General features: G+C 41.2%; 1 protein-coding gene across 1 annotated transcript; it reads left to right on the top strand.

The window, feature by feature from the left end:
- Positions 1-20,522: 20,522 nt before the first annotated feature.
- On the top strand, positions 20,523-42,876 carry FAM124B (family with sequence similarity 124 member B). The gene is made up of 2 exons (XM_058533475.1): positions 20,523-21,533; positions 40,066-42,876. The coding sequence occupies exons 1-2, from the start codon at positions 20,802-20,804 to the stop codon at positions 40,714-40,716; spliced, it is 1,383 nt and encodes a 460-aa protein (XP_058389458.1). The 5' UTR covers positions 20,523-20,801; the 3' UTR covers positions 40,717-42,876.
- Positions 42,877-72,089: the final 29,213 nt, after the last annotated feature.

Raw genomic sequence — 72,089 nt, 5'->3', positions numbered from 1 at the left:
GCCTAGAATGCGATTCTCATGCTGGTTCTTCCCCATCCTTCAGAGAAGTCTTTCCTGACTCCTATAAGGGACCCCACTTGGCTCTTTTCTTTCATAGAACTGTTTGTGATCTGTAACGAGTGCTTGCCTAGTATCCATTGGAACATACAGCCTAGTGAGAGAAAACACATCATGTCTGTTTTATTTACTATTGTATCCTTGATCGCTAGCGTGGTGCTTGGCCTATAATTGGTGCTCAATAAATACTTATTGATATACAGAAAGAGCACAGGAACATGCTTTAAGGTCCCAGGAAATGGAGATGTGAGCATCTAAAGGAGCTTGAAGAAAAAGTTTCGTACAACAGCTTATTAAAATTTGAATTCACAAGGGGTATCTGGTTTGGTAAATATTGTTGGTGTGTGTGGGCGCACAATCAAGATTCTGCCTGCAAAATATAAATATGTATCAGGGCCGGCCGGGTGATGCAAGGGGTTAAGTGCGTCCGCTCTGCTGTGGTGGCCTGGGGTTCGCTGGTTCGGGTCTGGGGCGTGCACCCACGCACGGCTTGGCAAGCCAAGCTGTGGCGGCGTCCCATATAAAGTGGAGGAAGATGGGCATGGATGTTAGCCCAGGGCCAATCTTCCTCAGCAAAAAAAGAGGAGAATTGGCAGATGTTAGCATAGGGCTGATCCTCCTCACACACACACAAAATATATGTATAAATATGTATCATGGATATGTACAATTCCGTTTTACATTTTATCAACTTTGAAATTTTGCAATCTATTTTAAAACCAATTACAGGAACTACTGTAAGGTTTAATATTTTAAGTCTTCTCCAATAACCTTTAAACTTTCATTTTGACTCAATATTTTTGTGCAGGATAAAGGAGGGAGGTGCTGCATTTAAGTTATTTTATTTTTAAAAATATAGTATTTATTGTTTTCTTCTTGTTAAAATTCTAAATAGACATTTCAGATTATTTGGAAAATATAGAATGATAAAAATGAAAAGAAATATCACAGTTATCCTATTGTTCAGAGATCACCACTGTTCACATTTGTATTTTCTTACAGTTCTTTCTATGGATATTGCTTTACCAAAACTAGAAACATACTATATATGAACTATTATACCCTGGCTTTTAAAATTTAACATTAACATAAGCAGTTTTACATCAGTAGGTATTATTTGAAAGCAGCTTTTAAATGATAGTGCCAAGATTTATTTCCCTATGCTCTTATTGTGTGAAAACACTCCAATTTATTACTATTCTATTTAAAATTTAGGCTATTTTTTTTCCACTTCCATAAATTTGCATGTGATGCATAGCTCTGTCCACAAATGTTGGTCAGACTTTCTAATATTTACTTAGAAGAACTTTCTAGAAAAAGAATTCCTGAGTCAAAAGGTGTTCTCATTTTTAAAGCTCTTCATAGTATATGGACCAATTGTTTTCCAGAAAAACTGCATTCCCATGGCTATTACTTTATTTCAGAGTCACTTTGGCACTTCACTTTATTCTAGATGGAAATTGGTGTGAATCAGGCCCATATTGGATCCCTTCCAAGGGATGTATTACTAAGATACCAGAATGGCCTTACTCTGGGGTAGTCTTGCATAAAAAACCATCTCGGTGCATGGATACCCAAGACAGTATTTGCCCGAGTCTTCTATGCATTTACTTCCTCATTATTCTAGGGAGAAATGTTAGTATTCGGGTCTGGTTTTGTGAGCTTTAAGTTGGAGAGAAAAGTGGAGGAAGTGAGTTAGTTTAAATTCCCAGAGCATTCCTTTGCATCCGTGAAAAGTTACAATTTTTGAATAGATACCTGTATTTCAGCTGGTCCCATGGTGCCTGAAGAATTTAGGGCATGATTAAAAGAGATGAAAGGAAGCAGTGTCAAAAGACCTAGAGAATCTAGTGTGTCGAGACTGTAAACAGGATTTCAAGCTTTTGAAGTCCACCAACCCATTCACAGCGGTGCATCCTGCCGGATTTGGGCCACTGGGTAAAGACCTTTGGAAGAGAGTATTTGACATTTAAGGTAAAAAATTTTTGAACCTGAAGGGTAATGAACAATTGTATATTACAACAGGCTGACAAGTTTTCTGGAAAATAGTTATTTTTATTTTTAATGAGGTGGGACATAACTGCTCTGAGTAAAATGAGTATTTTTGGCTCTTTCATCTGTGTCTCAAGTATTTAGTTTCAGAATTGTGTTGACTGAACACTGAGGATTTTTTCACAATTTGATTGTGGTGATTAATTACAAGTAAACAATGTCTTTGTGTGTGTGTGTGTGTGTGTGTGTGTGTACAGAGAGAGATTGCTAATGTAGAATTATATATTCTGTAGATCCTGGACTCCAATATATCCACATAGACTGGAAGTTTCTGCTTAGATCTCTTAAGAGCCTATGTGGTGACTGATGAGGAGTCCCAGTGACTCCAGAACAACAAAACCTGGCATAAATATTCCTATCTTCAAAGCAGCAGTTCTAGTGAAGTTAAATTCCTTTCTCCCTGTATTTCCTGTTGTTCCGGAGCTTACACATTGCTAAGAGAGAAACAAATCACTGTGCATGTGTCACACTTTCCTTTGAAGGTAGGCTAGGGTGTTAACTAATTACTAGGCAAATAGACAATTATTTCTAAGAGGTTTTTTTAAGCATGTTTGTTGATACTATGATCAGGCTATTTATAGTCATCTTTTCAGGGATTTTTCTGAGTCTCTCTCTGTAAAAGTAAACAGATAAAATGACTAGAGATGGTATAGCAGGGAGCAGGGATGTTAGCTCTTTTGGTAAGAATGCGGTGCTGATGAGGCATGATCCCACAAAGACCAGAAAAACAGTTCCACTGATGCCAACAGACAGTTCTCACCTTCAGCAGCTATCTCAGACTTGGGGCTATTTATGGTGGGAGGAGCGGGGTCAATGGAGGAAGATGGTTCGGAGCAAACTTATCGCCACTTATGGTTCCCCCTCTGGCAATGAGTTGTCATCACTACTCCTGAATATGATGACTTCCTTCTTAGTTAACAGAGAATTGAAAAAATGCCTCATGATTGATCTCTGGCTTTACCTTGCAAATGCTGGGTGTCAACTGCCAAAGCTAATACTTCACAGGGCACAAAGAGGGCACTGCCTGTGCTCACAGAAGGGAGGGTGGTACCAATTTCAACCACATCTCCTGTCCAATGGTCACGGGCTTGCCCTGGGCATGGCTCTCAGCACATCACAAGCACTCGGTAAACATTGGTTGATGAAATCGAGAATGATGAAGCCTGCCCTTTCAAAACCACATCAGACTACCCCTCAGCTTCTATCCCACCCAGAGTACAATCCATAGCTGGCCTGACCTATGAGTGGAGTAAAGGAGGCTAACATGGATTTTTCTGATCATTTCTTTCTTTTTTTTTTTTTAATTTTTTGTTTATTGCAGTAGCATTGGTTTATAACATTGTAAAAATTTCAGGTGTACATCATTGTACTTCTATTTCTGCATAGATTACATCATGCACACCACCAAAATACTAATTACAACCCATCACCACACACATGTACCGAATTCTCCCTTTCACCCTCCTCCCTCCCCGCTTCCACTCTGGTAACCACCAATCCAATCTCTGTCCCTATGTGTTTGTTTATTGTTGTTATTATCTACTACTTAATGTAGGAAATCATACGGTATTTGACCTTCTCCCTCTGACTTATTTTCCTTAGTGTAATACCCTCAAGCTCCATCCATGTTGTCACAAATGGCTGGATTTCATCGTTTCTTATGGCTGAGTAGTATTCCATTGTGTATATATACCACAGCTTCTTTATCCATTCGTCCCTTGATGGGCACTTAGGTTGCTTCCAAGTCTTGGCTATTGTGAATAACGCTGCAATGAACACAGGGGTGCATGTACCTTTACAAATTGGTGTTTTCAAGTTCTTTGGATAAATACCCAGCAGTGGAATGGCTGGATCATATGGTAGTTCTATCCTTAATTTTTTGAGGAATCTCCATACTGTTTTCCATAGTGGCTGCACCAGTTTGCACTCCCACCAGCAGTGTATGAGAGTTCCCTTCTCTCCACATCCTCTCCAACACATGTTGTTTCCTGTCTTGTTAATTATAGCCATTCTGACGGGCGTGAGGTGATATCTCATTGTAGTTTTGATTTGCATTTCCCTGGTAGTTAGTGATTTTGAACATCTTTTCATGTGTCTGTTGGCCATCTGTATATCTTCTTTGGAGAAATGTCTGTTCAGGTCTTTTGCCCATTCTTTAACTGGGTTGGTAGTTTTTTTTGTTGGTGAGATGCATGAGTTCTTTATATATTTTGGAGATTAAGCCCTTATCAGAAGTATGGTTTGCAAATATATTCTCCCAATTGTTAGGTTGTCTTTTCGTTTTGTTGATGGTTTCCTTTGCTGTGCAGAAGCTTTTTAGTTTGATGTAGTCCCATTTGTTTATTTTTTCTATTGTTTCTCTTGCCCGGTCAGACGTGGTGTTTGAAAAGATGTTGCTAAGACCGATGTCGAAGAGCGTACTGCCTATGTTTTCTTCTAGAAGTTTCACAGTTTCAGGTCTTACATTCAAGTCTTTAATCCATTTGGAGTTAATTTTTGTGTATGGTGTAAGGTAAGGGTCTACTTTCATTTTTTTGCATATGGCTATCCAGTTTTCCCAACACCATTTGTTGAAGAGACTCTCTTTTCCCCATTGTATGTTCTTGGCTCCTTTGTCAAAGATTAGCTGTCCATAGATGTGTGGGTTTATTTCTGGGCTTTCGATTCTATTCCATTGATCTGTGTGTCTGTTTTTGTGCCAGTACCATGCTGTTTTGTTACTATAGCTTTGTAGTATATTTTGAAATCAGGGAGTGTGATACCTCCAGCTTTGTTCTTTTTTCTCAGGATTGCTTTAGCTATTCGGGGTCTTTTGTTGTTCCATATAAATTTTAGGATTCTTTGTTCTATTTCTGTGAAAAATGTTGTTGGAACTCTGATAGGGATTGCATTGAATCTATAGATGGCTTTAGGAAGTACGGACATCTTAACTATGTTAATTCTTCCAATCCAAGAGCATGGAATATCTTTCCATTTCTTTGTGTCTTCTTCAATTTCTTTCAGAAATGTTTTATAGTTTTCGGTGTACAGATCTTTCACCTCTTTGGTTAAGTTTATTCCTAGGTATTTTATTCTTTTTGTTGCAATTGTAAATGGGATGGTATTCTGAATTTCTCTTTCTGCTACTTCGTTGTTAGTGTACAGAAATGCAACTGATTTTTGTATGTTGATTTTGTATCCTGCAACTTTACCATATTCGTTTATTACTTCTAAAAGTTTTCTGGTGGATTCTTTAGGGTTTTCTATATATAAAATCATGTCATCTGCAAATAGTGACAGTTTCACTTCTTCCTTTCCAATTTGGATCCCTTTTATTTCTTTCTCTTGCCTGATTGCTCTGGCTAGGACTTCCAGTACTATGTTAAATAGGAGTGGTGACAGTGGGCATCCTTGTCTGGTTCCTGTTCTTAGAGGGATAGCTTTCAGTTTTTCACCATTGAGGATGATATTAGCTGTGGGTTTGTCATATATGGTCTTTATTATGTTGAGGTACTTTCCTTCTATACCCATTTTATTCAGAGTTTTTATCATAAATGGATGCTGTATCTTGTCAAATGCTTTCTCTGCATCTATTGAGATGATCATGTGATTTTTATTCTTCATTTTATTAATGTGGTGTATTACGTTGATTGATTTGCGAATGTTAAACCATCCCTGCATCCCTGGAATAAATCTCACTTGATCATGGTGTATAATCTTTTTAACGTATTGTTGTATGCGATTTGCTAGTATTTTGTTGAGGATTTTTGCATCGATGTTCATTAGTGATATTGGCCTGTAATTTTCTTTTTTTGTGTTGTCCTTGTCTGGTTTTGGTATCAGGGTAATGTCAGCTTCGTAGAATGAGTTAGGGAGCTTCCCCCCCTCCTCAATTTTTTGGAAGAGTTTGAGAAGGATAGGTATTAAGTCATCTTTGAATGTTTGGTAGAATTCACCAGGGAAGCCGTCTGGTCCTGGACTTTTATTTTTGGGGAGGTTTGTGATTACTGTTTCGATCTCCTTACTGGTGATTGGTCTATTCAAATTCTCTACTTCTTCTTGATCCAGCTTTGGAAGGTTGTATGATTCCAAGAATTTATCCATTTCTTCCAGATTGTCGAATTGGTTGGCATATAGCTTTTCATAGTATTCTCTTATAATCTTTTGTATTTCTGAGGTGTCTGTTGTAACCTCTCCTCTTTCATTTCTGATTTTACTTATTTGTGCCTTCTCTCTTTTTTTCTTGGTGAGTCTAGCTAAAGATTTGTCAATTTTGTTGATCTTTTCAAAGAACTAGCTCTTGGTTTTATTAATTTTTTCAATTTTTTTTTGGTCTCTATTTCATTTATTTCTGCTCTGATTTTTATTATTTCCCTACTTCTACTGATTTTGGGCTTTGTTTGTTCTTCTTTTTCCAGTTCCTTTAGGCGCATTGTTAGATTGTTTCTTTGAGATTTTTCTTGTTTGTTGAGATAGGCCTGTATCGCTATAAACTTCCCTCTTAGAACCGCTTTTGCTGTATCCCATAAATTCTGGCATGTCGTATTTTCATTTTCATTTGTCTCCAGGTATTTTTTGATTTCTTCTTTGATTTCTTCGTTAACCCAGTCGTTGTTCAGTAGCATTTTGTTTAATCTCCACATATTTGTGGCTTTTCTGATTTTCGTCCTATAGTTGATTTCTAGTTTCATACCGTTGTGGTCAGAAAAGATGCTTGGTATTATTTCAGTCTTCTTAAATTTATGGAGACTTGTTTTGTGGCCTAATATGTGATCAATCCTGGAGAATGTTCCATGTGCATTTGAAAAGAACATGTATTCTTCGGTTTTTGGATGGAATGCTCTGTATATATCTACTAGGTCCATCTGTTCTAGTGTGTCATTTAAGGCCAATGTTTCCTTATTGATCTTCTGTTTGGATGATCTATCCATTGATGTAAGTGGAGTGTTAAAGTCTGCTACTATTATTGTGTTACTGTCTATTTCTGTTTTTATGTCTGTTAATAATTGCTTTATATATTTAGGTGCACCTACATTGGGTGCGTAGATATTTACAAGTGTTATATCCTCTTGTTGGATAGTTCCCTTGATCATTATGCAATGCCCTTCTTTGTCTCTTTTTACAGTTTTTGTTTTAAAGTCTATTTTGTCAGATATGAGTACTGCTACCCCAGCTTTCTTTTCATTTCTATTTGCGTGGAGTATCTTTTTCCATCCCTTCACTTTCAGTTTGTGAGTATCTTTAGGTCTGAAGTGTGTCTCTTGTATGCAGCATATATATGGGTCTTGTTTTTTTATCCAGTCAGCCACCCTATGCCTTTTAATTGGAGCATTTAGTCCATTGACGTTTAAAGTAGCTATTAATAAGTATGTACTTACTGCCATTTTTAACTTTTTTTTTTTCCTCAGTGTTTTAGTAGTCCTTCTCTGTTCCTTTCTTCTTCTATACAGAATTGATGGTCACTTTAGTTTGACCTCTGCCTGAAAGCTCTACTCTTTAACTTCCCTCCTTCCTCCTTTTATGTTTTTGATATCATATCTAATCTCTTTTTTGCACATTTGTATCCATTACCCTCTTATCATGGAAATAGATCATTTTTCCTATTTGTGTTCTTCTCTTTTCCCCTTAAATCAGTCCCTTTAACATTTCTTGTAGCACTGGTTTCTTGGTGACAAACTCCTTTAATTTTTGCTTATCTGGGAAAATTTTGATCTCTCCTTCCATTTTGAATGATAACCTTGCTGGGTAGAGTATTCTTGGCTGTAAGTTTTTTCCTTTTAGCACTTTAAATATATCGTGCCATTCTCTTCTAGCCTGTAAGGTTTCTGCTGAGAAGTCAGCTGATAGCCTTATGGGGTTTCCTTTGTATGTAACTTGACATTGTCTTGCGGCTTTTAGGATTCTCTCTTTATCTTTAATTCTGGACATTTTGATTATGATGTGTCTTGGTGTGGGTCTCTTTGGGTTTATCTTGTTTGGGGCTCTCTGTGCTTCCTGTATCTGGATGTCTGCTTCCTTCCTTAGGTTAGGGAAGTTTTCATCTATTATTTCTTGAAATAGATTCTCTGCCCCTTTGTCTCGCTCTTCTCCTTCCAGGACACCTATAACATGGATGTTAGTGCGCTTGATGTTGTCCCAGAGGTCCCTTAGACTGTTCTCATTCTTTTTAATTCTTTTCTCTTTTACCTGTTCACCTTGGGTAATTTCTTTCGTCCAGCTCACAGATCTGTTCTTCTGTATCCTCTACTCTGCTTTTGAGTCCCTCTAATGAATTTTTCATTTCCAGTATTGTATTCTTCATTTCTGATTGGTTCTTTTTTATATCTTCCATTTCTTTGTTGACATTCTCACTGAGTTCCTCTATTCTTCTCCCCAGATCAGTGAGCATCCTTAACACTCTTAGTTTGAACTCTCTGTTGGGTAGGTTGCTCATTTCTGTTTCACTTAGTTCCTTTTCTGGGGTTTTGTCCTGTTCCCTTACTTGGAATGTATTCTTTTGCCTCCTCATTTTGCCTCTTTCCCTGTGCTTGTGTCTACGTATTAGGTAGGTCAGCTACGTCTCCTGCTCTTGGATAGGTGACCTTATGTAAGTGATGCCTTAGGAGGCTTCCAGTGTGCTTCCCTCAGTTCTCAATGTTCCAGGGTTGACCCCTATGTGGGCTACGTGTGTCCTTCTGTTGTGGCCTGTTTGCTCTCCCTGTAGGCGCCCAGGGAGGCTGAGTTATGCTCCTGGCCAGCTGTTGTAATGCTCAGCTGCTTGTAGTTGTTGTGGGCCCTTCAGTCTCTTTATCAGGTGTGGGGATCCCCAGCACAGGTGGCTGCAAGTTCTAATACCACATTTGTGTTGCAGTATTTCTTTTAAGTGAGTAGGCCCCCAGCGTGGCAGGTTGTTAGGCTCAGGGCCTTACAATTGCTGTAAGTCTCTAGCCTATTAGGTCTCTTGTCAGTTCTCTGAGGATTGCAGCTGGGTGAGGCTGGCCTCAGGCACAGGAGCACCCAATTGTTTCAGGCTTTGGAAGGTGGGGCAAACCTCCTATGTGGGTCTTTGAGAAGCACAAGTCTTTTGCAGCTGACAAGCCCTGCCGCCCACAGCTCCACACACACAGTCAACACAGTCCTGCCCCGTGTGAGTGCCCCGACCTCCCCAAGCGGACCCAGTCTCTCCACGGCGGCAGCCCCACACACTCCGCCACCGCCCCACACTCTCCACCCGCTCCTTGTGCACACCCTGCCCCGCTCAAGTCGGCTCAGTTGCCAGGCTGCAGAGAATCCAGTCACCAATCTATGCAGGCCCACACGTTGCCTGAGGGCTTGTTGTTGGGTGGGGCCAGTCTCTAGGGTGGGCTGCCTGCCCTGGCTGAGCTGGATTAAATCGGTGCTCTAGCGGGCGGGGCAGACTCTGGGCTAGCAGGCCTCAGGGAGAACTCCAATGCTGTCTCTGTCAGCACGCCCACACCAGGCCACAACAATGGCCGCCGCCAATGTCCCAGTCCCTGGAGAGGTCTCACCCTTCACCGAGATGCACTCCGGGCCTATTAGGTGAGTCTCTTTTCACCACAGCACTGTGCACCTTTCTTTCTGGTGATTTTAGGATGCTTTCTGAAACAGGTGAGTTTGTGCGTGGGCCCTTTAAGAGCCAGTTTTAGTTTCTTTGTGAACCGGGTTTTCTGGGGGTGCTCCCCAATGCTTTAGTAGCAACAAAGTCACATATTATGCCGCTGGTCTCGATTGTGCTGGGTCCACAATATGCCCCCAGCGGGGGGGCTCCCCGGCTCAGGGCCCCGCGCCTCCAGGGAGGCTGCGCACCTGTGAACTGCTCCCGGCGGCCATGACGCTGGCGGCTTGTGAAGGCGGCGTTTTTCCTCTCCAGAAGGGGGTCTCTGCCTCTTCCACCTCAGCTAGGATTGTCCGTTGTTGCAGGAGGTCCTCTCATCCAGTTTTCAGTTCTGTCTCAGGGGTAATTTTTCCACGAGTAGTTGTAAATTGGCTGTGTCCACGGGAGGAGGTGAGTTCAGAGTCTGCTTACGCTGCCATCTTGACCTCTGATCATTTCTTTAACACTTTAAAAATATATTTTCTAATTTATCGGGAGAACTTAACTACAGCTTTTTTCCTCCACAATTTTTTCGATCATGTGTAGTATTACCCATTAGAACTCTATTGTCCCAGCCCATCACACAGCCAAAATCCAGTGCTGTTAAAGACGTTTTTAAAATTAAAAATAATACTATAAAATTATATCTTTATAAAGTTAGTGATCTTCACTTCCAAAGGATCCTAACGCCCAAATGTAAAGTGTTCCATTTCTTTTAAGGAATATAAAAGAAATATAGCTTCCATGGTGCTAGATAGAAATAGATGGACATGATAAGCCAATTCAAGGGATGTCATAAAGGATGGCTATTTTTTTCTCTAAGGAAATCGCAAGGTCTCTTTGCTTTAGGTGCCCAATGAGTACAGTAGAAACTAATTAGCTAATTTATTTCATCTATTACTTTCACTTAAACATTTTAAAGTTCTTATAATATCATGACATTTCTCGCTTAAATATGGACTATGCCTTTCTAAAAAGTAAGAACATTGTCCTAGCTAATCACAATACTATTATCACACATAACAAAATTAACAGTAATTCCTTAGTTGTATCTAATACTCATCTTCCCCCCACCCATTTCCCCAATTGTCCCTACATGTCATTTATAATCAGTTTATTGGAATCAGTCAAGGTCCACACATTGCATTTGGTTATATCTCTTAAGTATCTTTTATCTAGAATAGTCCCCTCTCCCTCCCCCCACCTCATTGATTTGATGAAGAAATAGCCAGCTATTTTGTAACAACTAGTCTCATTTTATTAAGTGCTAAACAGAAAGGCAACCACAATGGGCAAAATAGTCTTGTCGGCTTAATGAAACCAGGTGTCTTCATTCCATGACTGATATTTTTGATTGGTGTTTACTGGCATTTAACCTCAAGAGCAAAGAAAGCAAATAACAAACCCTTGACCTTGCCTGAATATGACCATACGTGTAGCGGTTCTATTGCAGAATCCCTGTGATTGATTTCCATGAATTTCTGAGTCAATGGCTGCTTTTCACTGATTTGGGGCCCAGTTACTTTGAATGCCCACTTCCAACTCCTTGATCCACAGGTCAGTTTTCAGACAGCCAACAGTCTTTACTTGTGGGTTGCCTTTCGGAAGCACGCAATCCCCTTCCAGCTCTATAAAGTACCTCCCTGGCAAGGAGACTATATTAAGTGCAAAGATGTTTACTGAATTCCCTTTCACTTGGTTACATCTGACCTTCTTCTCAACTCTTTTCTCATATGGAGAAGTCCACTGTGACAGATGGCAATTAGTACTAGTATTCCCTTCAGTAACAAGTAACCTTAAGCGTTACAGTGTTCATGTACTAGGGATGTGGGGAAAGGGTCTTTTATTCACAATGAAAGGAAATGACTCCTATATGAAGCATTTAAAAACTGATACCCACCGGCTAACTAGTAATGGGTTAGAGATGATCCTTTCTTAAACCTGTGGATCAAAGTGTATTCATCAGACCGTGTTCTAGTTCCAGTTGAACCATATTAAACTGGGTGACCTGAGGCAACTCACCTATCTTTCTTAGTCTTATATTCTCAATCTAAGAAGTTGGGAGATTGGGGTAGACCTTTAATGTCCCATCCAGCTGTTGAGCCCAACAACTTAATCCTGTTAATAGCAACTCCAATTTTCCCATTTTGTCTCTTTCCTCTTCCCATAAGTAACCTCTTCCAACAGGCACTGGCTTTGTGTCTGTTGGGAGCCTCTGTAATGGTTTGGGAGCCACGAGTCAAGAGGTGCCTGTTCTTAATCTTTAAGTATGACTTTGCTAAGCAGGTCATTTCATGTCTAGGTTTATGCGCTGTAGGTTTCCTATATATTGAAACTACTCACCTTTTTAATTAAGACCAGTGAATCCAAATACATTTATGTTAAAATGTGTGTTATCATAGGGCTGCAGAGAACTGGTTGGATTAAAAAAATCTGAAGCAAGCAAATATATTATTACCGAATAGAATAGTTGTGAAGGCAGTGCAGACAGTGCCACAGTAAAAAAAAGAATGCGTTATTGGGCATCAACCCTGTGCCGGGCACATGGAGCCTTATTACCTCATCCCACAGCCACCAAGGATGGAGCCAGCCCATTCTGGGAATGAGCAAAGAAATTTAACCTTGTGCATAACAGAATGAGGATTCCAACCCGGGTCTTCTCCCATCTCAGACCAATTCTCTTCCCAGTGTTGGAACTCAACTTTTTAAGTTGTATATTTGAGCAATATTATTGTTTGTACTTAGATTGTGTGTAATTCAAGAGCTGTCTTCATTTTCCTCCTGTGTTATCCTACAGAATGGATACCACAGACAAATTTAGAAACCTTTTCAGAATGATTCAGATCAGGAGAAAAGTTCAGTCACAAGATATTTGTACCAGGTAGCCATAGAAACTGCAGCCTCAGTGTGTGTCTTATAAAAGTTCTTTTATGAAGTTGAATAGATCAAAATTCCTGCCTCGTGGTTTAAAACTGGATTGGTTATTAACGTGCATGGTTGTTTTCCCATCTCTTCTATTTTTGCTGTCTGGGCAGCACAACCGTGGCCTTTTGTAGCAGCTGGGATAAAAATATACAGTGGGAATTGGGGCCCATTAGGAGTGGAAGAACAGCTGACGGGGCAGCAAAGCCCCGAGCTCTGCAGGGCTGGCCGACTAGTCCGGGCACGTCGGTTTCGAGCTGATTGACTTGTCGGCTTTATGCTGAGCGAGCTGTCATGATTAAAGGTTGGCATGGGAAGCGGTGTTTCTCGTCATGAGAAAGAATATCCATCTCTATTTGTAATCTACGTGGTAATTAAAGCCAGACTTTTTGAGGGAGCATCATCTTTGGCAAAATTTGAGTCATGGTATTATATGCCTGTTTCTAGCTTCTTTTTAAAGGTAAGGTGCACATTATATGTTAGTTAAATGTTTAAAAATTGTTTATAGTTCAACGTCAATTGGCGTCATCCTTACCAGTTTATACGTGTTGCTTCATGAATGTAAGTCCTTATGTTGGAAAGGCACTTGTCTAAAATCAAGGTGAGAGTTTATAACAACATTTACAATCCCTTTTGCAAACACTGGCAGGGTTTTTGTTGTTTTGTTTTGAGTCATTTCTTAAACTTCTGATGAGGAAATATTGCTATCGATTATTAATTATAATTGACTAACAATCCAAATTGTTGACAAATAGCTTTCATTTTTCTATCAGGGGAATAGAAATCATGTGTATATATCAAGTAGAAAATTCACCCTAGATATTCAGCTAACAGCTTACTATAGCAAACATTTATGAGGTGCCCACCAGGAGCCAAGCACTCTGCCAGCAGCACAAGGGGCGGTCGTATAGATGTGATCTCAGCCCTCCAGGAGCACGCAGCTATTTTCCCCAGTTCAGCGAATCCCAAATTTTCTGTAAAATTTAAAATATTATATATAATAATGTATTATAATGATATATAAATATAAAATTGTATATTTAAATTTATTATATTTATATATTATATATAAATATAAAATTATATATTTAAATTTATTATATTTATATATTATACATAAATATAAAAATATAAACATATTTATAAATATAAATTTCTCTCTATATATATAGTTTTTTTCTGTTGTAACAAAAAACAAAGACGCCAAATAATTAAAGGTTGTTGTGGCTTTACATATTAGATGTCATATTGATTAAAACTTCTATACTTCCATTTTTTCTATCTGTTCCTCCGTTTTCTCATCTGTAATATGGGCATAATCATAGTACCTACCTCATAAGGTTGTTGTGAGGATTAGTTAGTTAGTTAATAATGTGTAATTAGTTAATATACACTAATGTTTAAAATAGTGCTGGGCATGATGTAAATGCCCAATAAACATTAGCAATTATTATCATCTGTCCAGTGACCGTCCGGATTTGCTTCTTCTCTAGGTTGCTGGGAGCATTCTACATCATAAGACATTTTTCCAGAACTCATATATCAAAAATCTTCCAGTCACACCCCAGCCAAGCCTGCTCTTCTTCCAGAATTTCCTATCTTAACACATAGTACCACTAGCTACATAAGCCAGTCCTTTATTCCATCATGCTCCTGCCTACCACAGGGCCTTTGCACATGCTGGTCCTGTTCTAGACTGTCCTTCCCACTTCTCCCAGGTAAATTCTGCTCCTTTTCAAAGATCACAGCTTCCTTCTGCTGAGTTGGCCCGTCTGACTTCCCTGAACAGGTCAAATCCGGTGCACCACTGTCTAACATTTAACACAGGTGCCCTCTTACATTTCATTGGGTGCTTATTTGATTAATGTTCACCTTTCCATCAGAATATAGGCTCCAGGAGAGCCAGGGCAGTATTAATTTTTGTCAGTCGTGGTATCCCCGCATCTAGCCCAGTGCCTGAATTACATGGTAGGTGCTTAGTAAACATTTGTTAAAAGAATGGATTAGAAGGCTGTATTTCATGCATTATTTGAATTGATTCATATAGTACTATTTAATTACACAAGTAATACATGGCATTTGTAATAAATACTAATAATATAGAAATATATGACATAAGAAATGGAACTGCTCCTGTACCCTATAATCCCATCTCCCAGAGGTGTCCACTATTGATACACCATGGATACAAGCTTGGCTGATATCCTTCCAGACTTTTCCTATGTTTATCAATCAAACACACATATACATATGCACATATAGAGTTCTTATAGGAAAATGGAACCATATGCCACATATACTTTTGTTTTGTTTAACACTAAACAGGAGCCATCTTTCTAGGTGGGTACAAAACAGGTCTCCCTCATTAAAATGATTATGAAATACTTCAGAAAGATCTAAAAACAATACATGACCCATCACCCAGGGCAATAAATAAAGATTATCAATATCAATACATTGATCACATACCCCCACAGCTAAGGTAACCACCATCTTGAATTTGGTGTTTCTCATTCCCACATATTCTTTTATTCTTTGACTATGTAGGTTTATATCTATTACCACTGGAGAGTCTTTTCATATTTCCAAATTTTATATAAATGGTATAATTCCCTATGCATTTTCTGCAACTTACTTTTTTCACTCAACTTTATATTTGTGAGATTCATTCAAACTGAAATGAGCAGTTCAGTTTCATTGATTTCCCTCGATGTAGCATATTCTTCTGCAAGAATATGATAAAATTAATTATCCATTCTTTTATTGGTGTGCTTTTGGGTGATGCCCCCCTTCTAAATCTCCCCCCCAAAAAAATTGAAATAGTTTTTTGCTATTTCAGTCAACTCAGCTATAAACATTCTTGAATCAGCCATCTTTTGCGCATATGTGAGAGAATTTCACCGGAGACTATACCTGGGAGGGGAAATGCTGGAATGTAGGGTATCTTCAACATCACTAGAGAGTTCCAATCTGCTTCCTCAAAGTTCTTTCATTGTTTTTTACAGATGCGCAGTATTCCATTAAAATAATGTACACTAACTTATTTACCCATTCCCTACTGTATTTACCAGATATGATTTGGGGGGGTTAAAACAATGGTAAATATAAAATCTTCCATGTTGAGATGATTATATTAGTGGAGCACTCGAGAGCTTAGAAGGGCCTCCGGGGTGTTTTAGCTCATATGGTCCATGGAGAGAGTCAGGTCAATTATTACCACCGCTACTTTTTATCTTCAGTGGATGATGAAACCAAACCCAGGGATCAGAAATCTCTGGGTCCTCGCTGGGTGAGCAGCAGAGCCAGGGGGAGTGGCCCAAGTCTGTGGCTCATCGCTTGTTCCACTGTACATCTCTGCCTTTTTCCACAGTTACTAAGTTGGTTCAGCTGAGAACTATAACTAATCAGGGGATGGGAAATGATGTCACAGCAGAAGACCATGACAAAGAACAAGGGGGAAACATCCCTTCTTTGTTGTACCTGTGAAAACGCAGAACATCAGCTCACAGGCTGCTGCATTGTCCTGGAAAAGGGGAAACAGATGGCAATTTAATAGGAACGTGATAGCATTGTTTGGGGTTGGGCAGGGGGTATCCTCTGGGAACTAGGAGAGAAGCTTTCAGCTAAGAGCCGCCACAGCTTGGAGGAGGATCTTGCTGTGGCCCCTTCCCCCCTGCCACCTCTGTCCTAGGAGGAGCCCAGAGGAGGCAGCAGTGCATAGGCCTCTGTTGTTTGCCTGCTGATGTTTCTACCAGAACTTCCCTGAGAAGCCAGGAGCTATGACCCAAGGGTATAGACGTGTGTGTGTGTGTGTGTGTGTGTGTGTGTTGGAAGAAGGGCCGGGATAGTGAAAGCTGAGTACAGGAATGGCATGGGGGCAGAAATGCCTAGGATGGGGAAACACATGTTAACCAGAGGTGTCTAGGGCATGAGACACGAACAAAGTGTACAATGCCCCCTCCTCGTATCTTCCTGTTTCCTTTTTATGTGCTGGCTGTGTGTCCTGCGCTTGAAAGCTGTGCCCTGAATAGACACAGCTGCTGTGCATTGCTCCTCTTAGGAGTGGTGGGGAAGCATGGTTTAAAAACCAGAAATCCAAGCTCTGCCACTAACCAGCTATGTGAGGTTGAGAAAGTCCTGTCACCTCCCTGGGATTCTTATCCCTTAGGAGATGCCAAGATTCCTTCTTTGCTGCAGAGCCATTAGTGCCAACTCTGCAAGTACAGGGTTGCAGGCTGCTGTCAGGGGTTAAAAAGTAAGTATGAAATGATCCCTTCCCAGCACCTTTTCTCCAGTTATCGCCTCAAGTTCTACGATGCCTACCTCCTGGTTAGCAACAGAATGTCAGACAAAGAATCAGAGTGAAGGTTGTTTTGGGAACAAGGGAAACAGAGGCTTGATGGCTCTGAGGTCTGTTTGGTGCTTCTCTTGAATTTGTTTAATTGAGAAGGTAGAGTGAGTCACAAATGTGATGCTGAAACTCTGAGTGACGATGTCTGCCAGCCAGCGCCATTTCCTGAAACCCTTGAACCTAAGACACAAACGCCCACACAGGGTTCGGACAACACGCTCACTCTCCACTTCTCCCTGGATGCCACTTACACGTTGCTTGTCCCTTAAACTGGGTACTCCCGACTCCCACCTCTTTCCTTTCCTATCCTTGTCATGGTGTCCTCCGCCTGGGTCATCACATTCACTCCCACGGCTGCCTAAAGACTAATGGTTCCCCAACCATATTCTCCAGGCTGCTGCTCCCCTCTGATCTCTATGTTAAGTGGCCACTGGACATTTCCACTCTGATGTCCCACAGGCATCACCATGTCCAAACTGGACTCCTCATCCTCCTTCCCAGCTGCTCCCTTTCTCCGGTGTTCCTTATTTGGTGACTGACAGCCTCACCTAGGCACCTGTAAGCACCACCCTGGGAGGCCTCCTGGACCCGCCACTGCAGCTTTCTGCCCACATCCAACCAACAAGACTGTCCATTGCCTTGACTTTCTATATATCACTCCTGTCCATGTTTTCCCCAAAGCATGGCTTCCTTTCAAGCTGACTCTTCTGTGGTTCTGTTCCCATTAGAAGAGGTTCCTGGCCCTTTACGGTGATCTGCAAGGCCTGGCTGCCTTTCCAGCCTCTTACCACATTCCCCTTCTTTGTCCCCACCCTCCAGCCATCTTGAATTGCTTGCAGTTCTGCCAATGGGTCACAGTCCCTACACTCTTCTCAGAGTGTCGCGTGTCCCCATCAATTTCCTCTCCCTGGAGTCCCTCCTCCTTCCCCAACCCTGTCTCCTCACCTGCCTACCTCGTTCCTTCTCACTTGCAGGACTTCAAGTAGCATCTCCTCTTCCTGGAGGCTTCCTTGGCCCTCTCATCTAGGTCGGTGGTTCCTCCTAGGGGTTTCCATGGCAACCTGCAGTGACCTTCATCACAGCACTGATGACATGATTTAAGGTGCTCCTCTGAAATGGGACATGGTGATTATGTATTCTCTGCTCCTGGCGCAGTGGCTGGCTCTCAACATGTGGGATAAAGAAACACGTTTTACAAGTTAAAGAGAGAAAGAAACTCTTTCTTGGGGTGGCAGTGGGATCTCAGGGTACAATGTACCCAACTGTATTTATGAAACTTGCGCCAGGTACAAACCCCTGTGGATGTTCCACGGGTTCCCGCAAATCCTCGTAACTAGCTGATTTCTTAGATTTCCTGATACTACCTGTCACCAGCTCCTCCACTTTGCCAGAAGGAGTTGGCCATGGCTGCCATCCAGGAGCTGGTGACTGACAGATCCCTGGGCATCTTCGCCAAGTTTAAGAAAAATAAGGTACAGAAGCAAGTGTCAGCTGTCCAGGTTCTGGGAGTCAAAGTGATGACTTCCCCTAGAATATCCATCTGTGCCTTCAACGGAAGCAGCGTGCAAACATAAAGAGTGCATGGAATCTGACGCACAGCTGAGAATCTGGCCGTTGTGGTGGGTGGAAGGGGGCGAGGAGGAGTGGAGGCAGTTACTCCGAGGGTCAAGATTTCAGGTCGTCCTTGGAGAAATAATTGCTGCAGCAGCCAATCAGAAAGGAGACTGGTGGTATATCCCCCCCCCCCCCCGCCCCGTCTCCCTATTTCTTGGCACTTTGGCTGCCATCAGATTAATGAAGTCTTTTCAATCCTGACAGAAATGACAACCTCAAGAGGAGAAAAGTATGTTTTTGCACTGGATAGAAGATTAAAACAACAGCAAGAAGCAAAACCTTTTCTGTATAAGGGCTTAAACGTTTGTACAAAATGTTGTGAGTTAATATCTTTGTGTCGGGGGTATAATTTTTCTCCTTGAATCTTTAGAGTTATTTCCAGAATTGCAAAGGCTGTTTCAAAAACCGTGTCTAAAGTTGAAAGTGCCTGAGTGCAGTCAGCTCTGTGAGGGAAAGAACAGGGGAAAAGGAGAGGGGGTCACACTGAAGGATGACAAAGTTATTGCATTCAAATGCCAACATGCAACATGAATTTCAAATTTTTTAAAGAAAAGCTTGAGAACTACAATGCCTTTAAAAAAATTCTAATGATTTTTAGAAAGTTGAAGGAAAATGAATTTAATTACTGAGTCGCTGATGGTAATTAAAAAACAATTCATCTGTTATAAATTATATTTATATATTCTTCCAAGGCAAAAATATAGGACTTATGAAACGCAAATGATTAGAATTATAGGTTAGATTTAGAAAAGAAATCTGAATAGAAATGATTCCTTTCCATGGGTAACAATATTGGACTCTGAATTTGGTTATTATATTATTAAAGGAATCCACCTAAATAAAATGAAAGTTAGAGTAAGTTATATTTTTTATCACAAAAGTGTTTTTTAATTTATAAAAAACTGTCACATCGCATTCCATTATAAGCATTAATAAGTTGCTTATTTTAAGAATTATGTTTAGAAAAATGTGCTTGTCTATACCTTTTTAGGAGCAAGGCTATCAGAATAGCAAATGATTTTCAAATGAATATTTAGAACACATTAGGGTGGGTATTATGTTTAGGGCTTGGATATTCTTATTAAAGATTATTCAGTTTAAGAGTCAAAGCACGGAATCTCTGGGAAATATGTGTCCTCAACCAGAACTTGCTTTGGCATCCTTTCCTTGTCCTTAGGAAGAAAATCCAGTCCGGGACTTCCAGGTCTAAGAGTCACCTCCTCTCTGCTTCACAGGGGGACCTCTCGCTTCCTGGGTTCAAATCTTCCCTCAGCCACTTTTTAGCTGTGAGACCTTGAGCAAGTTACTTACATCTTCTCTGCCCCAGTTTCTTCACCAGTAATTTGCTCGTAATAGTCTCTTCTTCATAGGTATGCTGGAGGATTGATTACATAAATCAATTCATGTAAAGTTTTAGAACAGTCTATGACTAGTACAGAGTACATCCTTAATAGATATGAGCAACGATATTGACCTTCAAAAGCTCTCACTCTTTCTAAAGAATTTGCGTGAATAACTATCTTTTTAGTACACTCAGACTTTGCAGCAGAGCAAATAATTTTCAGTGAACAGTCAAAATTATTTAGATAAAATATCTTTACTTCGGTGCATTAACATCAATTGCTCAAAACTAAAATAAAAAGACAAAGGGGGAAAATCCTGGCCAAGGGACAAATTTTGTGAATTGTTTTAAAGCAGTCATTGTATTCAGGTGGCCTGGCGGGCCACTGTAAACACTGAGATGTGAGGAGGAAATCAGAACCCATTGTGGGTCCGCAAAATGAATGTCTTTTCAACTAAACAGATGGCTATCAGCCTAACAGAGACGACTCATGTTCCTTTTCCCCCGGTCATTTCCTTTCCTGCGTGTCTGTAACACCCACCCACTCCGGTGTTTCTCAGGATTATGGGTTTTTAGGTCAGGCAGAAACCCTGGGGAACGCCTGAGAAACCCAAACACACGCAGTTACATTAGGCATGCGCTGAATGACATCGACCCCACTGCGGTTGTGTGTTTCAGAGGCTGTCGTGCCCGAATTCGTGCAGATGCCCTCGCTGTGCGGCCACTGGCCACCAGGAACACGGGTTGAGAGCTTTGCTCTGAAGCAGCCGCACGTTTCCTGGTGGGCTGAAGGCTCCACGTGAGAACCGCCCGCCCCTTCATTCACGTCAGAAGCTTGATCAGTGGGCCCTCCACGCTCGCTTCCTTTGTCATCTGGGAGCAGCGCCACAATGAACGAGGCACAGGAGCCCCTGGCCATGACTGTGCACCTCCTCGCTAACTCTGGCCACGGCTCGCTTCTGCAGCGAACTCTCGACCAGCTCCTGGACTGCATTTGCCCGGAGGTCCGTCTCTTTCTGGTGTCAGAGAGGGTCAGTCCAGTGAAATACTACGACAAGTGTCACTCCAAGAGGTCACGGTTCCCGGGGGTGTCTGTGTTACTCTTCCTGCAGGAAAGCCTCGGAGAGGAGCGGCTATTTCGAGTTCTGGACTCCCTGCAGCATTGGCCGTGGCAGTGCTACCCCACCCGGAATGCCCAGGGAAGACCGTGTCCCCACATTCTTGCCAATCAGGAGTTCTACAGTCTGGACAACCAGATGCCGGTCTGGGGTGTGAGGCAGGTGCACTGCGGGACCGAGATCCTGAGGGTGACGCTCTACTGCCGTTTTGATAACTACGAGGACGCCATCAGACTCTACGAGATGATCCTGCAGAGGGAAGCCACCTTGCAGAAGAGCAACTTCTGCTTCTTCGAGCTCTACGCCACCGAGAGCTTTGCTCTGCAGCTCTCCCTGAAGCAGCTGCCTCTGGGAATGTCAGTGGACCCGAAAGAGTCTTCGGTGCTGCAGTTCAAGGTTCAAGAGATCGGCCAGCTAGTGCCTCTTCTACCCCATCCGTGTGTCCCCATCAGCCACACCAGGTGGCAAACACAGGACTATGATGGCAACAAGATTCTGCTGCAGGTATTTCTGTTTTGCCTCTGTGATCTTTAGATGCATGTGGAACTGCGATTTCACATCTGAGATGAGCCTTAGAGATGACTTAATGTAGTGGTTCTCCACCTTGGTTGCACATCAGAATCCCTGGGGAGCGTTCAAAAATTCCCATGCCAGGGCTATACCCAGGCTAGTTAGATTGGAATATCTGGAGCTGTCCAGGCCTGGGCATTTTTTTAAAAGCTCCTTGGATGATTCTAATATGTAGCATGTAGTGGAGTTGGGGGTCACTGGTCTAATGAAATCCCCTCATCTGACAGATAAGGAAGTTCAGACTCCGTAGCTTGTAGCTTACACAAGTAGTTTGCAGTAGAATCAGACAACACCCCATTTCTCAGATTTTTCTTTAACCATGCTCATCAACTATATGCAAATACTTTGCCCACTCTCTGGCTTCAGGAATATCGTAAGCTCTTTCCATCTGACCTAGCAAAGTTGAAGTTATCATTATCGTTGGGGATGTTAAGTTTGTAGTCCCGTTGACTTAATTTTTAAGCATCTTGTATCACTGTCAAATTTTAACCCAAATCGAGTTAGATGGTTAGAACCCCTTCAAAAGAAAATCTTGAGATGAGAGCCTTTCTCTATAAGGATCCTGTTGAAACCAAACACAATCATGTTAGCCACCATGTGTCATCTTTTGTGATGTTTTCTGTGGAACTTGAGTCTTGTCCCTCAGTAGCTGCGTGACTTTGAACCTCAGTTTTTTCATTAGCACCATGAAGATAATATTAGCATCTTCCTTGAGTATAGGTTGTTGTCTACACTAAATGACCTAACACTTATAAAGTGCTTAAGATAGTGCCCAGAATGCAATTTTAGCTATTATTGTTCATGTTATGCCCTAGACTAAGTATTTTACATTGATTGTTTTATTTAATCCTTCCTACAACGTAGGAAGTCACTATTTTCCCATTTTGCAGATGACATAACTGAGGGTAGTGGGATTCAGTTACTTGGCCAAGCCACAAGTAGGAAGTGTCTATGTGGCTTCAAAGCCCGTGCATGTAACCATTGCAGTCCAGTGCTGGGTGTGCATGTGTGTGTAAGTGTGTGCAGGCAGGGAGATATATGTGATATTCACAGCAAAGTATTCTGTGGCTTCTGTCTTTGAGAAATAGTCAGAAACCCCTACAAGGCCTTTTGAACAAAGTAATAGCAGGCTAGAAGATGAATTGTCTTTCTCTTTGATTAATTTTATTATCATCAGTTTTGAGTTATTAATAAAACATGAATCATATTGATTCTATATTAAATGATTTCTAAATTATTTACCTACATGTTTACATAAGGTGGACAGACACTGCTTCTGTGAGTTGTCTACTATACAACTCACTACATAATTTCCAAGGCATCCAAAGTTTCTCTTTCAGCCTTAGTTAATCTCCAGAATTTAAAATTGACTTCGCTGTTAAACAAAAATTTAATATGTGTGTGCAGCAGGGGGCATATTTTTAATCATTCCTGTTTTAAAGGCTAACAGACATTTTCATTTCTGAACCATGGCTTATACAGCTTAGTTGCTTTGGAAAGTTGAGTCAAATTTGGGGAATGCGGAATAGTTTTTTGGATAAAAACATCAGTGAGTCTAGGCTTTTGCAAACAAAATGGGGGTTATCTTCTGGAAACTTCTGCTTCTGGTCTTGTGTCATAAAAGTCCCTGAAGAAAGACTGCAAAGGCTTGGCTATAAGACACCCTGAAAGACAATTCATTGTAGCTGCTCCACTCCTGTAACGGAGTGAATTTTTCAGGATAGAAAACCCAGCCCAAACTTCCTTGAGAGGAGAGAAGGTGGGTGGTGAATGCTGGCTTTTGTAAGAAAGTAGTCTGAGTCTTAAGCAGCATGCCTAGGACCCAGCTCTCCACTCGGCCACCTCTGTCTTGGCCCTGTCCTCAGACAGGCCCCTGTGGTCGCCAGCTGGCTGCCAGCATCTCCGAGGACTACATCCTTCACGTGGACTCTGAATGCCTCACTCCACAATGTTCCAACAAAATTTCTGGACTTCACTCCAACTGGACCAACTTGGATCACATTCTCTTCTTTAAGTGAATTACTGCATTCAGGGAAATGGGATTGTGTGGATTAGCTTAGTTCCGAGACAAAGGCTCTACTCTCTGTCCCTAGATTCTTTGTGGAATCAGATCCTCCTGGGACTCATGGGGGATAATGAGTGTCCCCACTGAAGGTCAGTGGGGGAACAAATGCTGGGTGGCCCAAATGGCTGATGTCCACCAAAAGGAAGAAAATGATACCTAGTCAAGGGAGAGCCATAACCACAGATGAACCTCTCCACCTATAACCCTTCCTCAGGGCCGGGATGGACGTGTGTGTGGGGTTCCTGGACCCAGTGGGGGACGATGGGCAAATCTTCCCTGAGGAGTGATGCCTGGGCCTGCCTGAGCTGGATGGTCCAGAGGGAAGTAGCGAGATGGAGAAGGGAGGACGGTATTCCAAACAGAGGAGATGGTGGGTGACAATGTGTGGTGGGGTATTTCCTTAGCAGGGCACGTTCGGAAAACTGCCTGAGATTCCAAGTAACTGGGGTGGAGGAAGGGAGTTGGGGGATGAGGATGGGCAGGTGGGCAGAGGCCACATCCTCAGGAATGTGGTCAGCCACTGGAAGTAAGCACCATGAGGGCAGGGACCTTTTGTGTCCATTCCTGTGTTCCCAGTAGTGTCTAGTGTCCCAGACACTAGAACAGTGTCTGGCATATGGTAGGTAAACATATTCTCATGTCAATGAGAAAGAGCCTTTCTAAGTAGCTTCTATTTTGTCCTTATCATAATCAGCAGTCCCTGCTAGAGCCTACGAATGGTACTGACATGTATAATTTGCGTTATGAGAATCAAAAGAGAGAATATACATGGAGGTGCTTTGTAAAGTAGAAACCGCAGGGGATCGTCCAAAAGCAATGCGATTATTGTCTGCGCACGTAAGAAGGCTGCTAGCTGTCTCGCCGCATGCACAGTGAACAATTCTTTTTCCACGTGACTTCTTACCATCGAAGACCGTCAATGCTTTTCCAAATCTAGAATGTGTATTTTTGATGAGAGTGATGTTAGGGTATACAGTAGATGCTCAGTAAATGAATGAATGTCTGAATAGATGATCAAGTGTGTCAATGTTCATTCATTCACCAAATATTTATTGAGTGCCCATGTTGGGCCAGGCCCTGTTCTCCATTTGGCAGTTTGCATCCTGCTGTCTCCATTCTCAGCGGGTGTAAAAGTATAGTGGATTGACTCTTCCCTCCCCACTTTCAGCCATCCCTCTTTGTCCCTGCATTTTTCCCACTGGTGGTAGCGATGGTGCCAGTGTGCACTGAGGGAAGGTAGGATGGGCGATGATGCCTCTTCTTTTTTTAAACTGTTTGCAATTTAAACTCTGCTCTTAATCAAGTCAGAAATTTTGTCAACTCAACCACAGGCAGTATCTCTAGTCACCTACTGCTGGTTCTCAACTTTCCCCAGCTGGGCCATGTTGTCCAAAATTGCATTCTTTGTACTTTATATAGACTTTTTTCAATTTACAACACTTACGGTTCCTCCTCCTTGGTTTATTTACTGTCACCCATCTCTTGGCACCTCTGACTAGGGCAATCCAGTGTAGAATCCACCACTTTACAGCAGGCTTCTGGTAGACTCCAAATTCTAGGTCATTGAGTTAGAATTGGTGATTTTATCATTCACTTTGATGTTCATTGGGGAAACTTTATGAATTAAGAAGGTAAAACCTCCCTGGAAGCTACATGAAATGCTCCTGTGAGGTCTATATTTCATGGCCCTCTGGGAGATTAGACAGCCATCCCTCTGTTAACCTTTGGTTAGGTGTTCTGTGTGATGTTACACAGATGCCTTTACAATCTAATGGGGCGCCAGATACTCCGACAAGTGCCTGCAATACCAGGAAGCTTGTGGTAAATGCTCTAGGAGAGCTGCAGCCACCCACCTTGAGTGTAGGGACGGGAAGGGTTAATTTGACCAAGAAAGTCTGGGAAAGTCGTGTGGAGGAGACGCGACTTGGAAGATGACTGAATTAGGCTGTAGTAGAGTGTAGGGCCAGAGAGTTCAAACGAGTTTGGGAGAACGATTTTTGGCTCACTGAGAATGGGTGCAGGAGGATGTACAAGGCTTTAGAGAGGCATTTATTAAGGTTTTTAGAGAGGGGCAGACATGGTCTTACCTGTAATAGATAATTTACAATGATAACCCTGATACCATCATATAGGATATGTTGGATGTGGATTAGACTGACCAATTCAGAGGTGACTTCAATTGTCCAGAGAAAGGCCAGCAAAGTTTTGAATAGGGGAACTCATAATGCAAATATGAGGTTAAATATGAGTTGTATTTCGGGGGTAGACTGGACAGATTTGGAAATGAATTAGATATGGAGGATGAAAAAGAGGGAGGTGATGATGAGTTTGGATGCATTGAGTTTGATATGCTTACAGGTGACTCAGGAAGCTATTCCAGAGTCAGGTGGCCTCTGAGGGCTAGAACTTGGAAGGGAGCTTGGACCAGGGACATAGGTTGAGGGTGATGGTTGAACCCTGGGAAAAAATGATATTATCACAGAAGAGATTGTGGAATGAGAAGGGATGAGGCAGGACCTGCAGAATGTCCGCACTTAGGAGCAGAGAAAGAGAAAAAGAACAGTGAGAGAAACTGAGAAGGAGCAACCAGAAAGCAGGAGAAGATCATGATGTCACAGAAGCCAATATGTCACTTGGTGGCACGCTATAGTCCCTAAGATGTGGTTTCTCAGGTGTGCTAGAACAGGTGCCTCAGGTTCTTCCACTCTGCCCTCACCAGGCCATTGTTCTCTGGTTGTATTGCCATTGACCTTTTTTTTTGAGGAAGATCAGCCCTGAGCTAACATCCATGCTAATCCTCCTCTTTTTGCTGAGGAAGACTGGCTCTGAGCTAACATCTATACCAATCCTCCTCCTTTTTTTTTCCCCTCAAAGCCCCAGCAGATAGTTGTATGTCATAGTTGCACATCCTTCTAGTTGCTGTATGTGGGACGTGGCCTCAGCATGGCAGGAGAAGCGGTGCGTCGGTGCGCGCCCGGGATCTGAACCCGGGCCGCCAGTAGTGGAGCGCGCGCACTTAACCGCTAAGCCACGTGGCCGGCCCTGCCATTGACCTTTGAAAGATCGCCACCTGCTGCGGGGCTAGCTCTTCTCCACTGGTAATTGCTGTCATCACCACCCTGGGCTTAGGAGCATTTCCTTGCCAAAGTCTCCTCAACACTACTGAGACCAGGCTGTAATTGTCAACAAAATCTTTATGAAAATTTGAGGATAAAGGGGGAAAACAACAAAGGATTCTGTACAAGAAAGAGAACTTTCAAGTACCTCTAGATGTCACCATTCTCAGAACTCCTAGGCCAAGAGGCGACCTTGAAGTCTTTAAGAGGTCTTCTCCATGTGTTCTCCACATCCATCTACAGGAGGTGCTACAGGCCAAACTCACACAGCAAGAAAAGGAAGGTTCCCTCTTGCCCACCTAAGGCCCACATTCGAAGTCTTCTTTCTTGACAAGGGTTGACTGCTTCCCAAGATGAATAAAATGGAAAAGTTCACACCCATCTTCACCTCCCACCCTCAGAGTGGTGGTGTCTTGTTCTTGGACCTGAGCAGGATGGTTCAGTTACACCAGCATATGAGCCCAACATCAGCACGATGTGGGGTATTCAGTCCCAACAATAGATGTTGGTCATCAGCCATCCATTCTGGTGGCTTTTCCCGTTTATTCTCCCCAGTCAGCTGGAACTCATACCTGCATATCCTTCCTTCAGTCCTCGGGCTTCACCTTTGGATCCCCTACAATTAGCACTTGAGTTAGAATCCACACAACTCTCCAAGACATAGGCATGAAGGGAGAAAGTCTTGTTTTTCTGAAAAAGATTGTTTCATACACACTCCTCTCTACTCTCCAACTGAGAACCATTACTCTAGACTTACTGCTCTCCTCTAGAACTTTCTGTGGTGATGGAAATATTCTGTATCTGCACTGTTCAGTATGGTAGCCATTGGCCACATTTTAAGCACTAAAAATGTGGCTAGCAAGAACGAGGAGATGAATTATTAATTTTATGTAATTTTATTAATTTAAATTTACATTTAAGTAGCTACACGTGGTTAGTGACTACTGTATTGGACAGTACTGGTCTAGGTCATTTCTAAGGCCTCTTGCAACTTGAAGCTTCTATAATTATACTGTGTATAGCTTCACTGATGGCAGACCCTCATCATTCAGGGTGGAATTCAATTAGATTCTTGGAAACAATCAAAAGACATTTAGAATCAATTTTATTGAACATGGTAGATGGGTTAAGCAATTTTTAACATTATTTTTTTAAGAGCACAAGATACACACCTTTCTAGTACCTTGACTGGTTTTTCTGCACTAACTCTGAAAATCAGATTGCCAAAAACATTCCAAAAATATTTTACATAATTATCAATCTTTTAAGTGTATGTGTATAGCTTTTCATGATATCTGCTATGGATGGCAGATAGTTAATGTCATAATATGGTATTATATGTAACATTTAATGACATTTATATGCTGCTCACTGTGTTGGGTGATTTCACTATAAATATCTCCATTTTACAGATGAGGAAACTGAGGCTTAGAAAGTTTAAATAAATTGTCCATGGTCACCCAGGAAGCAAAGGATAGAGTCAGGTTTAAAACTCAGGTCTCTCTATCTCCACAGTTCATGATTTTAAATACCTACGCTATTTTTGTTTTATTTAAAAAAAGATTTTAACGTATCATGTTTTTTCTAAAGATGTTATTTTTTTAAGAGGAGTTTCATGTTCACAGCAAAATTGAGAGGTAGGTACAGAGATTTCCCATATACCTCTGCCCCACACATGCATAGCCTTCCCCATTATCAACATCCCCCACCAGAGTGGTTTATTTGTTACAACTGGTGAATTTATATTGACACATTGTAATTATTCAAAGTCCCTAGTTTACCTTAGGGTTCACTCTTGATGTTTTGCATACTATGAGTCTGGACAAATGTATAATGACATGTATCCATCATTATGGTATCATAAACAGTATTTTCACTGCCCATGATGTAACTTAATTTAGTAAAACTCTAAGGTTTCAAGTTACCAAAAATGTCTTGAAGCTATTTTTAAGTACATATACCATAACACATAATTATTGAAAAAAGTTTACCTATAAACTCTTATCCCACTTACATCTATCTAAATCATTGTTTTATTATTTTAAACAAACTGTTATCTGTTAGATCAATTAAAAATAAGAAAAAGTTTGCATTTCACCTTTACTTATTCCTTCTTCGATGCTTTTCCTTGCTTTATGTAGATCCAAATTTCTGACCTATATCATTTTTCTCTCCAAAGAACGTCTTTTAACATTTCTTGCACGTCAGGTCTACTGGCACCAAATTCTCTCAATATTTGTTTGTCTAAGAAAGTCTTTATTTCTCCTTCACATTTGAAGGATAATTTCCCAGGGTACAGAATTCTAGGTTGGTGGGTTTTTTTCCCCCAACGCTTTAAATGTTTCACTCCACTCTTCTTGCTTACACGGTTCTGAGGAAAAGTTGGATGCAATCCTTTTTTCCTCTGGCCTCTTTCAGGGTTTTTTCCTTACCTTTGATTTTCTGTAGTTTGGAAATGATATGCCTAGGTGTACTTTTTTTTGGTTTATTGTGCTTAGTGTTCTTTGAGCTTCCTGGATCTGTGGTTTGATGTCTGACATTAATTTGGAGGAAACTCTGAGTCATTATTGTTTCAAATGTTTCTTCTATTCCTTTCTCTCTTTCTTTTACTTCTGATATTCCCATTATGTGTATGTTACTCCTTTTGTAGTTATCCCACAGTGCTTGTATTTTCTGTTCTGTGTTTTTCATTCTTTTTTTCTCTTTGCTTTTTGGTTTTCAAGGACTCTACTGATATATCCTCTAGCTCAGAGATTCTTTCCTCAGCCATGTCCAGTCTACTAAAAAGCCCATCAAAGACATTATTTATTTCTGTTGACAGTGTTTTTTGTCCCTAGCATTTATTTTTGGTTATTTTTTAGGATTTCCATCTCTCTGCTTACATTGCCATCTGTTTCTTGCACGCCTTCTCCTTTATCCATTAGAGTCCCTAGCACGTTAATCATAGTTTTAAATTCCTGGTCTGATAATTCCATCATCCCTACCATATCTGGTTCTGCTGCTTGCTCTGTCTCTTCAAATTGTGTTTTTTACCTTTTGGTGTGCCTTGTAATTTTTTTCTTCGTAGCCAGACATGATGTAGCAGGTGCAAGGAACTGCTGTAAATAGGCCTTTGGAGATGTGGCAGTAAAGAGCTGGGGGAGGGGAAGCAATCTATAATTAGGTCTCAGTCTTAGTGAGTCTATGCCTTGAGTTGTGAACTTCATGAGTGTTTTTAATTATTTTTCTCCTCCCTTAGGTGGGAGAGGATGGCTAGAGTGGGCTGGAGTAGGGTATTTCCCCTCTTCAGGTCAGTTAGGCTCGGATAATACCCCAGCAGGTTAAGCTCTGGTTAACTAGTTCCCCCCGAGAGCAGGCCTTTTAAGAACAGACTGCTCTGGTGTATTTAAAAATGACTCCTTTTCCCCATCCCCTTCTGGAAGCTCGGGGTGGGGGGGTGGATTTTTTGCAGATATTTATTATGAGAACCTGGTCAAGATCCTAGAGGTAAATCTCACACAATTATGGGACCCCTCTATGACTGGGTCCCCCTGGAGTTTTTAACTCTCAGAGCTGTCCTCCCTGAGCCTCCAGCCATCCATTAATTACAGTTCAGGTTTTCCTCACCCGGCATTGGTTCCTGCAGTGGTTTCCACTTGTGAGTCTTTACTCCGGGACGCCGTGACTCTCGATGTTTGTCTGTCTGTCTCTCCAATCTTGGGGGCCACTGTTTGCCCTGTGTCCTCACATCTCTTACAGATGCTGGGAGAGTTGTTGCTCTCTCTAACGCCACCAGTGCCTGAGGTCAGGACATCAGCAGCATTGGCAAATGTTGACCACTCCTGCCTTGAAAGTCTCTCCTCTGTGGGCTTCCATAACCTCGCTTTTTAAATTAAGGGGTTTGTCCTATCTCTCTGACTATCCCTTTGCTGTTTTTTTCAAAGATTCAACTCTTTCTTCCTATTCCTAAATCAGGTATTCGCAACCTCAGCACTATTAACATTTTGGACTAGATAATTCTTTGTTGGAGGAGGAGGTGTCCTGTGCACTGCAGGATGATTACCAGCGTCTTTGGCCTCATGCGTTAGATGCTAGTGGCACTCATACCCCCTCCCTTCAGCTGTGACAACAAAAATGTGTCCAGACATTGTCAAATGCCCCCTGGGGGGAAAAATTGCCCCCAGTTGAGAACCACTGTCCTAAGCTGAAGGTTTCCCTAAGATTAAGAAATAAAGGCCATCACGTGGATTTAGTTAGCATCTTTGTTCAACTTACTTCTCTATTTGCGTCTCCCCGATCTGTCCAAGTCCCTGTAAGACCGTTTAAACATAACGTCTCATCCTCATCTCAAATTCAATCCAAACAAAACCAAGCCTGGCCCTCCCTCCACTTCTCCAGCTCTGGTCCTTCTCCCGTTGCACAGGTTCTGAAGCATCAGTCATTTTTAAAGCCTTTTTCTTTCGGAAGCCCCCTATTCAGTCAGCCCCCAACTGTTCTAGTTTTCTTTTGGAGCCATTTATGTTTCCCACTTCCTTCTTTAAACCCACGTAACTTCAAGTGTGCCTTCTTATGACGACATTCTAACTCTTCACGCTGGCTGCATTCTGCTGTACCCCGCACGCCACTGTTGAATACATTTTTAAATGACTGTCAGATTTATGTTCCTTGTCAACTCAATCACAAAGCCAAGCACATAAAATTCAAACTTGCCTGGATTTCAAGGCCTTTCATAATAAGGCCCCACCTAATATTTCCTTTTGCTGCCTATTCTTTGGCTATCCCAACCTCCTTTCCAGAACACACATGTATTTTTTTTTTTATTGTCATAAAATATGCATGACATAAAATTTATCACTTGAATCATTTTTAAGCACGCAATTTAGTGCCGTTAACTGCATTTACAATGTTGTGCAGCCATCACCATATTCATTTCCAGAACTTTGTACCGCCACACAGAAACTCTGTACCCATTAAACAATAACTGCCATTCTCCCCTCCCCCCAGTCCCTAGTAACCTCTATTCTTCTTTCTGTTTCTATGAATTTGTCTGTTCTAGGAACCTCACATAGGTGGAATCATACAATATTTGCCCTTCGGTGACAGGCTTATTTCATTTACTATAATATCTTCAAGGTTCATCCATGTTGTATCACATGTCGGAATTTCATTCCTTTTTAGGCTGAATAATATTCCATTGTATGGATATCTGCATTCATGTATTGCACCAGCTATTTCTTATCCAGAGATGTATGTCTCTTCCTCTTCACTCATCCAACCTTTACGGATGTGCTCAAACAGCACTTCCTCTGTGAAACCTGCTGTGAAGTTCAAGGGCACATTAACCCCATTCCTAAGACATTTTACACCTAAATTTTGTAACACACAACTGATGATATATTTTCTCATTCTTGTACCATATAATTTGGGACTTTATGACTCACCATCTCTTTTCAGCATTTTATTGTAAATGTTTATTTCCAGTAGAGTACCAGACAGACAGCTGCTTCTGAAACATTTGTTGATTGATGGACTGCTTGTTCCCAGGAAATAAATTTGTCTCTTCAAATTTAAGAGGTATATATTCCAGAAGCTAGTTTGGCGTAAGCAAGCACGTGTTTCTTTCCATTTTATCAATTGAGACATTTAGCTAAGTTCGTCTTTATGTTGTTTATTAACCATTTAAAATTAAAGAACACAGCCTCTCGTGAAGTCAGTAATTCATTTTCTTCTTCTTCTGTAGCATTTCTTGAGGGCTCCTTTCTCATTTCTGAGTCTCTCAGCTGTGCTCACTCGGCCTCTGTTCCTCCCTCTCTGTTCCTCTCCTAATTTCCTTTTCATTCTCCATCCTGGCCCCTAATATGCCCCACACAACCACACACACACACACACACACACACACACACACACACACACACTTCCCATTTCTACACTCTCACTCAGTACTTTGGTTTAGCTGCCCTGAAAAAAACACTTGTAGGCATTGCTCAGAAGGTTGCTGGTGTTATAGAATAGCGGGTTCACATCAGTGGTTTTGGTTAATCAATTAAAACAAGTACTTTTCAAAAGATCAGTTAATTGGAAGAGACTGGTTTCAACTCTTAAACAAGTCTCGCACTGTTTTTGGGTTTCTTATTATCTATATAATTTGTTTCTGTGCAATTTTTTTTCCCCAATGTAGGAGAAATCTTCTTTTGCTATCTCTTGGAATCACTTTTAGTAAGAGACAATATTATTTTTCCTTCATGATGTTAGTCTGCCCCTTAACAGCTTAATCATTTTTCAGTGATGTATATTCTCTTGTTTTTCAAGTATTTACAGTTAAATGAGTGATGAATGGTCTTCCTAGTAACAAATGATCTTCTTTTTCATCAAGATAGTTGCTAATGTTCTCTGAAACTTGAAAAAACCTAGCTCTCAATTTGTAACATTTTACCAATATTTCTTAGAAAGATGGGCTCTAAATGATCAGAATTCCTACAAATGCATTTCAGTTTATTTTTTGGCAAGAGGAGCTTTATTTTCCCTCAAGAGATTTATCTCAATCACTCAACATTATGTTTCTCCTAGAAATTCTTCATTCCAACTGCACACATTTGCATTTCTATATTAGTAATGTTGCACTCACTTTTGCTATATGGTCTAAGGATCTTAGACTTCTCTTAAAAAAAGAAAAGTTGACATTCCCTTTTCTTAAAAAGATTGCAGAAATGGCCATCTATGTGATGAAAGCCATTTTGCAGTTTCTTAATAAGACTTTATATCTACCTAATGTCAAATAATTAGGGGCCTAATTTATAGAGTCTACATTTCCATACATATCTACATGCAAAAATTTATATTTTGTTTGTCATTAAATTTTATTTATTTATGCAACAGACATCTAGTGATTACTTACCATGTGTTAGGCACTGCCCTAGGTACTGGAGGTACAATGATGGAGATGTATACGATCTCTCTCTTCCAGATGGCAAGTTCTAGAGGAAGATACAGAGAAGTAAGCGGACAAGTACAAAACAGACAGTAACTACTATGATATGGGAAGCACAGGAAGCTAGGAGAGCTAGTAATAATATTATTGGTGAGGATCATAGCCAACTTATGTTTAGCACTACCATGTCTCATGCGCTATTATCATTTAATCCTCTCAACAACCCTATGACATGGATACTTATTATCTCCTTTTATAGATGAGGAAACTGAGGCACAGGAGGATTATGCAACTTATCTAAAGTCCCACAACTAATAAATGGCAGAACTAATATTTAGGGGCACCTAACTCAGATTCAGTGATATTGAGAAAGCTTCAAAGAAGAAATAATGTATAAGCTGGGAGTTGAAAATGGGTTTTTAGGAAAAGGGGTTAGAGGAGACACATCCCAGACAGAGGAAATAATATGCACCAATACTGGCATTAGGAAAGAGCAAATAATGTCCAAGGAATTGTAAGAAGTTCAGTTTTGGCAAGTGGAGGTTGACAGGGAGAAAGTGGTGAATTAACAGGCTGGAGTAAGAAGGAGCAGACAGTGAGGAGCGTGGTAGGCTATATTAAAGGGTTTAGATTTCATCTTAAGAAGAATTGGAGGCCATTTGAAGCAGGAGGGTGACATGATCAAAGTCGTTTTCAAAGCTCTTCTGGTAATGGATCAGACGGAGGTAAGAGCATCCCTGGGCAGTTCCATCAGATGGCTGTTGCAGCAATTCAGATGAGAGATGATGACAGCCTGCCTTAGGGTTAATGGCAGTGGGCGTGGAGAGACATGAAGATCTCAGAGATCTTTGGGAGGCAGGGTCCATGGGACTGAGTGACATGGAGATGGAAAAAGGAAGATGATGTTCTTGCTTGGGTAACATGGGGCTAATGATGCCATTTTCTAAGGCAGGGAAAAGCGTAAGCAGAACAAATTTAGTATGAGAGGATAGACGAGTTCAATTTTGGACATGTTGAGTTTGAGGAGCTGGTGGCTGAAAGGCAATTGGATAGGTAGGTATGAAGTTTAAGAGACAGATCTGAGCTGTAGTTATACTTTTGGGAGCCTTTGTCATTTAGATAATAATTGAAGGTGTGAGTGTCAATGAGATTGTCCTGGGAGAGTGTGAAGAAAAGATGGCCCAGGTCAGTCCCGAAGAACTATGACATATAGTGAATCGACAGGAGAAGAGGCGCCTCCAGTGGAAACTGAAAAGGGGTGGATGGACAGGAAGAAGAAAATTCAGAAGAACGTGTTGACATAGAAGCTTAAGGAGAAAAAGACTTCAAATGGGAAGGAGAAAGGTCAGCCTTGTAAAATTCTACCAGAGCTCAAGTAAAAATGAATAACAGGGAGTCTGATTGTAGATGATCTTGGCAAGAGCAATTTCAGTGAAATGGTGGGAGGGAAAGTCAATGCCATGGGTAAGGGAAATAAAGGAAGGCTAGTAGGAAAAATGACTGTGGACAAATTTTACAGAGGTTTGACTGTGAAGGAGAAGAGAGCTGGAGGGGAAGAGAGGATTGAAGGAATGTGTTTTTCAATATAGACTTAAGCAGGTTTAATTGCTATTGGAAAAGAGTAGGCATAGAATGAGAAAGAGAGGAAGAGAGAGAGAGAAAGATAGAAGAAACAAGATAATAAAGTGGGAGAAAATGAATAATTGATAAGTTGAGGTCTCCAGAAAGGCAGGAGGCAGTGGAATTCACAGCACAGAGAGAGACTGGTCACTTTTTGTTGTGGAGAGGATGGGTGAAGTTGTAGGGAAGTTTGGTGGAAGGAAACGGAGAGAGTTGCTAACTAATTATGGCTTTTGTTTTCTCTGGAATCTAGATGGTGAGACCATCTGATGAGAGCGCGAGGGGGAGGTTGTGCCCCGGGAGGTGTGAGGACAGTTCAGAAAGTTTGAAACAGCTGCTTGTGGCAAATGGAGAGGGGTGACTAGGGAAACAAGAGGACTGGCATGTCGCTTGGGTGGAGTTGGAAACCACGCTTGCTTGGTGGCACCAATGTGAACAGTTGTGTGCGTTTCTTCAACAGCCTGGGCACAGGTTCAGAAGATGTGGGCAGGTTGATGGACCCTGGGTTGGGAGGGGTTGAGGGAGGCTGTGACAGAAAGGGAGTAGTGCAGGGGAGTTGGAGGTATTGGTGAGGAAATGGTTGAAGTGATGATCTTTGGACTCAACTTGACTATAGAAGGTGGTGAAGATAGAAGGGGACTGAGGGGACAAAGTAGGGAAGGAAGAGTTGATGTTGAAGAGCAGGTGTAAAGGAGAATTGAGTGCTGGAACTGGAAAGAGTGGGCGATGGCCTGAGAGTGCTAGATTTAAATTGTGTCTTTCAGAGGTGGAGCACTGTAAGGGGGACAACACGCAGTGGAGGGGCCATGGGACTGAGTGAGCTGAGTTGAGTGGAGGGAGGCACTGGGCTGGCTCGGCTGGGCCCACTGACTATGGACCTGACTCAGGAGGGTACTTCCTGGCTGCCCTGGGATGTCTTAGCTCTGGTTATGGCTTCAGGACCAGTTTTGTTCTGATCCGAGATTGATCCAGGAGGCGAAGGGAAACTTACTCAGGTTCTCTTGCTGTTGCTAGAAAATCACATAGGAGCCCCAGAGTCAAACAACGGAGTTCCCTATTTTCACTTCTGGAAAATAAATATAAAAAAATGAGAGGACTGAGTAATTTTTCTTTATATATCACAGACAACACATTTATTGTTTTGCTGTTGAAAATTGGTCTTAGAAATTAATGGTTTTTTAATGTTTGATACCAAACATTTAAATATAAATAATTAGAAAATGATTGAAAATAAGCCATCAACACCAAATGCTGGTGAGAACGTGGAGAAACAGGCACCCTCATTCACTGCTGGTGGGAATGCAAAATGGTGCAGCCACTTTAGAAGATAGTTTGGCGGTTTCTTACAAAACTAAACATACTCTTACCACGAGATCCAGCAATGATGCTCCTTGATATTTACCCAAATAAGTTAAAAAACAAACAAACAAACTTATGGACTTCCTTCTCCAGATTTGATAATCCAATATCAACTCTAAACGATGTCTGAATATGGAAATAGCCATGCCAGTTTCCATTTCCAGAAGAAAAAGTCTTCACTGGATCAAATAAAAAGGTAGAATATAATGTCAAATGATTCTCCAAGAGGCAAAAATGGCAGCTCAGCCCTTTGAAGGATTGGGGGAGTTTGTTCCCTAGAGGAAGGGAGACCCCAGCTTACATCTAAGAGATAGTATTTTCCCCCTGGTTTTGAAAGGATAAATAAGGACTTTTCTTTGGAGATGAGAATTTGAGGTGATTTGAGGTCGGGGTGGGGGAGAAACCTTTACTTTTTATTTTATGCTCTTCTACAATGAAATTACTTTTATAGTGAGTAATGACTACTTTTATAACAATATGTTTTTATTAAAAACTAACACTTAGATGAAAAGGAAAGAAAGGCAGGGAAGGGAGGGCAGAGGAAGGAAGGAAGGAAAGAAGAAAGTGAGGGAGGGAGGAAGGAGGTGAGGGAGGAAGGAAGGAAGTGAGGGAGAAAGGAATTAGAGCAAAGGGAAATGCAGAGAGACACAGCAAAACAAAATTAGGCAAAGCAATTACCAGAAACGTGCAGCAGGGCGTCAGCTTTACACACTGAGAAATAGATTCACAGTGACCACAAGGTAATATGTGAGACCCACCTTTTCTGGGTCTATGGCAGTGGTTCCCAAACTTTGCTGCACATTAGAATCACCTAGAGAGACTGAAAAATTCCTGATGCCCAGGTTGCACCTGGCCCAATGATATTAGAATGTCTGAGGGCAGGAGCCAGACATCGGTGTTTTTTAAAGCTACCCCGGGGGCTTCAATGTGCAAAGTTTGGGACAAAAATTTCTCCTTTGGGTTTGCACAAAGGGCACATCTTGTGATGCAGCGGGCCTCCCTTTGACAGCATCCCCACTAGAGAGAGTTTTGGATGCTGGTGGAGGCTCTCTTCAGCACGAGCTGGCACACTCTGCTCGGGTGTGGCTCAGTGGAGCACACCTGTGGAGGGAGGATTTGGGTAAATGCAGCTCTCTAGTGAATTGGCTCGGGCCAGGGGTAGAATTTAGAGATTCTAGAATAATGGTTTTCAAACTGTGTTCTGAGGAGCCCTGGGGACCTGGTGGGTGGGGAGGGGGGCAGGTCAGCAGCCACCATGGGAGGGGGAGGGAAGAAGAACCAAGGGAAGCCCGGCAGGGGGGGGCTACCACTGCTGCTCCAACCAGGGCTGCTCTGGCTAGTCTGCTTCCTGTTTAGGGCTCCCAGAAAAGACTTTGTTTGAAAAAAGCCTTTGTATTCTTAAGAGAGAGAGAGTGAGAGAGGGAGGGAGGGAGAGAATGAATGAATGAGAATTATTGATTTAAGCAGGGATCGGCCAGTGATGGCCCAGGAGCTAAGAATAGGTTTTCCATATTTAAATGGTTGGGGGAAAAAATTTCATGACACATGAGAATTTATGAGATTCAAATGTCAATGTTCATAGAGTGTCATTGAAACACAGCCACGCCCATTCATCTGCGTGTTATCTACAGTTGCTTTGTGGCAGAGTTGAGTCACTGCAGTAAAGACCGTATGGCCTGCAAAACCTCAGATCGTTACTATATGGCCCTTTACAGAAAATATTTGCCTACTTCTATGCTAAAGGAGTTCATGGAAATCCCTATTTTTGTTTTTTGCTCTTTGCAATTTGATAACATCCATCTCATTTCTATCAGAGAGGAAATTGAGAGGAGGACATATCCGTGTATCATATCTATAAACAAATACTATGTGTACAGTGATTGATGCATTTCTAGACCTGCTTTCTCACTGTTCTGCCTTATTGCCTTGTGAGATAAATATGTACCTTTTGTTTCTTTTAATAGACTTTTTTTTAGAGCAGTGTTAAGTTCACAGCAAAATGGAGCAGAAGGTACAGAGAATCCCGTGTCCTCCCTTCCCCCCAACACACACAGCCTCCCCCACTGTCAACATCCACACCAGAGTGGGACATTTGTTACAATGATGAAGCTACATTGACACATCATTATCACCCAAAGTCCCTAGTTCACATTAGGGATCACTCTTGGCGTTGTACATTCTATGGGTTTTGACAACCGAGTAATGACATGTATCCACTATTATACTATCATACAGAATATCATACAGAATAGTTTCATTGCCCTAAAAAACCTCTATGCTTCTTGGCCTATTCATCCCTCCTTCCCTCTAACCTCATAACTCCCTAAACACTAATCTTTTTACCGTCTCCATAGTTTTGTGTTTTCCAGAATGTCATATAGTTAGAATCATAGAGTAAGTAGCCTTTTCAGATTGGCTTCTTTCACTTAAATGCCTTTGAAGTTCTTCTGTACCATTCTTTTTGATATTTGGTTAAGGACTGGGCCAGGCAGGGCTGGGCCCTGGATACCAATTTCTGAGGGCTACTGACAAGATGGAGAAAATTGTCTTTTCCAGAAATCCTCTTGGCAAGCGTGCTATATAAGGAGTAGGGGATGAGACTCCCAAAAGTCCAAGGATGGCAGATGGGAACTCCATTTCGCAGAGGGAGAGCAGTTAACTATAGGGTGGGCATTTTGCTCAGTAGGATCTGTAAGTTTGGAACGAGAATGGAATTGCTGGGGATTAAGACACCAGAGCCCCCAAATAAATAGTTGCCCCTTTTTATGTTTTTCCATATTATATGAGGCCTCTACTCTAAATAAATGGTGTCCCCAAATTTAAAGCATATTGGTTTAAAATGTGTCAAATGATTAGCTTGCCTGGAGTGCCCACATGTCTTGCAATAGCCCAAGATATATATCATTGTTAGCATGATCTAAAAGGACTACCAACTTCGGAAGACTGAATTCTCATCCCAAACTTTATCTCGAGTATAATCACATGTTTTGGTGGCTTTTTAGGTTTTTTTTTTTCATGGTGGGCAATACCATGGTTGGCATGGTCAATCATTTACAACATCGAGTGAGGCCACCAAATAACAACTCTGAACATCTTTGCATCATTGGAACAACTCGATCTATCAGAACGGTGTTATTGTCAAGGGGTCATTTGATTCCCAGAGTCTTAGCCTTGTCAAAATGTTCATTTAGGGCTTCTGAGAGAGATGTTCCGAGCTGATGCTGATTACACGCCTCTTAATGAGATTGTATTTATTACTTCTATTCAATTCAACCAACTCTATTGAAAGTCTGCTACAGGCACGGCATGGCGGAGGATGACTAGGACCAGAGTCTATTCTTGGCACTTAGTTAATGGAAAACATCTATTGCATTTGTTCCTCTTTTCCTTGTCCTATAGGTCCAATTGAATCCAGGACTTGGTGTTAGGAATGGCGAGCTTTCCTTTCTGAATGGCATCTCGGGAGCTGACACACTTCCCCAGGGCTCCAGGCTGACCCCTGACTCGGCAAGAAGCACTCTAGAGCCGAGGAGCCGAAGGAGCCGGGGCAGGGGGGTCCAGGTGGGTTCTTTGGAGCGCCCTGAGCCCGGAGGGAGCACAGCATCAGACAGCTCTAGTGGCACTTCGTGGAAAAGCCCTGGCTTCTCATTCCAGGCCAGCAGCCCAGCCGCGGGCACCCCGCTGCATCTGCCTTCCCTTCACCTTGAACCTGGGGCAAGAATGAAGGCCCTCAGCCAGGAAAACAGCTCCGAGAAGCTGGAGGCAGAGACGAATGTTGACACAGGGTTCACCACGGTCAATTCTGAACCCAGGCCATCTTTTCTGAGCAGATTTCCAAGGGATCCGCGGAGCAGTCAGCCACCATCCTGCTTGCCAGCCTCCTCCTTAGGGGCAGCTGCTTCCAAAAACAACAGAATCTTTAAGGAAAGGGTTCATCCTTTGTCACTTGCTGGCCAAAGGAAATGTGGAGCAAGGAAGATAATCTCAAAATGTCCCCTTCACCTGCCAGTCCAGGATGGAGAAAAAGAAGAAGAAGAATTCTTTATATAGCATAAAACAAATGTGGTTTTCTAAAACACAAGATCAGCTACAATGTTCTAGAAATGGAGCACTGACTCAGAATCAGCCTGTTTCTTATCCATCTGAGGGGGGCTGAAGGCTAGCCACGCACAGATCTGTATTGCTTTTATTTCAAATGTTCAAAGTCTAATGGTGCCGTGGTTGTTTATTTGCTGTCGTGGTCATAAGGGAACACAGCCAATGCACTGGGGAAAAGCCCAGCGCCTCGTGTCCTTGGAGACAGACTAACCCAGCTGGATGTGTTGAATTGAGCAACTATCAGGATAATTGCATTGTATGCAAATGAGTTGGATATGCCACGCAATGCTGATTAGTGTACGTAATTTGGTTTTAATTTTTACTTGGGTTGCATAGCTCATTCCCCTGAACAGCATGGACTATTTATTCTTCAGCGTTTTTTAATTTTTATGTGACCTCCTTTGGTAACGAGGCCCCGTTCACCACATGCTCTCTAGTGATTTTGCCTGTAAAGCTGTTTGCCTCTGGAATGAGTTAACATGCAAAGTGTTTTGAAAATTACAAACAATTTATTTTTTTCTTGTTTAATGAGCAGAAACACTGGAAGCCAAAAAATTAGGTTAAAAATGAAAGCTGGGCTCTAGGGGTTTCCTGCTCCGTTTCTCATTTGTTTCTGCATCGCTCCAATGGGGCCAGTGGTTCACGTTATTAACCAAAGAGGAATGTGATCTGATTGGAAGATTCGCGATCTCCACTGAGCGTGGCAGGGAGATTGCATTGGTCAGGTCACTGGAGCAGGACTTGGGTTCTTCTGGCCATGTCCAAATTCCTAAATTCCTTTGCAATATTCATTCATTCATTTACATATTTATTCAATAAGCATTGCTTGAGCACCTAAGTTTGAATAAGACATTGATATATGGCACACGTATATTCTATGGCCATCAAACCCGAAAAGTGTTTATGGTTTCACCCGTACGATAAATCCATTCTATCAACTCTTAAGAATAACTCCAAACTTATTCCTCTGCGAGCTTTTTCCACAACTGATTCCCACACCTGGTGCACAAGGCTGCAGTAAGCATTTATAACCCGCAGATGGAGTCTGAGCATATTATAAATTACAATTATAATCCTAATGGACTAATTCTCAATTGCTCATATTTTCAGAAGCATATTTTGGTTGGGTCTATACACACATTACAAAAAATCTGAGGTCTGTGTGTTTCAGTTAATTGATAATGTTATTCGACTCCATGAACTTCATTTTCCAGGACAGATGTTACATAGACTATAAATGCTGATTTAGCTGGATCTTTTGGAGACCCTGATACTTAGTACACCCAATCAGAGAGAAGGATGAGTTCAGGCCTACGGTCGAATCTTATGGCAACCGGACTGGGTGAGCTGGGGTGCATGGGCCAGCTAGAAGAACAGAAATGGAGGAGAGTGGCAATGGACAAAGAGAAGACTTCTAAATTGATTTTTTTTCTTTTGTCCTTACAACATCAATATATTCTCATTTTCTTTCTCTTCCTTCAATTAAAGTTAGATCTTAGAAAGTGGAATAAAGAACTTAATTTTGGTATGGTTTTCTATAATAAGAGTTAAAAAAATGAAAGTCTTATTGAAGTTGAACTGTTGAGCTGCCTTGAAATGCAAAGCAGGGGGAAGTTTTGAAATTTCTTTCCCACTTTTCTTGAGGTTACCGAAATTTCTTTAACATAATCCATGGGTAAGAATATAAGTACATGGAAATTATGAAGAATACTGAGAAATTTGAATGAGTACCTTACAAAATTGACTTGTAAAATAATGCACTCTTAAATGTCACCTACTCTATCCTCCTTCTCAACACGAGAATCTGATTTACAACTTGATGGATGGAAATTCTGATGGGCAAGGTGGGGGAGGCCCAGATTTTGGTTTCAGCTTTTAATTTTACTATTTATGTGACCTTGAACTGTCAGCTTCTTTGATGCTCTGTTGCCTTAACTACATAACAAAAGGTTGTTAGGAGAATCGAGATTATGCATAGGAAAGCATTTGGATATTGTTAAGCACTATAAATATGTAAAATATTATTATTACAAATGGTCCTTCAGACTCATGTTTTTAAAATATCATGGCGACAAAAGACTTTTTTTTTAAACACTTTCATTAAAATCAATGATACAATTAAAGAAAAACTCAACTCTCTAAGATTTTTGACTACGAGCGCCATTTATGTTCATATATCTAGGAGGAAATTATGGATGCAAAGAATCAAATATATCCTCAAGTCCAAAAGAGACTGTATATAACAGGGCTAAACTATGAACTAGTTTAATCTAATTTATCCAATTAGCCAGACTCTTAATTATACTGTATTCCTTAAAAATGTATCACTTTCTAAATCCAAGGGTCTCCTGATCATCAGATTATTTTATATATCTTTATGGGTATACCTATTAAAAATCAGTTACATTCCAGTTGTTTGGCTACTTTTAAACTTATTAATAGTATCTCATGCTTTTTGGCAAGATTGTTTGGACACTGATAAACATAAATGGAAATGGTAACATTTGGAAACTCACCAGCACATTTGTCTGTATGTGTCTGTTAGGGGAAGTAGAGCAAGGGACTGGGGGCTGGGACACACCTTGATTTAACAAGGCTGGTGCAGTGGGTGCCTCAGCCGCACCCCATCTGCCCTCCGCTCTGATGGGACTTTGTACAGACGGTCCTGGTCCTTTCACAACGTCCAACACATCCAGTTCCACACTAGAGGCGCTGACGACGCCACCAACGAGGGGAATGGAGCCAAGTGTGGGGAGAGGTGACAGCCCCTTTCTTCCCTCCCAGAGAAAGATGCAGAAAAGGGGAGAGAAACACAAGAGAACGGAACCCCAGGCACACACCCCATTTTCTGTTCGTTAGAAACTCCTGAACGTCATCTCCATGTTATAAAACCTATTCAGAAATTCCTGAAATAACTTAACACCCTCTGCCTTTCTGGAATCTTCTCTTTGCCCTCATGTTTGGGCTGCTTCTCCCTTTTCCTTCTTTCCTCTTCCCCCTCCCTTTTCATTCATTGTTCTTTCCTTCCCTCTTTTCTCTTCCCTCCCTCTCTTTTTTTGTGTGTGAATTTGATACTCGCTTCATTCTTCATTTTGTTTTAAAATACCTGGTCTTTGCGGCATCTCCCTGGATTCCTCAAGGGGCTGACACGCAGCTGCAAACTCTAAACAGCCCCTTGGCTGAGCTTTGAGAGAGTAAGAAAGAAGAGATGCTCCTTCTCTGAGGAAGTTCTCCCCACTTTCCAATTCATCCTCAGGATTCTGCTCTGGGATTACTAAACCCACATCACTTAGAAGCAAGCTGGTGTCTCTATCCACGGCTCTCTCCTTTCATCCCTACTAGACCTTTCTCTGAAGTCTGAGATGTTTCTTGAGCTGACTCACAATTAGCAATTTTAAAAATTGGCTATAGTATGTGATAGCAAAACAAAAGGTGCTTGTGGCCCCAGAAGGCACATATTTAGGATTTATGTTATTTAGAACATGATCCTGCTAAACTTTATTTTCAAATATGTCGTTTAAGAAGTCTAGTTATTCCAGAAAACCTATCTGGGCTACTTAAGACACGACAAGGTCTCTGCTTAGTGTGAGAAGAATGTATTCTATTTGCAAATTCCAATTCTGACAGTGATGTTTCTTTCAAGGACAATCATCCTAAAGAGGGACAATAATACTAAATCGGAGCTGATGCTGAATGGCTGCCCTGTGCAACACTTCCTACATGCAAGTTACTCTCCTAAGTATTTTGAACTTTACAGCAATCCTCTGAGGTCAGTGCTATGATTATCCTCATTTTACGGATGAGAAAATTGAGGCAGAGGGAGATCAAGAGCCTAATTCAGAATTGCACAATGAGGAAGTGACATGGTTAGGATTAGAATCCAGCCTGGCAGGCTGGAGTGTGTGCCCCTAACCACTCTGCCATCCTGCTCCTTGAAGTGGGGTGCAAGAAAGATGATCTCAGCTTCAGCACGGTGCCCACACTGCCTCAGTGCCCACTCTGAGTGCACACACAGTGCCCACACTGCTACTGACCAGAGTAGGAGCTTTTACAGATATTTTGTTCAATGAATGCAGAGCAAGGGGTGGGAACACAGACGAGGCTTCCATTCTCTCGACGCCAGAGGGAAGAGATTGTCTTAGTCAGTGGGGCTGTCATAACAAAATACCACAGACTGGGTGGCTTGAACAACAGAAATTTATTTCTCACAGCTCTGGAGCCTGGAAGTCCAAGAACAAGGTGTTAACATGGTCAGGTTCTGGGGAGAACCCTCTTCCTGTCTTGTGGAAGGCCACTTTCTCACTGTGCCCTCACGTGGCAGAGAGAGAGAGCGAACTCTCTTGTGTGTGTGTGTGTGTCTCTCTCTCTTTTGATTAAAGTATAATTGACATAAAACATCTTAGTTTCAGGTATACAACAAAATGATTTGATATGTATACGTTTTGCAAAATGATCACCACAAGGTCCAGTTAATATCAGTCACCAGACGTAGTTACCAAAAATTTTTTTTCGTGTAATGAAGGCTTTTAAGATTTACTCTCTTAGCAACTTTAAATATGCAATACAGTGTTATTAACTATAGTTACCATGCTGGACCTTACATCCCCAGGACTTATTTTCTTGTGTCCCTTATAAAGTCACTAATCTCATTCACAAGGACTCTACTCACATGACCTAGTTACTTACCAAAGTCCCCACCTACTAATAGCATCACACTGGGGATTAGGGCTACAACATATGAATTTAGGGGGACATAAACATTCATTACATAACAGAAATAAACCATTTCATTGCTGTCTGTGTCCTAAGCGCCAGGTCTGCTCAGGGCAGCCCCTCTTCTCCTCTGCGTTTCTCCATTTCTCGGGTGTGTACTTTTCCTCGTTTGCCTGTCTACCGCAGACCTGTTATAACTCGCAGCAGCACCCCCCCCCCCACGTCTTGTTGGTCCTCTTTAGTGTACGGGTATCACCACACATTTCCTTCGTTGTTCGTGCTGCTGTGCTTATCTGAAATTCACTCCCAAGGTTTGGCCTCTTCCATCCACTCCACAAACATGTCCTGTGTGCCAGACCCCAGGGACGTGGGTGTCAGAGACTGCGAGCCTCCTGCCTCCATCTCCAGGAGCTTGCCCAGGCTCCCTGTGCCTCGGCCGACGAGCCTCACCCCAAAGCAGCAGGTTTTGTCTTTCAAGTGATGTAGCCACACTGGTTGGTCACAGCAGAAATGTTGCTGTTGCTCTCATCACAAAGGCTGTTTGAATTCCACCGGGCACGGACCGTGGTTGATTCAAGCTAACATCCATTATAAGTCATGGTCCTTTTTATATCCCTCTCACGGGACAGCATTTGCATCTTGGGATTTTCTCTTGGTTTGCACAACGGTCTAAATCGTAAAACTAAGTGTGACTGAATTTCAGCAGGACTTTTTAATTGGATGTGTAAATAGTTACCTTGTTTTTCATCTTATTATTAGTCTGTCACTAGAGGGCGCTGTTGCGACACAATGGAATCACAGGGGGCACCTCCAAGCTCCTGTTTTTCTCTGCATCACCTCGAGAGGACAAAATAGATGTTTTTAAATTAACGTTCAGGAAATTTCCCCATGGGAATCTCAGTGAGAGGCAGAGCCTATCTGAAAGACATCCCCTCCCCGACCTCCCCTGACTTGGCCAATCAGGCATTTTCCTGTGGAGTTCTGACGCGCCCACGCAGGGATGGGAAGACTTCCTTAGGGTCAGGGAGGCAGGCAGTAGTGCTCTGGTCCCAGGGAGAAGTGATGTCAGTCTTTGGCCGTGGAGCCCTTAGCCCACATTGTTTTCGGGGCCTGATTTCTTTGTGTTTCTGCCCGTTCACCCTCCTATAGTTCCCGTGCATTTCCTGAGCCCAGTTCTCCAGCCTTCCAAGAAATTCATTCTCAGCTTGAATCAGCCAGGATCAGTTCTGCTCTCCCAAAATAACTGAGATTGGTACAGAGCGAAAAGCTGATAAGGGTTAAGGCCAAGTGCAAAACTGGGGCACTGTGTTAGGGAACTGAATTGTCAAAGGGATAAACAAAGATGTTGAAACTATTCATTTGGGGGCTCAGTATCTCTTTGAAGTTCTCTTTGCTTTGATTCGCTTGACTTACTTTCCTGTTGGATTGCTTCCCTCTTCTCCCTCATGGCTGTGATAATAAGACCTGCCCCCTCCCCTTTAGCAGGCTAAGAAGGGAGCAGGATGGGACTCAGAGAGTGGGGACAGGGTCCCTTATGAGAAGCAAGTCTTTCTCTAGACTTTTGTCCAGGCTAGACAAGAAGAATCCCGCGGGCTACATGTGGTCTGGCTTAGGTCACCAGGACAGGGCTTTGAATTAGTTAGAGCCCTTTCATTTACAAGCAAGAGAGACTGAGAACTAATTTAAACAAAAAGGGGAAAGAAGGAAAGCTGGTAAGTCCAGTAACTGAAAGACTGTCAGGGAACTGCAGGCCCAGTGTCACATCCCACCAGCATAGCCCCCTAGTGGAGAGACGGAGTATTTTCTCAGAGCTCCAGAAGAAAATTCTCAGAGAGGGCTCTGATTGGCCTGAGTCACATGTCCATCCCTGGACCAATCACTGTGTCCAGATGATGGGGTTCTCTGATTGGTGAGAGTTTGGGGGGACAGGAGAGAGGGAGGCAGCCCCACCTGAACAACGTGGAAAGGGTCCCCACGAGAAAGAGACTTTCTGTTAATCAGAAGTGAGAAGAGCTGTTGGCAGGCAACAAAAACAAGTGTCCAGTCCTGGCCAAAACTATAGCTGGTAACAAAGGAAGAGCACCCTCTGCATGGTCCCTGTGAGGGGGACACAGCATGTGGCGCCTAGTCACCTCTTACTTACAAAGAACATGCCTTTTGACAACGTGAGACCTTCCAGCATTGCCCTCCATCAGTCTGTTTTGTTTTCTTAGAGCCTTATTAGTTTCCTGGAGCTGTTGTAACATATGAACGCAAAAGTCTTGGCGTAAAACTACACACAGTTATTCTCTCACAGTTCTGGAGGCCAGAAGTCCAAAATCCAGGTGTTGGGGGGCGCCGCACTCCCTCTGGAGGCCCAGATGGATAATCCCTCGTTGCCTCTTCCAGAGTCTCCAGGCATTCCTTGGCTTGTGGCTGCAAAACTCCAATCTCTGCCTCTGTCTTCACATCATCTTCTTGTTTTGTTCAGGACAAATTATGCTTGGAGATGAGGTTGTCTTTGCCGATAATTCATTTAACACTAGCTCACTGCAGGAATTGTAATTTATAATAATAATATTTTACAAGACAACAGCATATAGGATAATGTCTCTTAGTAAGCCAATAAAGAAATAATATACTCCAGGGCCAGGCCTGGTGGCCTAGTGGTTAAGTTTGGCACACTCTGCCTCAGTGGCCTGGGTTCATTCCCGGGTGCAGATCTACACTGCTTGTCTGTCAGTGGCCATGCTGTGGCAGCGGCTCACATACGAAAAGAGGAAGAGTGGCAGTGGGTGTTAGTTCAAGGTGAATCTTCCTCAGCAAAAATAAATAAATAAATAAATAAATAAATAAATAAATAAATAAATAAATAAAATACTCCAAACCAATGAGAGATTAATTGCACTATTGTTCTAGGCAAAGAGGCGTTAAAAGAAATAAGTGCAAATTAGGTTGAGGTGTACCTTTCTATGGGTTGGTTCTCAGTAGAGTCAGTCCTTCCACCTAAAAGCTGGATATCAGCTGTGGGCTTAGGTCCCTCACTACTGGGGCATGTAACTAGTGGGCAATGGCACCAGAGTTGGCAGGCAAGGTGGGATGCTCCAAAGGTGATTACTCCTGGGACTGTTACGTGGCTTGGGCCACTGCCTACGAGGAGTAACCTTACCAAGGCAGGAACAGATGTCCCTTCTCTTCCTGAGACAGTTTAACACCACTGCCAACCAAGGGTAGCCTGGCCATGTCAAGAGCAAGTGTCTCAAGATCTTTGGAGAGCTATTTAGACCAGCAAAAAGTAGCCTTGCCCAGACCAAACACTCTTGAGGTGCTGGTCAAACCCCTTGCTTTTTAAAGTTTAAAAGTCCATCATGCGACTAAAAAGACATCATGTGACTGCGTGGTAACCACTGCTTTTACCATGGTGTCGATGACATAATGGTCCTCTCCACTCCAGGTGCGAGAGTTAGATAAGAAAATCCCAATACCCAACTTCAAAACAATTTCATCAAAACAAGTTATTCAAAACAAGTTCAAACCACAAACATCTTTGTCCAATACAAGCTTTCAAAACACGGCTTTGAAATCATAACAAGTCAGTACACACTTCTCCTCTTCATTGTGTCTCTCTCTGTCTCCTATAGTGACACATCGTTGGATTTAGTGTTTATCCTGATAATCCAGATAATCTCATCTCAAGATCCTTAACCTAATTACATTAGTAAATACCCTTTTCCACATAAGGTCACATTCACAGTTTCTGGGAGTTAGGTTACGGACATATCTTTTTTGGGGGCACTATTAATGCACTAGACAGCCCTCTTAATTATGTGATCTTTTCTGGTTTAGTTATTTATTTGCATTGTCTGTCACCTCCTTAGCCCACCCTACTTCTCTCTCTCTCTCAACCTCTCTCTCTCTCTCACACACACATACACACATGCACACATGCAAATAATAACCTTGATCAGAGTTAGGACCTGCCTGTCGTCTTCTTAACTCTATTCATAAGGCCTAAAACAGTGGCTGAACCAGAGAAGACACTCAGTGAGCATGAGTTGATTGAATAAAAGAATGAAAGAGTTGATCTCCTTGGATTGTGTCCCCTCAGCACTTCACGCATTTAGTACTGCTTGTAGTAGTGTGTATGTAGTGTGTATGTATCCATGTGTATGTATTTCTATCCCTCATTTTAATATGCACTCTCTGCAGCCTGGTTTTCGTAATTCTGGATGATCACTTCTGCCCTTTAACTCCGAGCCATGCAATTTATGTGCCAAATATTGTGCCCTAGAAATTAATAGTAGATGAAGACAAATATAAATACACATTGCATGGTTGTGGTTTTATTTTAATTGCCTGTCCAGCTGTAAATAATTTTGGCTTTTCCCCCTCCTCGCAATATGTTCCTCATCTCAGATTACAGGTTAAGCTAACAGTCAGAGCCTTTAAGTATTTTTTTCGGTCTAACTCTCCTATTTCAACTCAGTCATCTTCCTCAATTTCTCTTTCCTTAACTAGGCCTTGAACAATTGAGGCATGAAAAGGAGGCTTCAAATGGACACTAAACTGGTTCCAATAGGTTGAAACGTAGGAGGCTAAAACTTGTTTTAAACTGCCTTAAGTCTAATTTAAAAAGAAAATCAGGGGGCCGGCCCGGTGGCGCAAGCGGTTAAGTGCGCGCGCTCCGCTGCGGCGGCCCGGGGTTCGCTGGTTCGGATCCCGGGCGCGCACCGACGCACTGCTTGGCAAGCCATGCTGTGGCGGCGTCCCATATAAAGTGGAGGAAGATGGGCACAGATGTTAGCCCAGGGCCGTCTTCCTCAGCAAAAAAAAAAGAGGAGGATTGGCGGATGTTAGCACAGGGCTGATCTCCTCACAAAAAAAAAAAAAATAAAATAAATAAAAAGAAAATCATAATTAACATGCTCTGCTACCCAAGCAGCTGCCTTGTCAGTCTGAAACACCTACTGGGAAGAAATATTAATGGAGAAATTTCTATTGAGACACTTCACAGCCACAAAGATGATGATATGACAGTGGTGATGCCTCACAGCTTTGAGGGTTGGTGTGTGACTCCCCCATGCGTGCATGGAGGGTTTCCCGCTGGCCTGTCAACGAGACTTTCTTGAGCCTCTACCAGCAAGCAGCACAGGGCTGGACACTTGGGAGATAATTGCCTGGTTTGGGACCATAGGGATTTAAATGGATTCTTGCAGCTTTCTCATGAGAGAAAAGTTCTCACATTTTTGAAGAAAGTAGTCAGCGTACACCAGAAAACCGGGTCCCAATTACTTTGCACGTTGCAGTGCTAAACGAGCAAGTTGTAAAGGGGCCCTGCAGACACCACAGAAATGTTCCCCAAGTCCTATGGAACCTAACACAGAACTCCTAAGGAATGAAAACCAGATTGCGAGCAGATCCACAAGATACATAATTAAGGAGCAAATCATCTCCTTAAATGGTTACTCGCTGGTTTTTACCACACCCAAGTGGGCCAGAATTTGCTTTCAGCCACGCCAATGAAAGTCTCGGTGAGGCTGAGTAATTCAATGTATAGTTTGACTTTGGGAACGTTTGCAGTTTGCAAATAAAAAGGAGATATTCCAATGCGGCCATTGAAGTCCACTTCATAGGGAAATTTTTTCCTTTTGCTGTGAGAGTAATTTAGGAAAGAGGCAAAAATATAACCGTGTCCTAGGAAGTCTTCATTAGGTCTGAACAGTGACCCCCTACCCGCTCTTGAATTTAATATGTTGGACACTGTTCAATTATACTACAGACTGGCATATTTCTGCCCTATATTGTGCTAAAATTAAGATGATAAATTTCTGTGCCTATGTTAGGTTTTGTAAGGTTACTTCTGCAGAAAACCTTCAAAACTGGATGAAAATAGAAAGACACATAGTGAAATAAACTAATACCCTCTCGGCTGTCACACGTGGCCGTGACAGGTCCCTTGTTCCAAGTGGAGTGAAGAGATGGGGGCCCAGGAATAGGCAGTGATGAGAGAGATTTGTAAATTTATTAAGAAAGAGATGCCAAAACCTCAGTTTTTACACAAAGGCAAAGGGTTTGCCTCTTCAAGTCGATAGCTTTGTAGTTTCTGCTGAACTATCCCTGGGTCACAGTCCCACAAAGATCCAGAGGGGTCACCTGCCACAGGATGAGCGAGCATCTCCGGGAGCTGGGAGAGGCTGTTGGTACGGGTCTGTCGCATGAAAGAGACTGAAGAGAGAAAGGAGTGTTGTGTCTCTGGTTGGTGATTTTATTATTCAGTCAAGGGGCAGCCAGGGGAGAAGGAAGGCGTGAGCTTGCTAGGATGGAAGCCAATCACAGGAGCACAAGTGGGGACAGGAATCCATCCAAGATCTCACTCTCAGCTGCCAATGGCCATGGCAACAGGACCTTTTGTGTGGTTTATTTGTTATAGCAGCCATGGGAACATGGGACCAGTGTGACAAGAGCTGAACCGAGTTCCCTGATGCTCTGTGGATGAGTTGCCATGGGGAGAAGTGTAGGACCCTGAGCATCTCAGATATGGTGCCTTAGCCAACATGGGCTCAGAGCCAGATCCCTTGGCTTTGGGCCTGGACCTAAAGTAAGGCCCTTGAAGAAGGGAGAAAGTGAGACTGGGGTGTGTATGTGTGTGTGTGTCTGTCTGCCTGTAGCACCCACGGGTCTTTACTAGGATAATAATCATCATGAGCTCTCAGTATGTCCGAGGCACTGTTCTAAGATTTTTTTAAATTCAGGTTCTAAGATTTTATAAATATTAACTCATTTAATCCTTACAACAACCCTGCAAGGGAGGTACTATTATTATTCTCATTTAACAAATGAAGAAACTGAGGCAAATAGAGTGTAAGTAACTTGTACAACTAGTAGATAGAGCCCAGGCTGCCTGTTCTCCATTTCCTCACTATATGTTGTTGGCTGAATAATGGCCCCCAAAGATATCCGGTTCCTAATTCCTGGAATCTGTGAATGTTATTTGATGTGGTGAAAGGGGACTTTGCAGATGTGATTAAGTTAAGGATCTTGAGATGGGGAGATTATTCTGGATTATCCAGTGAGCCCTAAATGTAATCACAAGTGTCCTTATAAGAGGGAGGCAGAGGGAGACCTGACTACACAAGAGGCAGAAGGTGATGTGAGGAAGGAAGCACGGGGAGGAAAAGTGATGTGAGGACGGAGTCATGAGCCAAGGAACGCAGGTGGCTTCCAGAAGGTGGAAATGGCAAGGAAACGGATTCTTCCCTACACCCCCTAGGAGAAGCCAGCCTTGCCAATGCCTTGGTTTTAGCCCTATCAAACCCATTTCTGACTTCTGGCCTCAAGAATTGTAAAATAATAAATTTATGTTGTTTTAGTCACTGAGTTTACAGTAATTTGTTATAGCAGCCATGGGAAACTAATACACCGTAGATCTCAATTCTCTTCACAGAAACACATAGAGATGACGCCCTCAAGGGGAACATGTGTCCATAAACATGCTCCCATTTTGACATCCTCAACTCCCACCAAATTAAATTGTGTGTGTGTATTTGATGAGGGCAAGGCATAATAAACACATGTAATAAGTCTGTGATTCAGTAATGCAAAAGATATCAAAATTCATTTTTTAAGGATTGAAAAATTAGGTTGGAAATAACCATAGTACCCATCAATGGATGGATGAATAAAGAAGATGTGGTATATTTATATGCAATGGAATACTACTCAGCCATAAAAAGATGAAATATTGCCAATTGCAACAACACGGATGGACCTTGAGAGTATTATGTTAAGTGAAATACGTCAGATAGAGAAAGATTAATACTGTATGATTTCATTCATAAGTGGAAGATAAAACAACAACAACAACAAGAAAGTACATAGACATAGAGAATAGATTGGTGTTTACCAGAGAGGAAGGGTGGAAGGGGGAGTGTGAAAGGATAAAAGCACATGTGTACAGTGACGGATGGTAATTAGTCTTTGGGTGGTGAACATGATGTAGTCTACACAGAAATCAAAATACAATGAGGTACGCCTGAAATTTATATAATGTTATATACCACTGTTACCTCAATAAAAATAATAAACTTAGAAAAAAGAAAATGTTAATATTATTAGTGTAATACATTATGTTAAACCTTATTATTCTGACTCCACAAAGAATATTAACAAGCTGGTTGTATTGAAGCATAAACCTACATAAACTTTATTTGATTGTTTGTAATGATATACATTATTCTTTGCCTCGTTAGTTTGGTCTGGTGATTGTTAACTTCCACTGACACCCACAGAAATGTTCACAGTATTATCTTGCACTCCAAAAATGAAGATGGAGATGCCCTACTTGTGCTTTTTCATCTTTCCTTGTCCTTTTCTTAATAAAAATGTATCCATGGTTAGAAGGATAAGGAAAGGGAGGTAAAAACAAAAATGACAGCTCAGCACATGAATCCCAGCCCACTATTAGGGGTTGAGGTCTGGGGATGTTTCCATTCTGCTAGTGTAAACTTCCTTTTGCTCTTGTTCAGAAAGTTGATCAGGATGCAAGTAATGGGAAATGAGGTTATGATTGGAATAACCTGGAATCTTACTTAATAAAAAATGCAAACCATTCACAAAGTTTGGTCCTATATTATTAATTGCAAAACACTAGAGGTTTTGTCAAACAGTCATGGATACAGGCACCCAATGTTAATTGAGATGGGCAAGGATGGTACGTTTCTCTTTTACAGGTGTAAGCAGGGCCTCCTTATACGGTGTACAGGTTGTGAGTGCACATTTGAGGGGCTGCCTTCATCATTTGAACACTTGTGGATTTGTGTTTGTTGGGACAATTTCCCAGAGGTGGCATTGAGAGTTATGAGGAAAGGTTACCTTTTTCTAATTTGCACAAGGGCACCATATGGGCTAGCAGGGACCTTGAGAGGGCATTTATACGGACACAGCAGACAGAAAGGGGGTCCATGGATGGAGATCCTTGTCCTATCAGGGCTATTTTGACCTTAAAGAGGTAGAGATAGCAATTGGGAGAAGGTAGGAGAGACACCTGCCATTGGGAGTGAGCCTCATGAAGAAGTCTTAGTGGCACTACCCAGAAATCCCATATTAAAAATCTCTGCAGTAATTTTAGGTAAGATGTAAGATGACTCCCCTACATCATGCGGACATGCAGATGCTTAATTAATATTAATGTGAAGTAGATCCTATACTTGTATAATACTTTATTCATCCTAAAAACCACCATAAAAACAAAGTGAAAAAAAAAGATAATCCATGGGGGAAGTCAAATTATATAATAGCAGGATTAAAATATCTCTAAATACTTTTGCTAATTTTCATTGCTAGCTAAATTTATGCCAAGGAAATATGCAACCTACTAGGTTGTCATTAGGTTGGGTTCGTCGGCAACCAAATACAAGTTGCCCACATGTATAATTGACTTTTCCAGGTATAAACAAGTTCTGATACTTCATTTCTTTCTTAGAAAAAATTGAGTGCAGTAAAGATTCATAATTTGTTTTATAGGAGCATAAAAATCTTATCAGGTGCCAAAGGTTTACTTGAATTAATCAAGGGAGTGCTAGTTTTTTTTAAAAAAGTAATTTTTACGTCTTTATCAATCTCCGCATTAACATTGGAAAGGCCTAGTTGTGTAGGATAAAGATTATATGAGAGAAAATAAAATATACTGGATTCCATCAATAATGGAAATCTCTTCCTAGAGTGAATCTTTACTTTTTCTACTTTCTGCTGATTTCCTCGCATCTCTGGAATTGCAACGATCATAGTTTGTCCTGTAATCCTGTTATTTATGTTGCACATGAATCTGATTCCTCTAAGAGGTGATGAGATCAAGAGAACTAAAGATTGTCTTAAATTACTGTATTACCCAAATCATCTAATAGGATATTTAGCTCATAACAGATGTTAAATAATTCTGTGCATTATATTGGCAATCATGTCTATGGGTAGAATTTTATTCTAATAACATTGAAAATATCGATATTTCAAGGTTGTCTTGAACCTTGTTAAAATCAGGAGATGATTGCCACTGAACAGATAGTTTGTTACTCATGGTTCCCAAAAGGACGGGACACACCACACAATGTAGGGCCACAGGGGAAGCACCAGGGTTGGTCAGGAGGCAGAGCGAGAGAGGAGAAAATGTGGGCAGGGCCTTTATTGTGGTTTGTGTGGGCAAGAATGAGTGAAGCAGAGTAAGCAGGTTTGGGTTAGCTAGTTTGAATAGTTTCAGCAGGCTCTGGGTGTTGGGCTGTATCTAGTTGTCTGGTCCCTGGCTCTGGGGTGATTAGGACATGGGAAGAGTGACCCAGCGTGAGAGCCCTGTGAGAGCCAGAAAAAGGAGGTGGTTGGGACGTGGGCTCTGGATGGGTTGGTTTGCATATGAAAGCCACACTCCCAGGTATGTCTTCAACTGTGTCTAGGCATTGGCTAGCCCTGAGAGGAGCAGACTCTCCGATGTCAGAAGGCCCCAGATGTCAATGCATCAGAATAAAAAAGACATGCTTAATGCAAATGGAGAAACTACTGCTGGACGTACAGAATAGTAAGACTATGAACAGTGAACATCCACTGAGTACTTCTTTTGTGCCTGGCCATGTGCCACGTGCTTACATGCATGAACTCAGAACATTCTGAGTTGGTGGTGTTCTAGATAGGTTAGATAACTTGCCCGAGGGCATCCTGCTGGTAAATTTTTAAATTAGGATTACCAACCTAGACAGTCTGGCTCCTGAGAACCACAAAGGGGCTGTACTTTTTAATGGAGGGGGCATGGAGCAGTTGAAAGGACACCGCAGTGGTAGAGAGAATGAGCTTGGTGAGAAGGTGGGTGCAGAATGGACTATATATTCTTCTCGGTGGAGAGAAGAATGAAAGATTATGTTTTGAATGAATGAAAAATACCCAGACACAAAATTTCATTGAGCTAAACACATATAGACTCTTAATGATACTCTATTCTGGTACGTTTTCAAATGGACTCAAATTAATCGCCTTACATTAAAATGCACTTTTTACAGAAAAATGACATTAAGGCTTGCCTTCTGTGAGTGGGAGGGTTTCCAGTGGGTGCGCTATGCCAACGTCCCCAGGCTGGGGGCAGAAAGAGCCAGTCCAGAGAGAAAGCATGGTTGATGTTAAGGGAAATGAGTATGGTGCTACTACCGAGAGGAAATAGGGCTGGCAGTCCCAAACCGTGTCTCAAAGTGTCACAGACGTTTGCAAGTGAGGGAGGGCATCGCTTCTGAGGGGTCAGGTAGGGGCTGTGTGGAGGCGATATGATGGTGGGAGGTCAGGTTCAAGCCAGGCCAGCTGGAGTTCTGTCATCATCTGCAAGAAGAGGAAAGCATGGGGCTGGCTTTATAGAACCCCTGCCATGTGTGGTAATTTGTCCCAAGGAGCCAATTTTAGACTATCCTCATCTGGGAAGGTTCCAAAACCATGTTGGAGCTCTCCAAGACAATACAACCCCAGACGATGCTAGGGACCAACTCAAGTTTCCATCTTGTTCTGGAAGCCCGTACTAGGTGTTGAAATAATCTCGAAAGGTCTAGGTGGAAACCAAGAATCCTTGGGCTTCCCTCAGAGTAGCATTCAGTAAATATTCCTCCAATTAATTCAATTTCATTGAAAAAGTCTTGACCTGAATAGAGAAAAAGTGTTACACATCTGTAATATACACTCTCGCTGTTTTAATGAGCATTCGCCGGTTCCCAGAGCATTGGATTCATCTATATTAAATGAGTAGGGTACTATTGCCACCTTGTGATCAGAGAGAGAAGTGTTTTTATTCTAGGATTTGATAGTGTAATACTTCATTTAAATATGGTTTAGCTTCCCTTATCTGCTTTTGATCTATTCTTTTATTATCTAGTTTTGTTGCTTTACATGTATTTACAAGAATTTGTACTAAAACTAAAAAACAACAACTCTGCATTAACCTAAAGTGGTTAAGAGCCACCTCAAACCATTAGAAGTGAGGAAGGGGCCATTGTCTCCAAGAGTCTCTAGCCCACACCTATTCTTCTCAGATGGGCTGAATCTAGTAGCTTTGGGGCCAGATACTTAAAATAGCAGGACAACTGTTAGATTAAATCTTAGGGACTTGAAACTGTTTAGACATTCCTTCCAGGTAAATATTAAAAATCTCTCTGAGTTTAATTGTCAGAGATGTTTGGAGCTGCCTCTGAGTTTGATTTAGCACATTTTCTTTTTTTTTGTGGGTGAGAGGATTACTACAAGATCAGGCTACATATTTTGCAAACCTTATCTAGAGAGAACATTCCCAACCATTGAAAATTAAAATAAACAAAATATTACTGGCAGGAAAAACTTCGCATTGATTCTAAACTAACATAAACCCTTTTTAATGCTTCAGAAACTAGTTTTTTTCCCCTCAAAATAGGAAGATCATGGATTTTAAATGCCATTCCCCTCCTAAGCAGTTTTCACTCATTTCTCTCTCATCAGTTGCCTCTGTAATTTGTCTCTCAAAGGCCATCCGTGGGTGGCTATGACACTATTTTCATGAGAGGTTGTTCTTCTTACAATGTTTCTTCCTGGTCTTTTATTATTCCAAATTTGACCTTTTTTTTTGCTGGGGAAGATTTGCCCTGAGCTAACCTCTATTGCCAATCTTCCTCTTTTTTTTTGTCTCCTCCCCAAAGCCCCAGTGCATGGCTGTATATTCTAGTTGTAAGTCCTTCTGGTTCTTCTCTGTGAGCCGCTGCCACAGCATGGCTACTGACAGACAAGCGGTGTGGTTCTGTGCCTGGGAACCGAACCCAGGCCACTGAAGTGGAGCGTGCCAAACTTTAACCACTAGGCCATCAGGGCTGGTTCCTAATTTGACCTTTTTTATCACTCCTCTTACTTCTTCATCTCCAGCACCCATAACTTTTAATGTTGTTATCTAATATTGAACAGGAACATTCTTTTCCCAGCATGGAAGGAGTGTGTGTTTGTAGGGGGCAAATACAGGTCTTGTTTTTATTGGTTAAAAATAAGAGTCTAGGCCTCATTCAGGTATTCTCAGCAATATCTTAGATAAGTAAAGAATAAATCAAGATCCTAAAATATATAAGTTACCTGGTAGTTAAAAGAAAGAGTTGCCTGATCAAATGACGGTATCTGAACTCTTGGTTTGACGTGGATCCTAAACAGCTAAATAGTGCTAATCTTCTGGGAGAAAACATTAAGGGACTCAGTGAAGAAATGATAACCTGAGACTAAACTACTTCCTGTTTTAATATAGCTCATCAGAACCCGTGTGGGAACAGGATTGGGAAGATGGGAATACTTTAGCTGCTCCAGGATAATACTTGGATAACAGATTCATTAGGATTTCCTGAGATCGTGACATTCACGTTCCTGCTCATCCTGCATAGCCCCCACATCAGGGCAAAGTTGATTTCTTGGGTATAATTATCAATTTCTGGGTCAGTGCTAAGTGTTAGTGTCTAAGGCCCTCCATAAAAATCAGACTCTTTTATTCCTTATAATTAGACCATGCCTTTTAGTTTCCAGCTTTGAAAAAAATGCTAGCGATTGGATACTCAAGTGGGCAGCATCCTTGTGCCATTGAAAAGGGCCCATTACCACCTCGACCATTGACCCTTCTCACTGACAAGTCAAACTTCGGAAGCCCTGGCTGAGTTCCTGCCTGGTTAGGAGGTGCTGAGTGGACAAGTCTCTCAGGGGCTGTCCCAGGAGGCTCTGAACGCCCTAAGACTGAGTCACACTTAGGGTGAGTACACATCTCCTGCTTCATACTCAGCACAAGCACGCTCTTTGCTTTACAACTTTTCATGTGGTTCTCATTCTCCCAACTAAACTGGAAGCTCTTTCAGAGACAGGGAACCTGTCAACTCTCTTTAGCTCTCAGGGAAGCCCTAGAAACTTGCAGAAACTCAGTATGCGGCTGATGATCATATAGATAATGAAGAATGAGGAGAAGGAGGAGGAGAAGTCAGCAAGGGAATCTGGAGGGTAACACAGAGACCCAAGGTTCAAAAGCCCTGGATTCAAGCAGGATGGTCGCACCTATTGCAATTATGGGCTAATGATGCCTTCATTTGCATCTTGTCCTTTTATTTTTGGAGTCTTGGGGTATCTATCAGGAGTCAACTAAAAGTGAGGCAGGATTGTTCATAGGCTAGGGAAACAGTCAGGGAAACTGTTCAGTAGAGGGCAGTAGAGAAGTTTCTCTCCATCTCCCGCCATCACCTTGGCTCCCGCCCTCAAGGGCTCCTGCAGCCTGCGAAGCCACAGACTCAGGGTCTCCTCCCTGGCAGAACCACGTGAAAGGCCACTATCGGGCATATTTGGCTCTTGCTGGTGGGAAAGTTCCGGATTTCACCCTCTTCCACATTTAGACCCTTTTTACTAGAATGTCCCCCAAGTCACGAGGTGGTGGTCAGAGGTGTCTTAAACTACTGACATCAAGAAACCAAGGGCAAAGTGCCGATGGCTGGGGGACCTGCAGGAGGGCAGGCGGTGGTGGCGGCAGTAGAAAGAGCAGCGAGGCCAGTGCTCTTCCAAGGCCGAGCTCCTGGTGGCTGCCGCCCTCGCTGCTCCTTCTCTTCTGCTCCTCTGCCCAGAGTTTCACCCCCGGATGAATAGGTCTGCTCCACCATCCACTGAGAAGGACGAAAATGACCAGTGTTTCCAGCAAAAGCTTGACCAATTTGGCAAGGGTAGAGGGCAAGTTGGCAACAGGTAAAAAGAGATGAGTAGAACGGGTAGTGACAGGTGAGAGATGGCATCAGCCTGAGGCCTCAGGGAGGGTGCCATGGAGATCCAGGAGGAACAGAAGCAGGGATGGGGAAGGGACCCAGAGCTGTCTGCATACCTCCTCTAGGCTAGGGTGTGAGCTAGGCATTTTGTATCTTATCACACTGATTAGTTTTTACTTTTAATTGTGAAATATTTCAAATATGCAAAAGAGTACCAAAAATAACCTCATGGACACTCATGTAACTGCACCTAGCTACAACACATGGCAAAATTTTGCCGAATTTCTTCCCATCTTCTGAGGTCTTTTTCAGCATCTGGCCCTTCAGTCGTTGAAGGGGTTTCTTGGGTAGAAGACTAGCTACTACAATTTTAAAAACAAACAAGCAAGCAAGCCAAGACAAATATTTGACTTCCAACAAGGCCAAGTGTGATGTGGTTCTTGTTTAATATCTATTTGTATATTCTGTTAATGTCTTATTTTCAAAAATATTTTAATGATTTTTTATTATAGAAAATTTTTTACTCATAATTCTCTCTCCTTATGTTTGTATTTTCCTGTACTCTCTTGCTTTTTTCTCCTTTTTATGTAATTGCATGGTTTCTATGTAATTCTGAACTCTATTTCTCCTCTGTCACAGCCACAAAATATTATTTCATAAACTTCCATTTTAGCACCCATGGTAAATTGTAGTGCTTGCCAGCCATTCCATTGAGCTTATTTGCCCACATTTCCTTTGGGCGAAATATTAAGTTATTTCTACCGACTTTTGGTTTGTTCCTCTTTCAGTTTCAAATTATGATCATGAAGATCTTTTAGATGCATAGAATCAAGTTGATCATGCTCCTAATTTCAAGGTATATAATCGCCATTTTCTATGCTTCAGCCCTCTTTTATTATTTTATTTTATTTTCCTCTCTTTTCACTCCCAGTCCCCAATCTCATTCTCTTCCTGTGTCTGGTGTATTTACTATATGCCTTTCCAAATGACTTTCAGTTAAATTTCTTTATATGTGTGTCCATGAGAAACACAGACCATTGCCTTCCGTTTTAGAAAATGTACTTAAATAGTATTGTGCCCTAAATCAATTCTGTTTCTTACTTTCTTTTTTCAATCAACATATGGTTTTGAGAGCTGTCCATTTTGCCATATGTACAGCCAGTTCCTTCCATCCCATCTTCCTTCTGTACAGCATTCTATTGTATGTGTGGTGCCCATTTTAGTTATCTGTTCCCATTTTGACGACATCTTCATGGTGTCTAACGGAAACCTCAATGCTGTACTCAACCCACTAGTACATGGTCCCTTGGGCATCTGTGAGAGAAATTTTCTGAAATATAGACTCTGGAGTAGAAAGCCTGGGTCTGAGTGTATAGGTGTGCTCCGTTTCACAAAATCCTGCCAGATTCCTCTTCAAATGAAGACACAAGCTATGGCCCACTAGCAGTGCATAAGGGTTCTTGTTTTTCCACATCGCCACCAACACATGATTTTATCAAAATGCTGGATTTTTGACAATCTGATGAATGAAAACAGTATCTCAGGATTGTTTTAATTTACATGTCTCTGATGCTAGTGAGGGGTCAGTTTTCTTTTGTGAATTGCGTATTAATATCCTTTGTCCATTTTCCTATTGGGTGTCCTGCCTTTTTTCCCACTCATTTGTAGGAGCTCCACTGAGACACTAAAAGTGCTCTAACTTGCCTGTTCTTTTCTAGTCACGGTAGAAATGGACCACAAACAATTAGTCTATGTCTAAATAAACTGACACATAAGGTTAAATATTTGTTGTATTATATCATCCGTCAATTTCAAAGCCGGGATTGAAGAAGAGAAGGTCACACGAAGGGAGTTGCTCTGAGCTGCCCAAGCTCCGTCAGGATGCTTTTATTTGCAAGTCAGAGAAACTCAACTCAAATTAATTTCAGCATAAGGGAGGACTGGCTTAGCTCACAAAAGTTCAGGGAGGTCAGACTTCGGGCATGGTGGGATACAGGGGTTTAAAAGAGGTCATCTTTTCATCTCTTGGTTCTGCCTCCTAAACCGGTCTTGCTCCTGGGCAGACTTCCTCTCTCTAGTAGCAAAAACAGCCCCTGGGCTCTCCAGGCTACTGGGTCTTTGGAGCCTATGATCTCCAAGTCAAAGTGAGTGTTTTGATGTCATTGAGGGAGGAGTTTGTGCTCAAACAAGATTCCTCAGAGTCTAATCAGCACATACAAAATTAAAATTTGACTTTAATAAGTCAAAATTTCACTTTACTAAAATTTGTAACTTTAATAAGTTATAAATTCCTTTCTAGTCACATTAGTGACTTTAATAAGTTATAAATTTAGAAATCTAATTCTTCCTTATGCTTAAAAATTAAATTACAAATCTTATCATCTATTAATAAACCTAGCAAATTTCAACAGTCACTTTTAAGGGTGCTTTTAGAATCTAATAAAATTCCCTTGAACATTTAAACTGCATTTATAAATTCAATGTATTCAATTTTCTTTGAAGTCTTACAAATGTCTAATTAACAAACAAAGCTTCCCAAGTACTACTTAGACATTCTGATAAATCAAATACATTAAAACTGTACATATGGAGAATCATAAATTCTCTTAAATGTTCTCATACTGTTTACAACCTTAGTCAACTTCTCTTATTCCTTTCATCTTAAAAATTCAAGTCTACATCACTTACCAGAATGCTCTTTTATATTGGAATGACTAGATTAATCTGTTAAGTGCTCAAATTCTTGAAAGCATTACCAGTGCTTAAAATACCCAATGTGCACAGATTGTTTTTATTTCCGTATTTAATGAGGTTGCATACAATCTGAAGTCTTGGATTGGACATAAAATCTGGAGTGACATGCTGGGAGAGTATTTTTCTCCCCATCCCGAGGGACAAACAGAGCCCTCTCTAATGGCCATTAAGCCAAAAGGGACCTCAAGTTCATGCCCGTCAACTAGAGTGGTCTTACAGCCCTCTTCAAATTACACGGTACTTAGTTCTGAAATCAGATTTGAGAATATAAGCCCCTGCCCAGACGCTTTCAACATTTGATTGGATTCAACTATTAGCTCTTGGATTCTATGCTGAATTCTTTTCATGTCCTTCTTATCTAGCAGGATCAAAACTCTTATAATCTTGTAAATACGTCCCACTGGATTCTGCACACCTCTAAAGGTTTGGTCAGACTCTGCATGTCACAAATCCAAAGTCATATCAATGACACTCCACAGCAGAAAAAGCCTCTTTCCGAGTATAACCCACAACTCTAGGTGAGAGAACTCTCTTGGTTCTGTTTGCGTCATGTCGTGTGCCCATTTCTGGAATAATCTCTGTTTCCTGGGGTATGGAATATTCGGAAGGACCTATCTTGGGAAAGAGGCTTTCTCTTCTTCATGGTGACATTAGGGAAAAAACATATATTTAATACATATATTTATAATTAACTAAACTATATATAAATGTATGTATGTATATCTTGTAGATAGTTCTATGGTGCATAAAACCATGATATGAAAATATCTATATATTCTCTTTTTAAAGGACAGATGTAGAATTTTAACAATTGCCTTTCAGAAATAATAAAAATGACCATATTATTTTTCTATCATTTATTAAAGTCATAAATTATATTACAAAATGGTAAATTGTATTAAATTTCCTAATATTGAAACTTCCATCACTAATATGAATGCCATGTTGTTTTAAACAAAAAATAATTGCTTTAAAGCCCTGATATAATCTTCTGGCTAATATTTTGTTTTACTGCATTGATATTTATAATTGAAATTCCCCTGTAATTTTCTTTTCCATGGGTTTTCTTTTTCAGGTTTTTGTATTATACGTAACTCCAACTGAAAAAAAAAAAGGAAGATTTCCTCCTTACTCTATGATCTGGAACAATTTAAATAACATTGGAAATATCTGTTCCTTAAAATGTTGATTGAATTATTTTTCATTCTCTCTCTATCTTTTCTTTCAACTTTCTCTATTTCTTCTCTGATAATTTGTTTAGAAGCTCTATCTTTTCTGCAGTCTCTTTTGGTAATTCGTATTTTCTGAGAAAATCATTAATTACATACAGATTCTCAAAATTATTTGCTTAGATTTGAGTAAAGTGCTCTATAATTTTAAAAATGCCTTTGAGTTAGATAATTTCTCCATTCTCATTCTTATTTTATTTACATGTACTTTCTACCCTTTTTCTTGATTAGATTAGATTAGGGTTTCTCAGCTTTGGTACTACTGATGTTTTGGGTCAAATAATTGTTTGCTGTGGGGGCTGTTCTGGTTTTAAGGTATGTTTAGCAGCATTCCTGATCTCTACCTACCAGATACCAGCAGCACCAGTTGTCACTCCAGTTGTGACAATCAAAAATACCTCCAGATACTGCCAAATGTCTGCTGGGGGTGGGGGTGGGGCAAATCGCCCATGTTGAGACCTCTACTAGATAAGATAATGGCTTATCTGGATTTTTAAAATTTCATTTTGAGTCTAAAGAACCACTGTTGGATTTATTCCTTTAGTTCTATCATTTTCAATCTCCTGATTTATTGATTTCTGCTTTTAACTTTATTATTTCCTTCGGACTTTATTTGAATCCATTTTGTTGATGTTTGTCTAAACCCCTGGGTTGGATGCCTATATATTTATTGCTGTTCTTACTTGTCCTTCTGCCATTTTGTGGTGTCAAGTGGGATTAAAGGGGCTTCTACATCCCCTAGCCCAGCTCGTGCATACAGATCTTTTTGTACCACACTAGAGATCATTGGCTTGTCTATGGATGTTTCATCACTTGGAGAAGGCCGGCTCTTCCCAGCTCTCTCTATGATTTGGATTTTTAGTGTTTTCCATTTTCCTCAAAGACCGAGTTGCCATTTCTCTTTATTTTCTTTCGTGCTTTTGGTTCATTTCAGAGTGGAGAAGAGGGTAGAGGCCCCTTTAATCTATCACGTAATCTAAAATCCAATATCCTAATTGTGTTGGGTCTGATGGGGCAAATATATTGTTGGCTGGTAATTTTCAACAAGTCCGTGCAATTTGTAGGAACAGCGACTTGCAATGTTACCTGCTTAGATCAGCCCTCAGAACCAGCATCCAAATCTTTGTTTTTGACAAACTAAATTCCGCTACCCCTCTATTATCAGAAATAGCAAACAGATAAATCCCAATCATGATGCGTTAATAATTTAAAATAACGCTTTTCTGTCCACAGAGGTATGTTATGAATGATGAGTTCTATGAACCTGGTGGCCCAGTATTCCTAATGATTGGAGGTGACAGTGCTGCCAGTAAAACATGGATGTCAAGTTTCTCTGGATGAAAAACACTGAGAAACACAGATTTTATGGATAAAGCCTGTCAACTGTGTACTTTTATGAGTTTTTTGTTCTCTTTTTCTCTAAATAAAATATACTCTTCATGTCCTTAAACTATAATCTCATGTTGAAAATTTAAACTTAAAATGAAATCTATCCTATCAGTCTCAAAATTCTCTCCAATTACACTGAGAGGACTTGAAGTTAATGAAATTTAAGCTCTGAAAATAACCCACCACTCGGAGGCAGTAGTGACCATTTTATTAAAAACAGTTTGTCATTGTTAAGTATAATGTCAAGTTTTGGCTTGCAGTGGCAATAGAGGAGCAGGATAAGGAGACCTGGTTGTTCTTCAATATCTTATTCTTCCTACCTAGTATTATTGTATATTATGTGGTAGAAAAGTGTGATTTTTTAACTTATTTATAATTAATATCATTATATGAAATCAAACAAACAAAATGAATTACAAAGTGCTTCTAAAAGTGTTAAAAATATCAAAAAATTTGGTGCAAAGTCTCTTGCTCTCATTTTAACCAGAAGTATGTGTTGCTTTTTACAACGCTGAGAATGCTATTAATGTCAGCACAATGATATCTTTATTAAATTATGAGTCATAATTCTTGGTACCGTTTAACAGGGAAAAACTATTAATAACTTTAGGTTAATAGCATAGGTCTCTTTCTAGCTCCGAAAAATATGATTTTGGAATTCTAAGTCACTAACTTTTTTATGATGTGGTGACAGTCCAGTCATTTCAGTAGCTCTACCTTTTTTCATTTGAAACTTTGATTTGTGTGTGGGTGTTGTCAGCATTTTGATATTCCATAAAAAGTTTCAAGACTAGGTTTTCTGTATTGTCCTTTCAAAAGTGGAAGTACTTGTATTGACCGAATTTACAGCTTGTATTGATGAGGTCAGAAACAATGATTGACTCCAGCCCTTAATTTCACTAATCTGTAACATGTCGAAGGAATCCATTCACTTGTTTTGGGTGGAGTTGCTCTTTATTTGCTGGGACAAAACTTCTTAGCTCTAAGCATGTAAATCACTTCTTCCTTCCCCATTTGCTACAAAAGAATCCTTTATTTGCCAAGTCTCTTCCTCCCCTGTGGCCACCCTACCCCCCAATCACCAAAGAGGAGAACACCATGCTAGCTGGGAAAGAGATTAAATTGAGCCACATGAAGAAAAAATCCTGGGGAGAGAGGGAAAAAAAGGTCCTTGAGTTTGGGCTAAGGAGGAAGTATGAGGGTTTGCTTGTGAGAGTTTCCCAAACAGAATTAGGAAGCAAAAGAAGGCTAAGGTGAGTTATGACTTTTATCCTCTTTAATATGCTTTGAGATGCACCTGCTAAGAATAGACTTTTCTTTTAATTACTGTTGGTTGTTGAATTGCACTCCTTTAAATATGACTTCACAGAATGAACCCTTAGCAACATGACACCCCTCCTCGTCACTTATTCAGGGTATCTTTCTCTCTCGCTAGAAGGGAAACTGTAAGCTGATAGTGATTAGGAAATCACTACTTATTTTTGAAATAATTTTTTAAACAGCAGACTTTTTAGCATGTATTGCTCTGCCCTGGACTACTTATTTATCATTCTCTCATAGTAGATAATTATCATGCAAAATGATAGTGATTCTTGATTCTTACTGTATTAACCCTTCTTTAACATTTTTGAATCACATAATATGGTCCTCTGGTTTTTAGTGGTATTTTTTTTGATGATTTTTTTCCTGACTTTAAAATTCGTATTTTGGGTGAAAGTATAGAAGATTAGAAAGACAGAAAGAAATGTTACTCAGTCTGACATATCAGAGGTAGTTGTTGCTAAAATCCTGGCTTACATTTGTTTGCTTTTTTCTATGGTTAAATATACAGAAAAAATTTTTTCAAAATAGAGTCAAACTATATTGAAGGTTTTATATCCTATTTTTTCTCTAATAACATTGTTGTGGCTGGGAAATGTAGTCTTAATTCTATGAGCTTACCTGAATTTTTTTTTCTGAGAGAAAGAGAGAATGGATATTTGGATCCACTTAGCAATCCCTGTCACAGACCCATATTTGGGAAATTACTGAGTCAAAAGCTCTTTTACCTTCTGCAAAGCCCTTGATAAAGGGCCAATATGCTCCCCAGAAATGTTTTCCTATTTTATCTCTCCAGTAGTACATGAGTGTCTGCCTCATCTAACTCTTGTCAACACTTAATATTATTATTGAAACGAAATATTTTACAGTTTGGCAGGAGAAAAAACAAATTATAATCATATTTGCATATCTATGAGTATTCGTAGGACTAAATTTTTTTTCATACATTCATTGGCCTTCTACATTTCTTCTCTGCGAGTTCCCTTTTTATGTCTTTAGCCCATTTTTTGATATCTGCATTCAGCCACTTGGGGCATTATGCTGCTTGAATTAGTATGTCTAGCAAGGGAAGGAGGGGAGTGAATAGTTTCTTTTGGTGTTGAGGATTACAAACAACCTTAACACAAACAACAGACTTCTTTAGGCTTATAGAAAACTCCACTGGAAAACAGCTCAACGGAAAATTGTTATTTGGCTCCTTTATAATTTAGAAGATCCAAGCTCATATTGGCTTTATCTGCATGCAGCAGGCAAACCAGAAAGACTAGAAAATACCCTCTAGATGATTAACCATGGATTCTCTAAATTCTTGGAAAACAGTGAAGCAAAGCCCGCTTATCTCTTTCAAATAAGAGCTACCCTTGGAGTAAGGCTGATGGTTGATTGGCCTGGTACATTTGCACAGCACACAAGGAAAGACCATCTTGTGATGGGAGAGTATCTGAAGCTCCTACCCAGTGCCCAGGAGGGGAAGGACATCCTCAAATGAGAGGAGAAATGGTGGCATTTTCCTGCTTCCTGCTGCCTGCGTTTATATGTCACTATTAACCAGAATGTCCTTCTGCCCATCACATTAAAATGTTCAAAGTGGAAAAGGGGGTAAAAATCTCAACATTCTTTCAACATTTGCGTTTTGGTCTCGTAGTCAAGCAGGTATTAAGTGGCGTGTCATTCTGCTCTAACTGTTGTCATAAGCAAAATGTGTTAATGCTTTAATTGTAGAGACCTGAGTGCTTGCAGCCTTGACTACCTCAGCAGCAGGGCAGGCCTTGGCTGATCTTGCCAACTTCCGAACCATCATGGCAGAGAAGATGGGGCTCGCCAACAATACCTGGGTCACATTTGGTGGTTCTTAAGCAGGCTCCCTGGTAGTGTGGTTGAGAATAAAATACCCCAATCTGTTTCCTGCAGTCCTGGGCAGCATCACACGAATCCAGCAAAAGTTGATGTTTGTGGTGAGTGTACATTTAATATAGAAAAATATTTCTGTAAGTGGGCGAATCACTTGATAAGTCAATTGACCACCCACAAGGTCATCCAACTTGAGCTGTGTCTATCTCCAACCCCACCTTGGATACAGCGCCATGAGAGACACTCAGGCTACACACAGTTGATAGTTATTTATCCATTTCTAAAGGTAACTGACTGGGTTAGCTTTAAAATGGTTTATCTCAACTGTGACTTAAATAGTTAAGTCAATCATAATCTAGAATTTCCAAAGAAATGAAAGAAAGGTTCTTATTTTTGATGGGTATAACTTTCTAATTTCAGAGTTGACTATTAATTCTCTTTTCTATAACCTGCAATAATCCACTATTTTATGGTAAATTACATATAATTACTGTCTTCGGATTTTTGACTGTATGTGACTAAACTCTCGTCATTCACACTAAACTGGGAAAGGCATAAAACTTCTAATTAGATATGTCTGAAGCAAGCAATCTCAGATTGCACTCTAGGTGGAATTTGCTATAATATTTAAATGTTTCAGTGGTGAACAAGTATTATGTACCACACTGTTTCCCATTTCTGTAGCTTTGCTATATGCTTATTTTCTAAGTCCATAAAGTGCCCAAATTGGAAATTTTGTTCTCTTTCCTCTTTTAGACAGCAGAGCTGTGTCCCAGTTGATTAATTGATCAAGACTTGCAGAATATGGCTCTACTTCTCTGCTCTAATATTGACTTTTTGTTCCATCCTGACAAAAATCATTTAATTTTTCAATTTCTACATCTCTTTATTAAAAAGGAGGTCACAGAGAACTTAAAAGAATTACACTGTTCTGGTATTTGAATTATCAAAATTAAATCATATTAAACAACGTTGTGTAATTTTTTTTTCTATATTCTTGAAGTTGTTCAAAATTCTCTGGCTGCATATAATTGCAAATACCCAGAAATGGTGAGACAGGCTTCCAGGGTCATGGTGGAGATGCTGAAAAGCCCAGGAAACTATGATGAGCTGATGAATAAATTCAAGTAAATGAAGGTTTGTGCATGAGAATGCAGAGGAGAGTACTGGCCCTGAAAACCTGACATGAGCTTGAATTTTCCACCATTACTAATGTCTCCAGTGAAGGTCAATTGCTTTGAGGTAATTTACTGAGGTTTAGCCCTACCAAATAATTTTGATATTTTATCACCATCATGTAAGGTCCCAGTCTTAATAGATACTTTTCAGTTGGGTGGGGGTGGAGATCAGAGAGATATGTTGGATTCCACAGTAGGAAGCTCAAGGAGGGCAGGTGGGAGTAGGTGCAATCGAGGGGTACCTTAAAGTCCCCTAGAGAAGGATCAAGCACCAAGAGAGAAAGGGATGGCCCTAGACATCAGCCCACACAATATTCCTCTTAGCTGTTAGATGGGGGACTTTGGGCTATTGAAACTATGACGTGTTTCTAGGAGTCTCTCAGGAGCTGAGTACAAGTATCTTTACACTTGAGATTCTTTTTCCTCTTGTACATGAAAGTCTTGTGTATGGTTGATTGCTTTGAGTATGGCTTTAAATGAGAGGAAAAGAGGTTCTTATGAGAAAATATGAGAGTTTATTGAAGAGAAGAATGTGGAAGAGGAAAATAAGATATAATTAAAGAATAGAAAGTAATGGTTCTTATTTTCCTTGAAGAGTGATCACATACCTGTCTTGGGAGGTAGCCCCTCAAAGGCTACACATAGGTGTATACTTTCATGGGAGTTTAAGAAGCAGTTTCTTATTTCAAATGCTAAAGAAAGGTCAAGGGGCGCTTCTGGAACTGTCTGAGGACCTACTCTGGAAAACGAGAATTTTGCCAGCTATGACGGGACCTGAGACACAGAAAGCTCATGTTCAGACTTTGTTATCATTACTCACAGTTTTGTCCCTCCCTTGTTTTCCAAGGAATAATTTTGATAAAATTCACCAGTATGGTGGGGGGGGTGGGGGGAGTAGGAAGAGGGGTTAGGAGAGGTCACTTCCTTAAATATGACTCTCTAGATGGCAAAGGTCACCTGACAGTTATCCAGGGTCAAATCGAGGGTTCTGTATCTTGGCAGAAAAATGGGTTGTTATCTTTTTTGGGAGGCTCATGAAATAAACTGGCTGCTGTAACCAGGTGGATTGTACAAATTAGAGGTAACTTAGAAACTCACAAAACTTAGGTAAAGAAACTCTACAACAGGAGGAAAAAAAAAATCCCCAATGCCTTAGAAGATCATTGTCAAAGCACTTCACAGTTGTTCTAACCCATTACTCTGGCACCTAACATGGCAGAATCATAATGGGCAGCCTTTTCTCTTACTCAAATGAAGTTGCTTCTTATTTTGTTTTTAAAGCTTTGCAATCTCTTTAAAACAGCGTCATGACCAATTAAAACTCTCTAGGGGGAAGCAATTTTTAACCTACGTTGGTATTTAAAGTATAGTTTTTAGCTACTTTTTTTTGGAATTCCTTAACACTTGACTTGATAAATTGGAAACCAGGGTTCTATGGAGCCTTTTAGAGGCTCATTCTAATGAATTCAGAGCATGAGAGATGCTCTGTTTTGTGCCACGAAACAACTTCTAGCCCCATCAACTGTGAATCCATTGACGTAAATCTAGCACCTCTAAGGAGAACTTAGTTTAAAATATATAGCCTGCCGACAGTGTCAGCAGGAACAGAGACACATGATGAGAGTAAATACTGCTGGGGGTTGAAGGCTTTTGTAGAAGCTGCACCAAATCTTCCAGGCATGAGGGCACTATCTTGAGTCTGGAAGGTTGGTCCCTGAAGGTTTTAACAACCCCTCAGCCCCCATGTCTCTTCTGGTCTACCAGGTGGCTAATGCCCTATGGCATCCTAGAAGTTGGACATGGCAGATATCTTAAAGAACATTTTGTCCAGTTCAGAGCCGAGCAAACTGAAGCCCAGAGATGTTTGACTATGTTTCAGTATGGTTAACTGGGGTTAAGGATATAATCCAAGGTCAAAGGACAGTTTGTTCCACTGTGTGAAGGACACAATATCAAAGCCGTAACTATGTCGTGTTCATCATGACCAAACCTAGAATGGCAAATTCACGGTGAATTTAGAAACCCATAATAGTAAATGCAGCTTCTAAAAAGTACTTCTGCTTTCTGGGAGTAAATTATATTCGGGAGAAATCTGGAATCTTCTAGTGTGAAGGATATCTGAACCCTGAATCAGATTGGGTGAGGGAATGGTCATGTGG

The sequence above is a fragment of the Diceros bicornis genome, chromosome 37, assembly GCF_020826845.1.
Source record: "Diceros bicornis minor isolate mBicDic1 chromosome 37, mDicBic1.mat.cur, whole genome shotgun sequence".
Classification (NCBI taxonomy): domain Eukaryota; kingdom Metazoa; phylum Chordata; class Mammalia; order Perissodactyla; family Rhinocerotidae; genus Diceros; species Diceros bicornis.
The sequence above is the reverse complement of the archived record's forward strand: the minus strand, read 5'-3'. Positions and strand labels throughout refer to the sequence as shown.

Excerpts from the sequence above, each read along its gene's own strand:
- FAM124B (XM_058533475.1), top strand. The coding sequence starts at position 20,802 with ATGAACGAGGCACAGGAGCCCCTGGCCATGACTGTGCACCTCCTCGCT. Across the intron at positions 21,534-40,065 it reads GCAACAAGATTCTGCTGCAG|GTCCAATTGAATCCAGGACT; the intron begins GTATTTCTGTTT and ends CTTGTCCTATAG.